The sequence below is a fragment of the Dermacentor silvarum genome, chromosome 7 (genome assembly GCF_013339745.2).
Source record: "Dermacentor silvarum isolate Dsil-2018 chromosome 7, BIME_Dsil_1.4, whole genome shotgun sequence".
Classification (NCBI taxonomy): Eukaryota; Metazoa; Arthropoda; class Arachnida; order Ixodida; family Ixodidae; genus Dermacentor; species Dermacentor silvarum.
The window spans coordinates 56,337,860-56,409,948 of record NC_051160.1 but is presented as its reverse complement, the minus strand read 5'-3'; the positions used below and the strand labels follow the sequence as shown (position 1 = coordinate 56,409,948).

The window sequence follows — 72,089 nt, the reverse complement described above, 5'->3', positions numbered from 1 at the left end:
ACAGACAGACAGGACAGACAGACAGACAGACAGACAGACAGACAGACAGACAGACAGACAGACAGACAGACAGACAGACAGACAGACAGACAGACAGACAGACAGACAGACAGACAGACAGACAGACAGATAGATAGCTAGATAGATAGATAGATGTCGTCGCTAAACCCGTGCATTCACGCGCTCACTAGATAAACATCTCGTACCCCTCAAATCAACTTCGAATCGATAATGATTTGTGTGACTCAGGAGAGACAGCAGAACTATGCGAACTTACGTTTTTCCTGTCATGATGTTCAATGAGTGTATGAGGGTACCTACATTCCATCAGTTTATTCTCTTAGCTTCGATCGGCGCCAATCAACTTTTCTAATGCGACGCATTCAAATGACGCATTCATCAACATATTCATAAACGTTCTCTGCAATAAAACAATATGTCCTCCGCTAAGTAAAGTTCGAGCCTTGAGAGTACTTATGTAAATAAATAAATAACTAATGATAAAATTTATAAGCCACGGCGCATAGTCTGCTTTAGAATAGATACGGCAAAAGTCGTACTGCAAGCCAGCACCGATACCTCCTTCATGAAGTCGTCGTAGTTTGTCACCGGACCCACTATGAGAGCCGGGAAGTATAGCAAGTAGGCCAGAGCATGCAGGACGTGCTTGCGAGCATCGCTCGGCGCGCTGGATGTTCGGTCGATGAGGTCTGCGGCGACGCTTACGCAGCGGAGCACGTTCCAACCGGTAAAGAAGACGGACGCCTCGATTGACCGCTCGCCACCAATCACACACGGAGAAAACTGCGAACATGATACGTAAAAACAAGCAAAAAAAACAACAAAAACAACTGGGACAACAGAACAGAACAGGCCAAAAGAACAACAATAGATACAGTCGAGCGCAAGGGAACATAAAACAAATCGCTTAAAATTTCCCCTCTCTTCTTCTACCTCCTCCCTCCCACACTGCGGCCATAGCGCCACCTGGTTCAATAAATCAATCCAGTCAATCAAATATGCAACAGAATACAAATTGCAATTCTGCCACAAAACCTATTCTCTTGCTTTATTTCAATCTTCCAGAGAATAGCCTGACTAATCAGTGCATGCAGTGTAGAAGATTGTACTAAAATCTATCAGAGTACCAAAGTTACCTAGTGAAATAAGAGAGCAGCATGAAAAAAAAAATCTATGGCGAAAGACAAAAGAAACGAAACAACTGTTGTAAAATTAGACCGTGTGGTATTTCGTTAGTAGTGTTAATGGCACCGAATTTGAGATGTTCATTAATTTCCATTATTTCGTCCATTTTCTTTTCCGTTGCTGAGGTGTTTTAGAAGAATTAACGAAAATACTTTAACCAAGCAAGAACATTACAACACTGCTCGAAAAGCAGGCATACCGACTCCATCAACTGCTTTTCGAAAAGCGCTCAACAGGAACCAAAATGATGTATCACTGGGGGCGTTTGCGTTTTACATGTATTTAAGCAGGAAGTGTGCGACACACAGCTTTTGCATACGTTTAAAAACGCAATATTGATGATCAGGGAATTTGTGGCGCCAACTGCTATTCATACAATCTCTTCTCTAGTTATGATCACTGCTCCACATTTCCAGATTTCTTGCGAGCCTTCGCAGAAGCATGCGATATAACACCGTTCTCGTCGAGCACCCGACAGAATCAATGTTTCTTTCTTCATTTTTCTTTCTGTTCTTGCTTTTTCGAGTCGCTCGCGAACAGCTGCAGATTTATGTCCCGGGAATCCGATTTCCGCGAATCAAACACTGCGCGCGGTTTTCCTGACCGCCCGAAGCCGGACAGCATAGTGGCGCCACCTGTCCGCGATTCCTGTTACCCAGGCACCTGCCCCGATTCAGAAACAGGTAAGGTACTCCCTATTTATTCCCTCCTACCTATACTAAAAGGTAACGCGACACCTTCGCGTGCTTCGCCGCGTTGGCGCGCTATGTAAGAATTCTGCCGATAACACGTTGGAATCTATGTGAAATGACGCTTTCGTGTTGCGGCTATGATTAAGCGTCACTAGTCTAAATGCGATACGTACGATTATTCTCGTCGTATGGAACGTGTAATACGCGAGGTTTATGTTTATGCAGCGACCAGTTCACAACTTCAGTGTCGCGCAATGGTTATATGTATGAACTTACATGGTCTGCAAGCGCTGCCGAAATTCAAACACCAAGAGGATGCAGACATCGACGCAGCGACATCACGAGCACAAAGGTGATGTTTAATAATTGTCGAGTAAAGAATGATGATGACAGGTGCATTCATAGAGGAGTGCGACACAACTGCAAATACATTTAGGCATTCGATGCGCCTTGTGTGAAATGGGCACGTGTCCTTTCTCAAATATTTGTCAAGCATAGCGCATGCTCGTGGCACATACGCAACGTCCCAAGAATAGGGAAGTCCAAGTTTAAGAAATCTAGGAAGATCAATGTAGCCGTCTAACATCACATGGCGATGTAAAGGGGCCTGTGTGATAAGACATGTCAGTTAGCCGAGGTTACCTGTGATACAGGCGTTATGTTGTCATTTATTATTTTATTGCACGGGAATAGAGCTGCGGCCTTTGACACTGTTTGGTGGGTCAATTTCGTGATACGTAAACCGGTTTGCTGTGTCCTTTAAGTCGAGATAACCACAGACAGACCTACGCGAAACCGGAAGGGGGGGGGGGAGGAGGGAGAGAAAGTTCTACTTTACCATGACGACCATAATTACGCGCTTTGTGCTTATAACCCATGTACCACCTTGTGGAGGGCTTGATTGAAGTATACTTGGTTTAAAAACAAAACGCCTCATAGGTGAACAAAAAGAACCCTGCATATTATGAGTTTTGAACTGTTCCAATACCTGAGCTTGCTATACGTACTCACAACTTGCTGGGGCATTTCGATTTAAAGGCCTTGTTTTAGGGGCGAAGCTCCTTAGGGTGTGGGTCTTTCCCTCCTCTGTAGTAGTAGTAGTATGTAGCCACCTCTAGTTTATGATTGCTCAATAGATGGCGTTGTGTGTATATAACGAGACCTGGAACGCCAAAAGACTCTACATCAAAGGATACGTTCCTGTCGTTTGCATCGATGATGCAGATCGTACTGCTGGTGGGGTCGCCGTGTATGTAAAGCAGACAGAAAAGGCGCAAGATCTGAAACTACTACCAACGATACAGAGCCACAACGGCGAATACGCTGCCATTGATTTGGATGGGGTCATCATCATGACCGCCTACCTTGCGCCCAATCTCTCCACTGGGGACGTCAAGGCGTTCATCGACGAGGCAATGCGCAGTACGACTGGAACAGACCGTTTCTACTCGTCGGCGATTTCAACGTCGACGTTGCAGACAGAAGTAAGGACTGGTTGATGCAACACATGGCAATCAGATATGGACTCAGATGCATATCGTTAGACCACCCGAAACCAACCACCATCAGGGGAACTTGCATCGATGTAGTGTTTGCCAACTTTACGTTAACACCCATACAAGAACCACTTTCCCTGCATTTCAACGATCACAAAGCGGTGATAATGAAGGGATCACGTAAACCAACAGTACAATAAAAGTTTGATGTTTATTATATACACGGTGTTTCACACTCTTTATATGATGCACTGGGCGAATTCCACGGAAGAGTTTCACGGTTTACCGATGATTCCCTCCGGAGCTTCGCCCCACTCATCATCATTCACCCCATGGATATGCTGTGATTTTTTGTTGCTGCCCTGTCAACGGTATACTAGCTATGTCTTTTGGATAGTAAAAACGAAATGACAAAGCTCTGCACCACGTCTCGCATTGCTACTGCCTGTAATGGTTCTTGAGGGCTGTACTCACAACAACATGGCGCAACACATAGCGACAACAACAATACAGTGAGGACTGTTGCTGTTATGCGCATATTATTTAAACATGGATGCTTCTAGCGGGTCAGAGTTGCTGCAAAAAAGTACAGGATACTTCGTCTCTAGGACCTGTGCAGTGTGCAGTGTGCAATGTGTGTTTGTGCGATGACATTTTGTGTGGACAACACAACTCCTGCGTGTAGTGTGTGAAAAGTGCACAACCGCGCATCGGACAACGTGTGTAAATAGTAGCTCATTGTACGATTTCATAATCACCTGCCACCTACCTCTCCCTGTATCTCCCACTTCCCCTTACCCCTGTGAGGAGTAGCAGGCTAGAGACACGCTCTCCAGGCCGACCTCTGCTCCCTTAATTCATTAAAATCTACTCCTCCTCCTACAGGATACTTAAGTGAAATACCAATAACGTTATCAATTCGCGGTTTCGCGACTTGTGTGCGCGATTAAGTAGTACACATTGCAAATATAATTGCCGCAAGCGTTTCTGCATCTCGCCCTTGTCGAAATGCGACCGCCGTGGCCGGGAATCGAAAGTGCGACCTCACGCTCAGCCGCATTTCGATGGGGGCGAGATGTATAAACGCTTGCGGCAATTATATTTACAATGTGTACTACTTAATCGCGCACACAAGTTGCAAAACCGCGAATTGATAACGTTATTGGTATTTCACTTAAGTATCCTGTAGGAGGAGGAGTAGATCAGGAGTACCCTTAAGGGTGCTTTCTGACTACATCTCACAGCCATACACACTTTACGGGTATAAGGGTGCGAATTATAGACCGATTTTCAGCCTTAATGCCCCCGAAGGTGTAAGTTAGTTTACGGTGTAAGGCACGTTAAAGGACATCACGTGGTCTTAATTACTTTCGGAGCCGCCCCTCTACGGCGTCGCTCATAACCCACAGTGTAGTTTCGGGACAATAAAACAAGAAATTTAATTTTACTTCAATTTAGTTCACATACCTTTTTTGCAAGAGTTGTGCAGCGTTATGCACAACTCTTGCTCATGTTAGCCAGGATAAAACCACCTGGAGCTGGAACCACTACAACCACACCCACGTCATCGCTGCTTTGCCCATTGAAAGCTTTTTTCACAACCAGTCTAGATCGATGCGCACGCCGGAAAATTAATGTAGCAATGTAATAAATATTGAGCATCCACTCACCTCATACCGAGGCATGAACGACAGTGTCGTGGTGGCCACCACCAGCGCACCGACCACATACACCACGGATCGGCGACGAAGCCACACCGAGACGCACGACGCCGTCGCCATGATTGCGGTTCTGATCCACAGATCCGTCGGGAAGCACAGAATCATGAAGAGGAGTGAGTAGGCCACGTAGAAATGCTGCAGGAACTGCGATGTCATCGCACGCACAAAACGAGTATGTATAAGCTCGTACTACGCGCTAAACAAACACTATAAAGGAACACACTTTAAGCTGGCAAGAGAGAGAGGGACAGAGGAATAATTTCTGAAAGCTGATGGCGGTAGCCCTGTTATATGCAGGGCTTGGTGTGTTTGGAACTCACATGAAGAAGAGAAAAAAGAACATGTTTGAAAAAATAACGCAGAAACCATCGACAACGATCATCATTGTAAGCGAATAGCCTGAACTAACCGGCGAACGAACGAACGAACGTGCTAGTGACAGTCCGCCTCATTATCGCCGATCCCCGCCACTCGGTTGCCTCAGGGTACGCGCCCTTTCTCTCGGCGCCTTTCCTTCGTGACAGCCGTGAAGAGCGAACGTGTCTAAACGCGTCCACTCGGCTTTAACGTCGTCAGCCTTCGACGGAACGTTTGCCTGCGCTGTATTTTTCGTGGGTGAGAATATGCTAGGCATTCTCGTCCACCGCATCCATCCCGAGGCCATACCGTTAACCTACACGCACCTCCTGCAACGTTATCGCCTTTCACGAAGAACATTATCGCCGCCTCATAATGTTATGACGCGAGAGGAAGCCGTAATATGGTGAAAACTCCAGACAAACACATATCCACATTTCATATCCACATTTCATCCACGCCATACACCCCGCGCTGTATGCCTATAAGTGCCCACACTGCGATCAGTGTGCAACGCTTTACCACATGGTATGGGCTTGCGCAAGCGCACCACAGCTCATACCCATAACGCACCGCACCACACGGCAATGGGAGGCAGCGCTGTCCAGCTCCGACTCGACGGACCAGCTCAACCTGGTCAACGGAGCGAGAAGGGCAGCTAAAGCCGCTGGACTCCTGGACTGAGGTGATCACCCATTGCAGAGCGGAGGAGTTACCTACCTACGCTCGTATGCTCTTTTGCATAAAGCTTATTTTCTCTCTCTCTCCACGAAAAAGGCACCGCGGGGCGGACAGCGAGACGTGCGGCGAACGAGCGAGCGACTGTCTGACTGTCTGTTGCTCGGAACGGCAGTGGCAGTTCGCGCTGAACTTTATCGTACGTATTATTATGTTGATTGTAATGATTGGATAAACTTACTCGGGAACGGCCGAATTAGTGTATATGGTAGTCGGCCGAGGTAGCATGACGACACGGATCGAAGTGCACCGGCCTTGTGCTATCTAGGAGGCATTGGCCGAGCGTCTCAACGCGCTCGCTTGCCTGCGAGGAGTTCGTAACTCGAAGGACCGCTCAGGGGCCGTTCAATTGGGCATTGATGCTTTCGCATTCACAATGGTGTCCTCGAATTTTTTTTCATGCCACCAATCATTTATTATTATTATTATTATTATTATTATTATTATTATTATTATTATTATTATTATTATTATTATTATTATTATTATTATTATTATTATTATCATCATCATCATCAGCCTATATTTATGTCCACTGCAGGACAAAGGCCTCTCCCTCCGACCTGTCTTGCGCTAGCTGATTCCAACTTGCGCCTGCAAATTTCCTAACTTCCTCACCCCATCTGGTTTTCTGCCGACCTCGACTGCGCTTACCTTCTCTTGGTATCCATTCAGTAACCCTGAATGGATACCGGTGATCCATCCTACGCCTTACATGGCCTGCGCAGCTCAATTTGTTCTCTTAATGTCAACTAGGATATCGACTATCCCCGTTCGCTCTCTGATCCACACTGGTGTCTTCCTTTCTCTTAACGTTAGTCCTAACATTTTTCATTCCATCACTCTTTGGGCGGTCCTTACCTTGTTCTCGAGCTTCTTTGCTAGCCTCCAAGTTTTTGTTCAATATGTTAGCACCGGTGGAATGCAATGATTGCACACTTTTATTTTCAACGACAGTGGTAAGCTCCCAGTCAGGATGTGGCAGTGCCTGTCGTATGCACTCCAACCCAATTTTATTCTTCTGTATATTTCCTTCTCATTATCAGGGTCCCCTGTGAGTAATTAACCTAGATAAACGAGCTCCCTTACAGACTCTAGAGGCTGACTGGCGATCCTGAATTCTTGTTTCCTTGCAAGGCTATTGAACATTATTTTTGTCTTCTGCATATTCATCTTCAACCCAACTCTTACACTTTCTCGGTTAAGGTCCTCAATCATTTGTTGTAATTCATGTAATTATCACATGTACCCCAATCAGTTATTCCTATTTTTATTCTCTGCCGCCCCACAGCAGGCTTCTCTGCACACACATTCTTAATGCGGGAAAGTAAGCTTTCAAGGCGGCCTGACAAGAACTGTTTTCTCTTTGATCCATTTTTTGGGGGTTTCAATTGTTCCTTATTGCTTATAAAGCTACCAATCATCTACATTTACACTATTATACCGATTAAATGTCTTGACTTCGCAAATTATGTATTATTGTGCAGATACAAGGCATTACACTTTACACACCTTGCTGGAATACTGGCCAAAGAATTCTTACTCGTTATAAGGGAAACAGGAAACGAGGAGGCGGCCGGAAAAAGGAGTTAATCATACAACGTGGGTATCAACATTGATACAAAACACAGGAAATAAACCGCGAAATATGTCAATAGAGGCAGAATACTTATTACATGTTTTTAGAGTCGAGCCATAGGACAATAATAGTGATGATAGTAGTAATAATAATTCAAATAATATAAATAATATTGATAATAACAATAATAATGAAAACGATGGGCAGTGTCGTCGGGAGAAACTGTTGTGCATACGTGTGTACCGTTACATAACAGGCTTACAGTAGTACGTGTGCATACAATCAGTTCCCGAACCACTAAACAAAGAAAACGTAAAGAAGACAGTTGCCGCAACAAAGCATGTTGCGGTTATTGCCTCACCCGTGACGCGAACGCCGCCAGCAGCTGCCCGACGACAAGGTGAGTCAGAATCCAAAATTTCATCGACCACAAAAGTGTGATGATGGCGTCCCATTCGAAGTCGCCGTAATCCTGAAAGCGGTGTGCGACATTCCTTGAGGTTCTCTACAGTTTAACATTAGAAAAGATCAAATGTTGCGTAAGATTACGTGAATTACATCGCTCAGTGCGCCTCGACCCGTGTGCCGTCTACACTCGTCATTACAGACAGCACCAATAAAGTGAACCTCTTTTATTTTTTTTAATTTATTTCACAATGCTGCAGGCCATGACAGGCCCACGCGGCGACATTGGCAGTGGTGATGCTGGTGGACTGTCGATTATTGTGAAAATGATTATGCGCGGTGAAGTATCCGCGGAAGTATATGGAACATTTAGTGGAGTTACGTTGTTTTTCGATTTCTCGCAAAAGCTGCCATATATGCGGCATAATGTAGGCATAAAATTACATTAAGAATGGCGGGCTCACTTCAAGCAGTTACTTTCTGCACATATAGCAAGCTGGATATTTACAGAGGGCTGTCTGTCACAAGGAAAAGAACAAAACGTACAATTCACGCACGGCAATAGAAAACATAGGATGTGAAAAAAAAGAACGCTGATTGCATTATGCTGCCCGGCCTTCCAATCAATCGTGATTCCTGCAACAGCATCCATTTAAAAGCGTACGCAGCAGTTATGTTGCACTAAGGAAGCTGTGAGAGGGCGAACATGGTAGAGTACTTGTAAAAGCCTAGAAGCTGGCTTTGCCAGCGAATTTCTGGTGAAAACTGGCTAATGACAACCTTGCTCTCAGTCGCCCAATTACGGGATGACTATTCTGTTCAAAAGTTTCGGTATTCTATTTAGAGTCTATTCAGAAGCTTGTCATGGAAACACGGTTGCATAAATATCGCTGCTCCATAAGTAGTAAACGACAGATAAAAGCATAATAACCAAAAAAATCCTACGCAATCACACATCAGCATGTAGATATACGCGTACGTGCGCAAACATTTGTAATCATTAAGGAGGCAAGAAAAATTTCTTGATATTCGTATTGTGTACTTCAAATAACATTAAAATGATTAAAAAAAAGTCAGTGGCGATTTAGCGTTAAATGCTAAAGAAATGAATTAGCATTACGTCAGACCTCTTTGAGGTCCCGAATCGGTTATATATATATATATTCATGACCACATAAAGCCAACATGCATGAAGCCAAGGAAAGGCGTAATCGTGTTGCTGCTGAAAGTTTACACCAGCACAAATGTAAAATACACTTGGCTACTGCAATATTAGCAGTGTTTGTCTGGTTGAGTTCTGCGCCACCAGGTGGCTGAACCATGCAGGAAGCTCACGTTTGTGCATCCACTCATCCGACAAAACGCCCAGTCCGTTCGCGTGTACGGGAATACCGAGCAAGCTAAAACTCTCTAATAGAGAGTGTTCTCGTGTCCTGTATTCGGGTAAGCGCAGGCGGACTGGGAGTTTTAGCGGATGAGCGGATAAGCTAAAACTCTCTAATGGTCGGCATTCGGCGATGAACCCGCACAGGTGTGCATGAGAGCACTCGATATTTGCATAGGCACTTTTGTATTGGTGGTGAAAATCCAACTGCCACCAACAGCTAATACCGACCACGGCAATGGTGCGAAAGAGCCAATTCGTTATAAAAACGTGTACACAGTAAACGAGCTAACTTGCGCTCACAAACTGTCAAAGCCATTGCCACAAGGATGATAGGTAATCTATGAGAAATATAATGCACGATAACGTACCAACTAGAATTACCGGAGCTCGCCACAAATGTACAGTACAAGAATAGTGTTAACGCAAACCAGATGCGTCAGTAGCCTTTTAAAACTAAAGAAGCGCTTTTCACGCCTTGGTCGAGTTTTTCTGTACACTAAATGTGTCGAACACGACTAGTGTCATAGTTTAACAATTTACTACGCAGGATTCCCTATATCTATGCTTCAGACTAAAGGTAAATCACTGTTCTTACAGAGACGCTGTCAAGCGTACGCGAAAGCTGGTGATGCTCGTAAACGGTACGACCATGCCTGAGCGTTATTGAAACATCAATGACCTTACCCTTTGCTTGCATTCATAGCGATTGCAGAATCCTCGGACTTCTCTGTGAAGGGCAGAGACGATCTCAGCTGTTGACGAGAGAACAACACCATATACGCATGCGACATGTGCACTTAACTTCCTTTACTACCAGAACTGAACGAAATGTATGCATCGAAAGCAGATGGGCACGGGGCTCCATTAAGAATCGTAGCAGCGCGGATTGTCATGGGCCTTGAGCTATGACACTCATACTTGTCTCATGGAGTAACCACACAAGTCGTCTCATCAAGACTGTGATCTTATTTTGTTTTGCATTAACCACTAAGTTCTAACAAGATTACCTACCTTATACCGCCCGGAACTTATTCGGTGGCAGACAATTTCACAAGATATGCACCTTCTTTTTACAGCGAAGCTGTTAAGCGCTAGTCTCCCTAGAATCGTGTCCGCGTGTAGAAAAAACTATCATCATCAGCATTTGCTTTGGCTCCATGTGGGTCGCGGTTTCCTGCCAGTTGTGCCTTAGCACCGGTGTCAAAACGGATGATGGGTGGCCCATTGTTATACCCTCACCACCGCCGATGCCTATTTCACAAGTGTCGCGGACTCGCGATACTTGACGGCGGCATGTCCCACCAATCGTTGTTTCTGCGACTAATTATAGTAGGCGACTTCAATGCTCACCACTCGGCATGGGGCTATCAGTCTTGTGACAAGAAAGGGACCAGCCTATGAACAACCTCTCTAGAGCTTGGCTTAACTCTCCTCACAGACCCAGAACGCCCCACTCGAGTAGGTAACAGCGTCTGTCGAAACACATCACCCGACCTAACATTCAACAAAAACATAGAATTCGCCAAATGGGAAAACACAGAAACTAATGCAGGCAGCGATCATTACATCATAGCCACCACATTTTCGCTCACTAAAATCAAGAAAAGAAAATTCAAAGTGAAAGATACTAAATTGGACACCTTTAAAGACATTAGAAATGAGTGGGAACACATCGCAATCACAAACTTGGAAGAGTGGACATCCAGCCTTATCGAGGACGCGAACAAGGCCACCACCGAAGCCGAGATCGAGGAGGAGCACCCATCCCCTGACTCACGGCTTATACACTTGTGGGAAACTAGGGAAAGTATCCAGAAGAGATGGATGTCACAAAAACAACAACAACACCTTACGTAGGAAGACAGCTCAAATCGACAAACAAGTCGAGAAATACACGCAAAAATTGAGCCGAGAACACTGGCACCAAATGTGTGACCGGCTCAATGGTCAATTAGCTAACAAGAACTCTTGGTTTCTACTCAGACATCTAATAGACCCCGAACAAACCAAATCAATCACAAGTAAGAACATGCAGAAACTAATTCATTCGTATCCTGGGGAGAAGAATGACCTAATACAGGAACTGCTGAGCAAATACTTCAACACCAACAAGGACATGCCCACTCCAGCGAAATATGAAGGAGAAAGCAATCCAGCTTTAGATAGGGATATAGACGTAGCAGAAGTTGGAGCCGTCCTCAGCCAGATTAAAACCACTTACGTTGCCGGAGAAGACAGCATAACAAACAAAATGCTCCGCAATTTAGATGATCGCTCGATCAGCGAAATCAGTAAACTCTTTAACACCCACTGGACCGAAGGAAACGTTCCACCTAGCTGGAAACATACCAAGGTCATCTTCATACCGAAACCGGGCAAGAGGTTAGAACTGGGAAACCTTAGTCCAATTTCTCTCACCTCCTGCTTAGGCAAGGGCATGGAGCATGTAATATTAAACAGTATAAACCATTACATTGAGACAGAACACCTACTACCTGACACGCTAATTGCTTTCAGAGCATGTCTATCAACACAAGACATTATGCTTCAACTGCAACAAGACATTCTTGATCCACGCCCAATAAGAGCCACTCGTACCATACTGCGCCTGGACGTCTGTAAAGCATTTGACAATGTAGCACATCAGGCCATCTTAAATGGCCTATCTCAGTTAAATGTAGGCGAAAGAACTTTCGCCTACATTCCGAACTTGGAATGCACAACACCCTAGAGCAGCTGATCGAAGCACACAAAACAGCACAAATATCACGGCTATCAGACACGATGACGGGACTACACATCCTGAGTAGACTGAACATTAAACCCATATACACCACGGGAGGCAGAGCACCATTACCTCTCGCATTCAGACATTACCTAATAATCAAGCCAATACCAAAAACACCCTGGCGGGCAGGCACGGCTGCAGGAGAAAAGCCAGGGCAAACAAACTACGCGAAACCAAACCGAGGTGTTTGGTTTCGCCAACCAGGGACACAACACATACACCCTGAGTGCCGTGGACGGAAAATCTAGAATCGTAAATGTGGCCTCAACTAGAGCCGCATCAATCAAAGAAGCCGAAGTAGTGGCCATAGTACTGGCTATCATGAACCCAACAACCCATACTGTCCCTAGTGACTCTAAGAGCGCTATTCTCAGCTCTATGAGGGGCAGTGTGGGACTAAATACAGCCAAGATCTTGAGAAACTTCAATCAGGAAGACAGAACAAAAATCAATCTTGTCTGGGTCCCCGCTCACTCGGAAAATCCCGGCAACGAGGAAGCACATAAAGTGGCCCGAGGGTTAACAAACCGGATCGCGCCCTCCTTGGAACCGGATCCCCCGATGGGAGAGGTAGTGACTTCCTACAACGAACTTACCAACCTATACAAATAGAACAGGAGAATATACCCAATACCACACAGCAACCTTACGAGAGCGCAGGCCACTATCCTCCGCCGAATTCAAACTAACAGCCTTATCACTCCTCATCGCTTTGCGATCTTCACAAATGGGGAGGTTGACTCAATATCCCAAAACTGCGACAAAAATGCCATAGCAAACCAAAGACACATCCTCTGGGAATGCGAGGGCCTTCCCCCACCCAGAGAGCTTCTGCCAGTTCCGTCTGAAACTACATGGGAGACCCTAATACGGTCTCCAGAAGAAAAGCTACAAAAAGGAATCATTGCCTAGGTGGAAGAGGTCACCGCAGACAAGCGGCCTTCTACAACGCCCTGAAATTTCTCTTAATAAAGTTGTTTCCTCCTCCTCCACCAAACGTTGTGCCCCTTTGTCTCGTGACGTAGAGATCGCGCTAGCGCTGTTATCAGCAGTTGCCCTTTGGACTCTCTATGGTACGGACTCTCGTTTAACCACATCTTCCAGGATCCTGACGTCTGGATCCTGGTGATGCTGTGCAGTGTGCTAAAGTGTGCGAAAGGACCTTCTGCCTTATGATTCCGCGCACCCAAAAACAGTGAAAAGAGATATCGCGACGCTGTGACTAAGGTCTGCTTTAAAGAAGTTTTGCGAGCACACAATGGACGACAGTTTTCAGCTACAGATATCGAGGTTGGCTGCAGCCGGGTTTCCTTCGGTGATTATAACCACTGTGGCTGAATCTTTGCTCCAGAAAGCGAAAGGGTACAGCAGACAGCCTGAGGCCATGCAGAAGCAGAGACCACTGGTTTTGCCTTACATGCAAAAAATCGTCCACAATTTGAAAAAAAGTTGCTACAGGCATGACGTTCCGGTGGTTTTCTCGGCCCCTAACAAGTTTTCTAAGCTTTGCGCCCGCATTTCTTCCGATTCCGTGCGGAAAGAAGCACGCTACTAAGCCGGTACTGCGTTGCGGTGGGCGTCGTATACGAAATTCCGTTGAACTGTGGCAAGTCGTATATAGGCCAAGCAGGCCGCTGCGTTATTGACCGCCTAAGGGAGCATGTTTTATCGATTACAAATGGTGTGGATTCACACCTGCCGTTCCATTGTGCCTGGCATTGCTGTGCTCCATGGTTTGATGACACGCGCGTGATAGGAAGAAGCAGAGAAGTGTTAGCACGTGAATTGCTCGAGGCGTATCACATAAGGAAGAAGAGTGATGGTTTTATCAGTGTGCCTTCTGTTTCCTTGTACAAAAGTGAATGTTCGTTTTTAGATAGCGCAGTGAGGTAGCTTTTTACACGTTCTGCGCCATGTCTTCGTGCGCATTCTTTTGGGAAGTAGATATATTTGGGTGATGTGCTGGAAATAAAACTAGTTGTAAGTTTGCTGCCCTATCCTGTCTCCTTCATTCATTTTCTTTCTTCTTTTTCCTTGGGACACAACTCATTCGTTTGGCTATGAACGCTGTGGTTCATACGCTAGTCTATGACGATGGGGAGGACTTGACACAGCAAACGCACTACTTGGCCATCGCGCCAAGCGAAAACAAGACACCGGTGTCCTTGTTCTTTGACGAACATGCCGAAGACGCTCAATATAGTGAAGAATGATAATATATAAATTCACTATAGCAATATTCACAACAGCAGACCCACCATAGTCACAGCTTCGCTGGCTTCCATCTTCACAGTAGTGGAAGGGCTCTGAATTTTTTTTTTTTATATTGCTTTCCTTTTTTTGTTCTGCCCACCTTCACCCAGCGCATTTCTTCTTCTTTGTTTAATTCCCGACAAAGTCAGTGCGTCTCGCGCAACCAAGGCACTTTAAACCTTCCTTAAAGAGACCAGTCCCAACGAAATACTTTAATGAGTTTCTATGTCGCGTGTTCTTGGCATGTTCAGTGTATGTTGTGAATCTGTGACGTGTACTGTGCTCGGCATCTCGTCGTCCATAATACCAATCTGGTGCACACCCAGACACACACATGCGCGCATCACACACACACACTCACACACACGCACACGCACGCACGCACGCACACACACACGCACCCCCCCCCCACACACACACACACATACACACACACACTACGTAAGCTTCGAAAGGGAAAAATTCACTGTTGTCAAGTGAAGCAGTCCTGCCATGGCGAATGGGCCGCAATTCAGCCGTTAGGAGAGTATCTATCGCCCTCACGCAACTCCCCCCCCCCCCCCCCCTACACAGAAGAAGAAAAAAAAACAAAAACAAAAAAACTAGGGGAGAGAAATAGCTTGGCATTCACATGGAAAAGGCGTATGTATACCCGGAAAAGCTAGATCCTTGATTAGCCTTGCTTTGTTCGTTTCATTCAGCTCATTCTACTTAAATCTTACGCAGGCGTTACTATAAATAGTGTTTCGGAGTACTGCATCTCAGAGAAAATAAATTTTACCTCTCTTTTGTACGACACTGTAGGCGGCGTAGAACAACAACAGAGGCCATGCAGTCCAGTGGGCGACGCGGAGGTAGCCATAACGCGCAATGGTGTCCACGACGGCACGTGCCATTCTGGCAAAGCTGTTACACGTCATCCTCCCGATTTTCAAGCCATCACAAGAGAGCTAAAACACCCGACGAATCGAACACATGGCGAAATAAATATGCAATCTCAAAAACACCTGTGGGTGTAACGTAATCTGCTACATTTCGCGAACAACGCTTCCCACTTTTTGTAATAGAAAAAAAAGTACACCTTCTCGTATATACTCTTTTTTTTTCTTTCTTCGGAGAACACTGAACGCAGAAAGTTCCAGCTCCAAGCCCTGGCACTTTTGACGGGCGTTTAATGCGGCAGCTGGTCTGAGAGAACGGCGAAGGAACAAAGAGACCCCACATATCTCGCACTAAAAGAGCCTCTTCACGTGCAGGCTTTCAATTCGCAGCTGTGCTTCATGCGTGACTGCAGGCCTGCCTTCCCTGTCTTCAAGAAAAGATACAGGAGTCGAATGTCGTTCGTTGGCCGAGAAATTGGTTTGTCTGCGCTTTCTTGCAAGATCGAGTATGTTGATGTTATGGTAACGACCCTCACACCGATAGCCTTGTAATCCAGAAATACTTCAAGCCATTCTAACGGGAAGCCAGCTGCTAGTTTTAAAATTTTGAACTATCTTTGCTCGGAAGGCTTCCCAATCTTGATTGCAAAACGTCGTAAGCAAAAAATATGAAAAAAAAAATGCGACAAGAACATTGGAGCGATCCCAAATACAGTGGTCGTGCCAATGTATGTTGGACGCTGGAGAGCTTCAGCACAACGTCGAGAATCTCACGTGTCCAGGATGTGGCGTCCCCCCCCACCCCCCCTTTCCTTTCACGTTACGGTACAATGCACCGTTCCTTGCTCCCCGTCTTTTCTCCGTGTCTTCTTGCATCCCGCACCACAGAGCAGTGGGAGTGCGTCCTTCACGCTGGTGCCTCCGAAGTCCGCCGGGCACTGATCCGACGGGCACGGGACATCGCCGAAGACGTCATAGAAGCCACGGACTAGAGGCCCCTTCCCAATTTCCCCTTACCTGTCAATGAAAATGTTTTCATCGTCATAATCATCATCAGAAGCCATGTGGCACACGTACGTTTCTATGCACATTTGCGCTCTATTCAAATTTAGACTCAGAAATTGGTTTCGTGTGCAGTTCAGTCAACGGCCTCGAATCAAAGGTATATTTGGAGCCCGGCCACATCGTTGGTCGGCGCTAAAGGCTATTAGTGCATTGGTGCAGTTCTCTTAGTGCATCGGCTTGAGTGACCGTTTGTAGTCGTCCCGCGTGCATACAGTACTCGCCCTCTCTCCTTTCTTCTATTCCCGTACCCGCAGTTAGGGTAGCAAACCTGACGCTCGTCTCGTTGACCTTGCCGTTTTTCCTCGTCTTTCCATGTGTTTATCTCTGTCAAATTTATATAGAGAGGGGAGGGATGCCTTTCGTCTGGCAAATCTCCACCACACGTGACGTCTTGGTCAAAAAGAATCACTTATAGATTTCATGGAGCAGAAGTGATTAGTCCCACTAAACATGCTTTCATGAAAGTGACAATTTTGGTCCTTCCTTCCATTTCACATTGACGGCTTTCAGCTAAGTATAGAGGACGAATCCTATAGAGCGTGTAATCGAAGCTGAGTCGGTTCCTGAGCCAGTACTTTCAATGTTGGTGGCTTGGTTGGTCGATCCTGATATCAGCGCACGATACGCGTCTTCCCAATATTTAATATGGTTTGGAACGCGGGTCGCTCCTGGAGACAGTACAACGTAAAAGCGCCTACTCGTTTCACAGCATTAACCAATAGAATTAACCCACAAGTTCCCCCACAGCATTTCTCACGCGTACCTGGAAGCTTTTACTTGGTCTTCGACAATGACCCTCCTCCAACGGTTCGGTGTCAAATTTCGCGGCCCCTTTCTTGTTGTTGTTCAGGAACATGAAATAACATTGAGCTTAATAGTCAAGGCGGTGAACCAGCGTTTTCTTCAACCCACGCGACCGCTGAGCTCTCTGTTGTAACAGGTTATTCGCTGTCTTAGATTACAACACCTCAAGTATATTTACTTGCATGTTGGCGTTTTGAGCGTTGTTTGGCGTCTAGGAATGCATTGGATTGGAACCACAATGTCTTCGAAACAAACGACACTCGCGAACTAAAACAATGCGCACTACTCCATTTTAGAAAATCAGAGTTAAGTGACCAGCCTTTATTTTAAGAAGTGCAAGAGAAAAGGACGGCCACTGGTTTGACAGCATACGCACGCTGCCCCACTATAGGCCTTGGAAGGTGGCCCGTGAATTCCAGGAAGAGAGCCCCCGAACAAGCGTGGATTCTGCATGGCTACATAGAAAATCAGTGTTCAAATCAGTCGTTGACGTGGTCGTGGCTGGCAGTAAGCGCACAGTGTTCGTATCTTTTATATATATATATATATATATATATATATATATATATATATATATATATATATATATATATATATATATATATATGGTGTTGGTCTGCTGAGCACGAGGTCGCGGCATCGAATCCCGGCCACGGCGGCCGCATTTCGATGGGGGCGAAATGCGAAAACACCCGTGTACTTAGATTTAGGTGCACGTTAAAGAACCCCAGGTGGTCCGAATTTCCGGAGTCCCCCACTACGGCGTGCCTCATAATCAGAACTGGTTTTGGCACGTAAAACCCCATAATTTAATATATATATATATATATATATATATATATATATATATCCTTCATTTCTTCTCTGTATTATTGAACACTCGATTAAGATCAACAAATGAGCGCTTATTTGTAGAATATGTTGGTGCCGGCAACATCACCTATATCTACACATAATTAGCCGCCGTCGTCAGCAGCTCTCGACAGGATCGTAGCCATCTGAAACGAAAAAAAAAAGGTCTCAGACTTAGTGATTCTCTGTGGACCCACTCCTGGGTACGCATTGAGATGCCAACGTGATCTTCCCCGTGTCCTACACCACCGTGACCGAGCAACACGGTATTACGACGTGACTTCCACCTCGCGAATGCAACGAAGTTTGGAACTACGAGTATGAAAAGTCGCAGATTTTGTTATATGGTGTGTAAGAACATTATATATGCTGTAATTAGCTTACCATTTCTCACTTGCATTTCATGAACTAGTTTACATGCAGTCAGATGTTTTAGCTCAATTGCAACAAGCCTCTTCTGATTATGGCTCCGTCTCCGTACTGACTAACAAAATATTAAGAACTAGTAAGCCATCTGCCATGATCTAATGTGTCAGGCATAATTGCAATGGCCGGGTAGCGAAAAAAAAAACCGCACCGGTGGGCATGAAGAACGAGCGCTAGATTGTCGACTACATGGTTAAATTTTCCCGGATAATTATTCTTGGCCTTCCTGAGCAGACAGTTCACCATTACCGACAGTCTATCTCCAGTCCTGAAGAGAGGTCCAAGCAATCCGGTGCATGTTCACCTACACGAATACGTATGTAGCGGGCACCACGCTTTGTATCACCAGATATCTACTGAAGCCACCCCGGAAAATTAATGTGTCTTCCTGAAGGAGTGGACGTTCGGCTCAAGCATGCTAACAACCAATTCTGCGCACAAATTTAATCTTGTAGTGGACAGTTGAGCGCTTCTTCTTCGTACCCTGCCCACGCGACCGTGTCTCTTTCGCGCTACCTTCTGCGAAAAATATGAAGCCTTCCTCTATGAAGTCCAAATGCAGCGAAATGCTCAAGTGCATAAAAAGTACTGACAGTGATAATGTATAGCTACAAAAAAGTATCGGTGTAAAATATTGTACGCGGAATGCCACACGGATGCATTAGAAACAACTTGCGATAATTTGTGCGTTCATGTCGAAACTGGAGGCACCATTACCACTATTGCAGGCCACCGTAAGTGACGTAGAACACGAACTCGGTTTTACCCGAACCGAGAAGGTTGCTCGTTGCATCACGCACAGTACGCATGCTGCGCAGGCCTGCACTTCCAGATGTATTTCGCATATTTCAAAGAGAGAAAAGATACCACTTAATTGAAGAACGGTTAGTGCACCACGTGCAATATTGAGGCTGACGTCATACTCGTCTTATTGGGTAGCTGTGGCGACTGGCCACCAGAGGCACCAGTCGTCTGTTGCACCGTGCAATCTCGATGCTGTCATCTAAGAAAATGTTGTTCTGAGTCTTAGTAACTACACGAAAAAAAAAGAACTCCACATGGCGGCAATGACCCTTGATTCAGAACGCACGGCTGGCTCCTCGGCAATAACGCCGAGATGGGACGGCGCCCACAGCTGTATACGCGGCACGCTGAAACATCTCGGATATCCGGTAACCACCAGGAGCACGCACCGTCTCATTGTACGATATATGTAAAAGGCTGGTAATAAATAAAAAATAGACACTTGCCAGCCCTGTAGCTCTGCCAAGATTGAATTCTGTCGTATGTACTGGTTAATTAAAAAGATTTCTCCAAAGTCTAATTTCGTTGCAGTTAGCACTTGAGCCACGTATTCAGGTCGCATCTCACGTTCAATAACCGGAACATATCATCACAGGGGCCACGGAAGGTAACGAGAGGGAGGAAAAGAGCTCACCCAAGCAATGCCGAACGGCGACAGCCGCCACCATTGCGGCCACGCTCGAACTGAATAGTGACAATACCGACAGTGGACCCGGCACCGAACCGACACCTGCACAAACCATGGTCAGGCTATATATACGGTCAATTTAGTTATGCATCAGTATATACGGTCACAGACAGATGAAGCGATCTCACGCGATGTTTATATACCGCACATGTTGCAACTTTATGTCGTGCAATGATTATGTCCTACATCGCCTATTTTGCGAGCTAGGCCGAAGTGCAAATGGCAGTTCATTCGAATGCACGCTGTGACACGTCGACGCAGGGAGATCACGAGGTTGAAGGTGATGTTTAATGTTCTTCCGGGTATAGAATGGTGAAGAGAGCGGCATGTTGAGAGGAGTGCAACGCATGAGTCAGTGGTGATGATGACCATCATCTGCGTGTGCGAGTGTCAGTTTCCATTTGGTCACAGGCGCATTAATGAAACGGGTGCATAAAAGAACTCTGTAATTACACCCTTTTCAATAGATCGTATCAAAAGTTTAAATTGGCACATTTTCCCACAACGTATACTACATATTAATTTTAAAACAGTACGAAACTCATTTTTTCGTTACAAGTGACTGACGCCGAAAAGGCCGTTGTGTACTGATATGTAGTCCATTAATAACTTTGATGCCGCCGCACGGGACTATATCGTTATCGGGCTCTTATAATGCAATGAGCTTAATGTTTCTAATGAAATGATGAGGTAGCTGCATGGAAGCAGACCCTGAGGGTCAGATCATTAAGCAGGTGGATGACATCGGCTGTGTGCTGTAACTGTATGACGTGCTCACACAATGACTGGAGCAAACCGTTCGGAAAAAAAAATTTGCAGAAAACATCGATGATGAATGTACGCGAATGGAAAAACGCTTCTTTAAAGCTATTCGCTTTATTAAAAGAACGATGCACTTGAAAGCGTATATTTGTTGCTGTGAAGAAGTTTGGGTAGCGCTTCTTGTTTCAGTGCATGGCTTATATGGAACACAGTCGTAGCCGAACCCATCTGCAGAAGTAGTGTAGGTGGTCGATTTTAGCTAATTTGTCATGAATGAAGGAAGCATCTTTATTGCGAACGGGATGGCTCCAGTGCCTAAAGAAAAAAATATGAGGTTTTACGTGCCAATACCATGATCTGATTATGAGGCACGCCGCATAGTGGGGGACTGTGGGATAATTTGGACCACCTGGGGCTCTTTAACGTGCACCTAAATTTAAGTACTCGAGTGTTTGCGCACTTCGCTGTTCTGCCTAAGAGAGGCTGGGTTCAGTGAAAGGGATCACATACGACGATGGATATGCTAACCATATGTGCAAACCCCCAGAGGGAGAGCAGCCATTCGTGTCCGCCATTTAGCGATGATGTCATCTGACAGCACGGCTTCGGTCCAGACTTAAATGTGGCGTAACTTGAGTCAGATGCCATTACATACCTAAAGCAGCCTTCAAGGGAATCCTGCGTCACGAATCTTACTTTCTTTTTTTTTCTTTTTTTATACAGGATACTCCCTGTTTCTGTGTCGGCAGTGACTGCTATAATCACAGCATCTGTGATGAAATAGAGAGAGAAATTGGCGTACAGAGAAATGAAAATCCTCCTGATCACACCGTAGCTGTCTAGCTCGCGGACGACACACGGAATAACGCCTGAAAACACGCATGCAAGACGAACATGCCGCAAGCCATTCAGCGCACAGCGCCTTGCGCATACTAGTGAATGAGGGAATAGGCAGGTGAAAGCGATTTTCTTGACCAAGTTGACTCGTAACGAAGAAGAAAGTTGATTGCGCAATAAAGGCAAGTCAAGTACACAGGACAGTGCAGTGCGTCTTTGTCCTTGTCATTTATTTGCTCTGGTTCTTCCTTCTCTAAACATGCCAAAAAATAAAATTAAATTATGGGGTTTTACGTGCCAAAAGCACAATCTGATTATGAGGCACGCCGTAGTGGGGGACTCCGGAAATTTCGACCACCCGGGGTTCTTTAACGTGCACCTAAATCTAAGTACACAGGTGTTTTGGCCAAACAAGGACTGGTGGGATAAGATATAAAGAGAGAGTACAAGGCCCTTACACATACAGTGCAGTGAGGCCGACGTTCATCTTTACAAATGTACGGCACGGATGTTCATTGTATAGATCACCGTCCCACATCGGAACGTTCTCCCTTAGACCTAGATGCTGAATTTACCTGCGCTGTCTGACACTTTCATTAGAGACTTCGGGTTGTGCACGGGCACACCCTCAGCCAGCACTTTGTTGACAGGCGATGTCAGCAAAGCTCTCCTTCTTGCGATCGCAGTACACCGAGAACCATTCGAACTCGTTCCAGTGGTGGCCCTCGGGAAGCTTGACATTCACGTCCACCTTATCGTAGCGCTCCAGCGCGGATCTCCTGCGCATGCGTGCGGAGAGTGGAATCACTATTGGTGTCAATGGCTTTGAAACAATACTGCAGCTCAATTGTACTGTACCGATAAGAGTTATGCCTAGATGGGATTCCTTTAGCGTTCGTCGAAATCTCAGTACATGACCTTTATTATTATTTTGATATTTTAGAGCGCGGCTCCTAAGGCCCAACCACTGGCATGCGTCAGCACGCGTCATGGCGCGCCGACAAGCCAACGCGTCGTGTTGGTTGGAGGAAAAGGACACGCGCCCGCAGGACACAAGCTCAGACGCGCGCCAACGCGCGCCAACGCGGGCTCCTCAGCTGCGGCGCACTGTTGCTTGATCACGTTGTACTACACCTTCCAAGTACAGCCTCAAACAACCTGCTGTAAACTGAGCTTGAAACCATAAGTTAGCGATCTGTAGGCATCTTTAGATATAAAAGAAAAAAAAGCCATGTTTGATTACTGAATGTACGCCTGCCGCAACAGTTTTTTTTTTCTACCTTTGAAGTAATAGTGCACAAGATATCGACATCAGCGCTCGTGTTCCGTGCCCGCGTCGTCGACTGTCTGCAAGATTGCTTGCGATATCGCTTTGCTAACACCTGCACGATCACGCCGCATCATATCAAAAGCTATATCAAAAGCTGTGAAATGATTTTATTTTTGGAGGCTCACTGCACAACCAACTATATGAGAAACAGGTGTGCAAAGTATCATTGATAAATCTTTATTAGAAATATGAAAGGTCGTATGAAAGAAATGCGAAAAAAGTAGGTTCTGAGAAAATAATCAAGAAAATCAGGCATCATTTTCCTGCTGTGAAGGTTGATTACAAGCGAAGCAGTTAAGCCCACGACATAGAGGTGACACAGCATTTAGATGAAAGGTATGAGAAAATTTTCTTTTTGAGCGGTGACAGCGGTCATCCCGAAGAAAGATAAAAGCCCAAACGCTTTTATTTTGATCGGCAGTCTTGATCGGCGGCATACATTCGCGTGGAAGACTATCGCCACCTCAGGGAGCCGGAGGAGCCTAGACACGCGCGACGGGACCGCCACGCCGAGAGAGCGGAAGGAAACTATAGGCACGCAAGCGCTTAGAACGACGACAAAGAGAGGGCGATGTGAGCGTACACATGGCCGACGCGGGTCGCACAGCGGCAAATCTTTGAGAAACCCTTATTATCTACCTGAGGGTCAACTGATATTGAAAATGCTGCCTATTGATAACTAGTCTACTGAAAATGCATATCCAAGTGATGAGACGTATAAGCTTTTGCATAGAATGAAGCGATTTTGCATCAAATTCGGGAGCTGAGTTTTTGCACACGCCGATTTGCTGACGGGCACGAAAAATGCATGGGACCCTAACCAAAGACAGCTTCGCTGTACAAAAGAATTAAAACACATGCCTTACTCACAGAAACATTTAGAACATCAGCAGTGCGTGAGACATGACCATTTTTATCAAGAAGACATACATCTTCGGTGCTCTATTTCGAAGTGTGAGAGCGCACGAAGCTCCAGAAGTGTCATGCTTATGTGTCACGCTGGCCTCAATACGTCAATTGTGGCCGTAGTGATCATTTTAATAATAATAATAATAATAATCTTAGCGGTAACATGGCATTCTAGACAGCTCGCAAGGCTAAAGAAAAGGCTGAGGGGCCGTATGGTAGAGCGCCTGATAGCCAGCCACCTAGAGCAGGAATTATCAGGGTGCAAAAGACATGCGTTCACGCGATATAGCTAAAATTCGGGAGGCTGTACGTATTGAAAACAGATCATATCTTTTTGGAGTGCTCAAGTACAAGGGCACACAGACTCAAACCTGTCAGAGCTGTGTCATGTTTCTTTCAGTGCGTCAGCGTTCTTGAGTGCTGCACCACCGATTTATCCCAACTAGCCCATGCGACGCCTGCACCTGAAACAAGTGAGTGAAGGAGTACTGTGAACTAGTACTGAACTGTAGTTCACATGCCGAATCGAAGAATGCACTTTCACCTGAAACGGACGGCATGGCTGAAGATGTACTTCCTATTTTTCACCTACTAGTGTCTTTCGCTTTCTAAAATTATCTTTGCCGCTGGGAACTCGGCCGTTAAACTTGAGTCAGCTGAGACCACATTAATTCACACACGAAAAGTGCCGCGGTGCACCACCCGAAGTTCCAGACGGTTCATTAACCACATCACACACCACTCGAAGTCAGAAGAGCCATATTTCAAATCGCTGCAGCGCCAAACGAAGCTGCAAATTCCTTTTCTTCGACAGTGTTTCTCAGCTGGGCTCGGATACTCCTTGGTGATGAACTCAACGGACGCGCTAGGCCTACGCGTAATGTAAACAACATCGGCAGTAGGCGAGTGCTGATTACCCAGACGAGGCATCAATTCGCACTTCGGACTTCGAAAGCATGTTCCCATTCGTTTAGAGCACAACAAAGTATACATACAACAAGCACAGGCGTTGCCGCAATCATGCATCGGTGCGATGTTTTAGCAGACGATCGTAATGACAGTCGGCAGGTTGGATTTGTCGGCGTCGTTTAAACTCGGCAAAAATTCTCGTCGCACTGCCACCACACACAACCGTCGGTCGTGTCGTTGTCGGCCCAGCATCAAAACACTGTCTTTCAGGAACACTGTGGCGGGCGTCGTGCGTCCAAAGAACTCAGACGATCGTTGGTTTCGGCGTCTTCGCATCGGCGGCCATCTTAGGCATAGCAGTCAGAGGCGTCGCGGCCTCTGGATGGTGGGCGCCGGCGACGCTTCACCAATATTATAGCATCGGTAGTCGGCAAAATCTCCGCGCGTCGCGGCGTGTCACCCTGTTCGCGACAGACGCTTTTGACGCATTTGACGCATTGGCGCGTGCCGACGCCTGCGAGTGGTTAGGCCTTTAAGCGCCCGTTCCTGCGTTCAGCGTCGACGCCCTTCGGCGCAACCGAGCGAACGAGCAAAGTGAAGGATGAAAGAGCGAACGCGCAGCGCAGCGGCGATGATAGAGATATCGAAGACAGGGCGAGGAGGAAGGCGGAGAAAGGGGGTATGGCGAAAGGGTAGGGAGGAGGAAAGCGGAGTGCCGCAGGAGCTGGTCTCTACGGCGGCGACCGAGCGCGTCCACCGATACCATATATGGAAACAAAGCGTTGGCGTGAACTTCGGACCCACTGCGCATGCGCTACATCGCCTGCGCCGCCGCTACTAGAGAATGCGTTCCGCACGAGCGACGCGTTGCCGTGTTCACGTTTTATTTCTGAACAATGGGCGACACAAACGGTGTAAATGCTTCATCTGCGGCTGCTGCTAAACGAGCTGCCCGAGCAGAACTCAGTCAACTTCAGGAATGCGTCAGGCTCTCAACGCCATGGACTGCGCAGTGCAGTAGTATTAAAGTACTTGAAGCAGCTTCTATTATGTAAAACATAATTCATCCGTAACATTTAGCTACAGCGCTCCTGTATTGAGTTGTAAAGGCGAACTTTCTCAGGTCGGCGCTGGAATACGGCTTGGACGGCGCGGGCGCCATCTTACTTTCGGGCTTCGGATTTCACATTCAATGGCTGAACTTGCTGTGGTCGGTAGCAACTTTGTAAAAGACCAAAACAAACTCAAGCTAATGGCACCAAAGTTTGCTTGCTTTTACATTTCGCTATTCATGAAGGCAGATCAAACTTGTAAAATGTATACTTATTTTTTATTTGATGCCTTCAAACCATTTCATTGTCATTGAAATCAGCGCGTCAAATGTAATTAAATTTCGATGTATCACAGCTCCGCCTAAAAAAAGCATTAGGGAACTTACGGCATTAACGAATGAATACCATTTTTCTGGCCGTGTGCCACAGCTATTAAATAATTGACACACATTTCCGAAATAATTACTAAACAATACTAACAATTATTGCGAAACAAAACGTGTTTGTCGGTTTAGCGTTTAAAAGCACCTATTTCTGCGAGCTTTTCGCGGCGAAACCGCTCGTATTTCAAACGTAAACTTTTTGATGGAGTCAACTCTATATATGCGCTATCGTAAGCGAGGATCTTTACGCGGTCTCAGATTTCCTTGCAGTTGAATTTAAGTTACGTGCGGAGTCACAGATCCACGTACTTTCCGTTGTCGTATGCGAGGTGTATCAGGTCCTCCGGCTTGGCCTGTGATGTTTGGGCCGCCACGAAGAACGCTGCTGCGAGAAAACAAGTGGAAGGAAGATAAGAGAAAGAAAAAAAAAAGCATGTGCTTTGACTCCTGCTGAAAGCGCTAAGCGCCTTCTCCCTCCTACCTTTCGACTGAATCCAGAGTATGCGTTGAGAAAAAATGAGTGATTGCATTCCGCAAGTGTACCTATATAACACCCAACAACATTAAAAAAAAAGTGAATATATAAAACAACGACAACTGCATTAGCTAAACAAGGCTAATTCGCAAAGTGTCAACTGCTATCGCCTGTTGCGCTGGCTTATAGTGGCAAAAGCATTGTGCTGCTAAGCACGCGAAGTCGTGGGATGAAATCTTAGCTGCGGCGGCTGGATTTTGATGGGGCGCTATCAAAGAAAAAAAAAACGTTCATGTACTTTTATTTAGGAGCACATTAGAGCCCCGGGCCATCAAAATTATTCCGGAGTTCCCACGGCCTGCCTCGTAATGATATCTTGGTTTTGACGCGTAAACATCCCTATATATCTTTTTAATCATTTTAATTTGCAATTCCAATCGCGCTGGTGGTGGGCACGAAGTTACTGATTTGAGTCGCAGCCGCGATCGACGATCACTCGCCATGCACGCGGTAGGTAAAAAAAAAAAGAAAGAAAAAAACGTATTAGTGAAAACTAACCTAAATTGGCTCACTGCGAGGTGTTTGGTACTATAGCCAAACTGCGGCTATGAAATGTTCCGCAGGCTCCTCGCGTCGCTCGGGTTGCAACCATGAAACGGGAAGACTTTTTCCCGTAGCCTTCTGAACGTTACATATGTGCAGTATTGTTTGGTCGTACTTGTATGTGGGCCCTCAAGGAAACCTCGTCTGTGGTTCTTCTCTGAAACTTCCAAGACACTTTCTCTGCACGACGCACGACCATCGCAGGAAAAGACAGCCGTACCTGAAAAGATTTTGAGCAGAGTATCCACAGTGCAGTTGACTGTAGCGGTGGCCTAGCGGTAGAGCATCCACCTCGTATTCATCCGCCTATAGGTGCTTAAAATCCCGGTGCCGCCGGGAACCCACTGGTTTTTATAGTGGGTAGGGATGTTCCCTTGCCTGGTACTCGGTTCTCGTGGGAGTTTACATGAGGGCCCAATAGAGATTTCCAGAGTTGTCTCTGGTCGCCTCTCAGTGCAACGCTATCCTCCAACACTATAGCCTCTCCCGCCGCATCTACCCCCCTCGACACAAATCCCTCCACCGCGAAGGGAGAGTCAACTTCAGACTAACACTTTCCCACACTTCTGCTTATTTCACGCTATACACTCTACCCTCTATCCCTACAAATGTTCCAACTGCGAGGTGTACGAATCACTGTAGCATACTAACTGGGCATGTCCCCAGACGTGTACACAGTAGGGGCGAAATGCAAAGACGCCCGTGTCCCGTGCATTGGGGGCAAATTAAAGATCCCCTGGTGGTCAAAATTACCGGAGTCTTTCACTACGGCGTGCCTCATAATCAAATCGTGGTTTTGGCGCGTAAAACCCCAGAATTCCAAGTCTTTCTGAGCGAGTTACCACCACTTTTCCGTAGCGGGTATGTTTCTAGCCTCATTCGTGGGCCGATCCCGGAGATGGTGCAGCCTGAAAATGTGGGCCAATATATATGCCACCGGATATGTGCCCCGGGCACCACTGGTCACCGTGATGATGTTCCGGATCTATATATATATATATAATAATAATTAGGAAAATAAATAAATGAATAAAAATTGAACACTAACAATGGACGATGATTGTCAGTATAAGCGAATAGTCCCAACGAAGGAACGAGCGAGTGACAGACTGGCATTTCTGCATTCTTGCCACCCGTCCCCTCAAGCGGGCTGACCGAGAGCGCGCACCCTTTCAATCACTACCTTCCCAGAGTTCCTTAGTGGCAGCCGTATACATAGAGCGAACGCGTCCACTTCTTCTCGCCTTCGTGTATCGGTGTCAACGCCATCTGCGTTCGACGGAACGCTCGCCTGCGTCGGCGGTGTATTTATTTTTTGGTGGGCGTGGAATCCGCTTAAATGTTCTCGTCCGCCGCATCATCCACGATTGGCTGGCCGCGTGACGTGCGACGAACGAGCCAGCCCCCTTTTCCTCCTACCTTCGGATCCTACCCGCCGATCGCTTGCCCAAGAGGACGCGCAACTCCCTCGCCTTCCCCTGCTTTCCCGCGACGAGCGAACAAGCGAGCTAACGACGCGATAGAGTGTCGTGAGCAATGGCTTCGCCCCTATCTGCCCCCAACTCGCTCAGGAAGACTACGTCTTTCATCACCGACTTCAACTGGAGGTTGAATCGCCTTCCAAACGTTTACTGGCACAACAAGCCTCAATCGACTCTATGTAAGCTTGACTAAATATTTTAATGGGAAAACATTATATCGCTAATGACGCGGGAAATCCGGTAGCGTCATCGGCGATGGTAGAAAAAGTCACGTGGTCACAGAGACAGACCGCGCCGGTGGCCGGTCTATATATAGCGCCGCGCGTCGCGGCGCTGTAAGCGCTGCAAGTAGATCTGTTGATTCCGGCGAGTTCCGTCGTGCGCTAAGATGGACGAACCTTCGACTTCGACTTCTCAGTCAGTATATAGCTGCGCCCGACTCATTTGGATGTCCCCACAAGTACGCAACGAGGACGTCGCAATGCTTTTCCATTCATCCACGTAGGGATACCTAACTGCCCTTGACTTTTACCTTTCTCGTTCATTTGTAGAAAAATGACTGCGATAAATATTTCTGTGGCGTGACGAAAAAGGACTGGAATGGGAAAATTTTCAAAATATCCACGATACAGCGGCTCAGTGGTCAAGGCGAGCACGAGGTCGCAAGTACCCTCACCTGAATGCAGTCACTCTGGCGACTGCATTCAGGTGAGGGCGGAATGCGCGGGTGTTTTTAGAATTAATTCACGTTGAAGAACCCTGGGCAGTGGGAAATATCCCGAATCCACCCGTTCATTGTTCTGGGATGTTAGGGAAACGTCATAATTTCAGTTTTTCTCGACATCATTTCGAGGTGTACAATACCGAACGTCGACTAAGAATCGACTAAGGTCGGCTATGAATCTCGCCTCAGGAGTGGTGACGGTCGATGTATGGCACAAATCATCCGGTTTAAGAAACAATTGCTGCTCTGTAATTAAACTCACAAACATGTGCTTCTGCCTTTGTAACTATACCAAGTGCTTCCGCTGCCTCCTTAAAGACGCACTATACTCACAGCCGGTACAGCTGCCGTCGTACTCAAACTCTTTGAGCAGCACGGTGGCACTGTCCTTGAGGATGACGTCGGCGGCCGTCGTGCTTGGCTGCCTGGAGTTGAGCTTGCCCAGGCTCTGTTCCTTGGGAAGTTCGAAGTCTACTGGGACCTTGGCGTTGCCGAAATCAGCCTGCGGATAAGTTGTCCAAACGTTAAATGATCGAACAAAACTCCTACGTGGGTCGAGTGTCAACTCGCGGTAGCTCATAATACACACGCCAACAAAAGACAGAGTGAGACACGGTCGATAATTATCGACGACGCGATGCTCTAACGACGAGTATAGCCGTGGAATCTACACAACCAGGGCTGCTAGCAACGCTGGCTAAAAGTACCAGTGTTACATCTAGCCCACATACAAGAATATCCATGACAAGTGGACGTATTGATGGCTGCTGCGGTAGCTTAGTGGTACAGCATCGCGCGCGTAGAGCCGAAGATGTGGACCCGGTTCCCACCTGCGGCAAGTTGTCTTTTACAGCGAAGCTGTATAGCTCTACCTCCCAATGGGTCTGTCGTTTTCGCGTGCAAAAACTCAACCAATCAGCGGTAGGCGCCCACCGCGTGCGGCACTGGGCTCTCTGCAGCGCCACCTGATGGCGCTCGCTTCGGCGCATCCGCGTTAACGGCGGCGGCGGCCATGCGGGGAAAAGAAAAAAAAAAGAATCCGAAAGCTCGCCTTCGCGCATACCGGGAAACGCTTGCGGCGAACGCTTGTTTGCTTGTGAAGGAACAGGCAAGCAAGCAAGGAATGACGTAACGAAGCAGGGAGTGACGTAACTACACTTTCGTATGTAAAAGAAGAACCCGCCTAGCAACTGATTTCTGCTGTGACAGTGCTATGGGAAGGCCGCGTATAGTGAGGATACCTGGAAACCAGTGTGCGTACGAGGGGCGGCGAAAGTGTGGTTAAGTGCATTGCTCTTGCCTCTGGTCCACTCTTTGTAGGTGCACGAAGTCGCGGCGTAAGCCAACTCGCAGGCCGTTGAAACGTCTAAGGCTAATTTTGTCCACTCTCATTCCATCAATTATTAGTGCATTTCCATTTGGAAGGAGCAGTCAACTGACATTCACTGCTTCTCCTGGTTAAAATTTCTGTTGGTTTTACGCAGCTATAACTAACATACAAATCCAGCCCCTCGTTTGTAACTATTAAGCTCGATCAACGAAAGCCGAACTTATCTTGTGAGCAGATAAAGTAAGTCGAGAGAGAGCGTAAGTGTGTTCATTTGTAGGCGAACGACGAGTAGAACTAAGGCCCGATTCATTGGTGTAGCCATGCGTAGTCGGCACCAGAGAAAAGCCGATGGTAGGCAAAAAAGAATGCAGACATTGAAATATTTGCAAGCGAGGACTGAGAGAGGCGTTAGAATATGAAATATTTAGTGGATGGCTCCAATCATACTTTCCGTTTGGCCGGTCGCCTTTTCTGATATTGTGTTCGACATAACGATTAGTCAAAATCTGCTTTTGTGAACAGCTTTAGCATAAGCGAGAGTACACCTTCACCATCACTTTTTGGTGAGGTTCTGCCTCTACGTATTCTCTTAAAGAAGTGAGGTCACCCTGCACCACAAATTTAAATAGCGGTTGAGAGGCTAATTTTCCTAAGCGTGAATACTTCTGTGAATAGAAGCCCCAAAATGTGGCTCACATAAAAAAGAAAAAAAAAAGAGAGAAACCGTTGTCACCTGCATAGGATATGTAGCCCCATTTTCGGGCTGATAAATGTAATACTTCGGATTGAGTCACACGTGATGAGCGAACCTGCACCCAGCAGTACACCACCGAGCCCGTCAACGAGGTATCTGTCACTCACTTTAAACTTCTTGCAGAAGATACCGAAGGACTTGTAGTCGGTAATCTTTTTGGAAGCTTCAGGTACACGGTAGCGTTCCTGTAGGGTCCCAGCACCTTGGAGCTGCGAAGATCAAGTGATCACCCTCGCGTGCGCTCACTTCACAGGATCCGAAACTCCATTCCACAATAGAAAGACGCATACTTTTATCAACGATCACTCGTGTAGTCATTCAAATTCCTCGAACAAACGAGACCACTTACTTAGGCATATCGCCAATATTCTGCGAGGTTAGCGCCCATGTAACGCCAATGAACGCGGAGGTTATGGTTTACTCACTTGCATTTTCATTGCACTTAATTTATCCTTTCTTTCTTCTTCTTTTACGGCACTACTCACTCGTAGGCAACTCGCTCAAAGCAAGCACCGCGTTGTGGTTCGAGCACAACTTATGGTCTGGATCACATGCGATTGCGATCATGGCTAAGTAGAACGCCGCGGCATCTTGTGGCACATTTTAGGGACGGTTATCTCAAAATTGGTGCTAGTCTCAGTATTTCTTTTAAATAGATATGGCATTAGTATACTGCCTGGCTTCCATTTATAAATCCCAACATGTGTCTTGGAACCAATAATTCAAGGAGCAGCTTAGCGAAACTTCCAGTATCACTCAATTGCAAGTTCATAGAAATGTTAGGACTCTCTATGAGTATTTACAGTATTAATAAATAAATAAAACTAAATTAATTAAACAGTGGTCGAGCAGGGATGGTCGCTGGAGATAAGATATCGACAAGGACACTTGTCATTGTGAGAGTTTCTGTCCTGACGAAGACAATGTCTCTTTCTTGTCGACATGTTTGCTTCGGCGACATTCTTTGTTCTACCAATGTTCTACCTTCAAGCCTCCACCTTCCTGTAAAGCTGTTTGACATACAAGTAACGGTTAGTCGTAACAAAGTGTTCACCTATATGTTGAAGGAATGCCCCATGAACCACAGAAAGTACGCAGTTCCAAACGACCGTTTTTTTTTAAATACCTGCTCTCATTTAAACAAGGTACAGGAGCTTCATGTTGAACATCACTCGCAGTTATACACACGGGCCACACCAAGCCTAGTGCATACTGCACTTGCTGTGTGCAATAGCGCGTATGGCAATAGTGTGTAGTGCAACACGCACTACGCAGAGTGTAATGCAATAAAATGTATTCCAGCAAGCTTCAAATACAAAGTTGTGGTCTGTAGTCCAAACGTGGTTTTTCGCGGTTACATTATTAAATTTTCACGAGCGCACGAATGATGCTTTATGTATTGATAACAGTGCGTTTACACGACATGTATACAATACTGTGATATCAAGCAGACGGACCGATTAGCAGCTCGAGCAGCACTTCTCCGCAACCTCGTCTTCTTCGACCTCCAGTCAGTGCTGCCCCGATGCCGTATTCATGCGCGTGCGAGGCGTAGCAATATTGAAAACTACTGAAAACGTTTTTTTTTTGCATGAATGTCGAGATAATTAAAGGTATGCCGCGACGGGCCGTGAAAATAGCACGATTGAAGCACTGTCGCGACCGCGTGCACGAATGTTAATTCCTTCCGCATTTCGTTACTCGAAACCTACCAACGGACCAGCTTTCTGAGAACGCTATCTTCACACTTGCTGCCATACGATGTATGTCCTGTGAGATTGTACATGTCGAAAATTAGACTTGTACGCACCTTCCGGCCTCGTCGGGCAACTGATCACCTGACTCTTCGTCCAGTTCGGCTTTGGTTCCGGCCCAGAAATACGCATCTGCGAGGATCAATTTCGCGGATGTACCAGGAGAATCGGAGCAAGGTTGCGTTCTGCTGAGAGATGTTTTAAGTCCCCTATGCAAACGTCCAAATGAAAAGGAGGCCAGATAAACCCTAAAGTTCCGATAACGCATTAATGGGATAGTCACTAGTGCAGTCGGTTCGTGAAGATAGAGTGGAGCTGCCGATGACGTCGAACTCTCTTCTCCCGGGAAAACGGAGCTTCGTACAAGTCGCTTGCAACGATTGAGCATTGTCGTAACATTGTGTGCTCCCTTAGACGAGTTCACTCTTCTTACTAACCATTCTTTTCTAATTATATTCCTCAGTGTCAGGAAGTAGAATTGCCGTATGATAATGAAAAAAAAAAAACACACAAAAAAAAACAGAGTATGTTGTGACCTGGATAGCAATGCTGAAATCATGGACAATTAAAAAGTGCTGCAAGTGTTTTCTCTAGAGTTGAACATGTGCTAGAAAGTCGGCACTGATGTCATGTTTTCTTTTTTTTTTTTTTGCAGCACAACACAAGACCTGTCGCGTTACTGAGAGCAGTGAGCTCGTGGCGTAGGAGCTCGCCTGTGGTTAGCACTTAGCTGTCGAAAATGTCAAACTGTGGCCTCAATTATTTAATTCCAAATTGCCACGCTTTTCAGCGTACCTCTCGCGTTTGCGTATACTATTCATGTGCGTGCGCTCATAGCTTTGTAGCGAAATGATTACACATTGCTTCCCAGGTTCCAGGCTAACCTGGCTGTGCTGATAACACCGCCGAACAGCAGAGCCTACAGCATTATGCAAAAAAAAAAAAAACCACAGCAAGAAAAATACTTGAGACAGGAACCATCAGGTGATCATTATCTATGTCATCCGAATCATTTCTGAAAGGTATAGATGACGCAAACGTGTCGGCAAATTTTTTTATTTCTTAAGCGCTGTTCTTAAGTGTCATTTTTGCGCTACTTCAGCCGCAAGGATGCTGCTCATTATATAGTAGCGCCTATGCGCACTCAAGTACGAGACATACTGGCATGCAGCTAGGTCAACCTCTCTAGTTAACACGGGGTTGATGAGCTCGCCACGTAGCATAGTGGGCACTTGGGTCGTGGTGTTTAAGGTGACGTGATACACTCCTTCCAGGTAACGAGGGAACCACTAGTTGGCCCGGCTCAGAGGTCCAAGATGAACTCCCCCCCCCCATGAGTATTGTCAGGTTGTCGCGACGGCGTAGAATAACGCATTGTCAAAAGCGCGACCTCGAAACATTAATTCTTTATTGGCAGAACCTGCGTCCAGCAAGGCAAGTGGCGGAGAATACCAGTTGGCGATCGTCGAAATCTGATCTGCGCTTCAAGTGCATCGGCTTTCCTACATGACTCGTTGAACGTGTCGGCGTAATCACTGGTGCCCGAGCACCTTCCAGAAAGTACCGCACAATTCGTGTCCCACATACATTCTGCTTACCCAAAGTTCGGCGAAAAACATACACAACAAATAAAATGAACGATAACATTCGAGTAAGTTACAAATCTGCAGGCGCGTCTTGCGCTGAGAGATAACTTTAAGCTAGCGGGTGAAATACAGTCCCCTAGAAAAGGATAAATAAGTAAACGTGTCAGTATCATGGGGAGTTTTCCTTCTCTCGAGGAGCGCAATTATGTTGCGCGCGGGAACGCCTAGGACGCCCAAGTACGCCCGCTTCTATCGGCACCCATAGCTCCCGCCTGAGCTCTCCGAACATCGATATGCACCGTTTATTTCTAGAGCTCGCTCTCCTAGCGGCGAGTGGAGCAAAGAGAGTGAAAATTGCTCTCTCTCTCTAGAGTATGGTCGAATCCCTGAACAACACGAAATTAGAGTCCTCGGACTTTTCATCAACCAACACCGCCGGTCCGACACAACACTAGGGAAGCTGCGGAAGGTGGGGGACCAGGTGGGCCGCATGGTCCGCCGGGTTTCCAACAAGCGCGGGGGTCTCAGATGCAAAGATGCCTTGCGGCTGGCTAATGCATTTGTGACTAGTCGAATCTTGTATTCGACTGCATACCTCCATCTCCGCAAGCATGAGGAGGACGCCCTTGAGGTCATCCTCCGAAAGATGATTAAGCGGGCCCTTGATCTCCCGGTCAGCACCTCTAACCAGCGCCTTCTGGGCCTGGGGATGGTGAATACGTATCGGGAGCTCAAGGAAGCTCATCTTACCAACCAAATCACACGTCTTTCTCAGACACTGTCGGGTCGCCGCCTCCTTGCCCGACTACACCTCCAACCTCTCAGACAGATGGAAGAGCGCGTACGTACGCCACAAGAATGGCGCTATGCCCTGCACGTGCGCCCTCTTCCCCGGAACATGGCATGCACACACCATGATGGCAGACGCCTGGCTCGGGCGGAGGCCCTGGCGCGCCATTATGATTCCAAACCCGGCGTTTTCTACGTGGATGCCACCGGCCCACACCATGGGGGATGGTTTACGGCCGCGGTGGTCCACGAAGGCAAAACAGTTAACGGCCTTAGCTTTCGCGCTAGAGACATAACATATGCGGAGGAAGTCGCCATCGCGTTGGCTGCATCCGATTCTCGCTCTCAAACCATCATTACCGACTCGCGAGGGGCCTGTCGGAACTACGAACAGGGTCAGATACCATTCCTGGCCTATCGCGTCCTTCAATCTAGCTGCCGAACCGGGGACCCCGACCCCCGATACGTCGTTTGGGCTCCTGCTCACATGGGATTAGAGGGAAATGAGGCAGCGGATGCTGCCGCCCGCGCGCTTTCTCACCGGGCTCCTTATTTCTCTGACCCCGCCGATCAGGACTCCACCCCAAACCCAATCTACTCGTATACGGAAATTACAGCTTACTATCAATCCGGCCATGAACTCTACCCCCGCCCGTGAAGAGGCCTCAAAAAGGAGGAGGAGCGTCTCCTGCTCCGTCTCTTCACGAACACTATGCTGTGCCCGGCGGCTCTTAAACATTTCGATCCGGCCTTTACTGGTACTTTCCCGCACTGTGCGGAGAAGTCTTCGGACCTCTACCACATGGTGTGGGCTTGCCCATCCAACCCTGCCTTTTCCCCCTTACGCAACCCTACCCGGGAGGACTGGGAGGCTGCCCTGCTTGGCTGCTCAGACCTACGGGCCCAAAAGGCCCTGGTTAAGCGCGCCCAGGCGGCGGCTACTGCCACTGGGGTCCCGTACTAGGGACTCCACCTAGTGTTTGTAAGGGGCGGCCTCTTCAGGGTCGTCCCGAGCATACCTCCTCGTACGTTTTGTCGTACAAATAAAAGTTTTTCACCACCACCACCGCTGACTGCAGTATCTCCGGGATCGACCCACATTTAGTTTTTTTTTAGACAAAATCGGCGCGTCCTCGAGTGTGACCTTGCTCTGAGCTTGACTCCAACTGGACAAAGAAACGTTTCGCATTTCTTAAAAGAAATTACGTCTCGTTGAGCATTTGCATTGCCGAAACAAGAGAATACATATAGACCAGCTTCGCGTTTGCAAACAAGAAACTAACTAGCGCGCAGGCACATGTGCAGAATGAAAAACTGCTGGCTTTTCCGTAATCGAGAGCAGACTAAAAACAAAAATGGGGTTTTACGTGCCAAAACCACCAGCTGATTATGAGGCACTCCGTAGTGGGGGCCTCCGGATTAATTTGGACCACCTGGGGTTCTCTTAACGTGCACCTAAGTACACGGGTGTTTTCTGCATTTCGCCCCCATCGAAATGCGAAATGCGAAATCCTGCATTTCGCCCCCATCGAAATGGCAAGGCAGATTGGTTGAAGATGATACTAACCACAATCTTAACATGGTTGTAGTATATGTTCGCAAAGCACACCCCACCACACCGCAGCACACCATACTGTGCAAATGCCCATATGGACGCTGCCCAGCTAGAAGACGAAAACCGGCTGAAGGCGGCACGACAGGCAGCAAAATACACCAGGGAGACAGAGAGCACTGCCCAGCTAGAAGAACGAAAGCGCCTCAAGGAGAGGCCACACAGCGTGGCGCCATCTCAAGAGGCGAAGCAAAACCCGCGCCGCGGAACTCACGGACGGCTGGCGTTCAAAAGATAGCAGGCAACCTTGTCTCAGCGCCAAAAGATGACAATCAAGTGTATGGTGCCCTGTATCGGCCTTTTGAACGTCGCTATTGGAAATGACAAATAAAACTTCAGCGTACTAGAAGTTACAGCTTGAGTGATATTGTGAACAAACATTAGCAAGAACTCGGAAGCAATATACATTTTTTACGTGTTTGTAATGCGGTCTTGTAGAAAGGGTCGGGGCACCCGAAACCGCATTTTCTTAACTTTTGACTGGCAGCCCGGTTGATCTGGTTTTGTCTCGCAACGATGCCCAGATGTTCTTGTTTGAGTGCGTGAATAATGGCTCTAGCTTTTGTTGGAGGTCACTTGAAGGTCAGAGACAACGGGAGCTAAAAGCATTTCATACTTAAAATAAACCCTTTATTGGGATTTCTCGTCGAGCCACTTCAATTCGTGCCCCAGTAATCTGTGGCTTAGTTATTTTACGACGATAAAAGGCTAAAGATGAATAGAATCACGAGTGCCTGTCAGAACCGATAGGTTCGCGGTACGCAACAGTATATATAGGCAGCTATCTGCATGCCGTCATGGCTTTGCACAGGTCTCCACCGAAACAAGAAAGGGCTGGATTCAGTTGAATCATAGAAATTAAAAAGAAATAGTTTGTGTAAAGGACGGCGAGTCACGTCGAGCGAACAACGTGGTGGCGGAGTCAACGCATCTTGAGAAGATATTCATATAGTGCTGTGTGACAGACGACATTACACGAGTCATCGCCGATCCTTGACAGACAGCCGACTCCCCCTCATAACATAAATTTCGAGACAATTGCTTTTACTCTGAAGCCACCACGCTGCACGCAACGACCATTCGGTGTTACATTAAGCATGGTTCACACAGTCATCGTAGGCCTCATTCTGTCACGGCGTCCACCAGGAGAAGACACTTTCTCGACGGTTCGTCCTCGAAAACGGGACGCTGGTGCTGTTATGAGCCTCGGCCAACTTCGCGAACATCCGGTTCTTGAGGGGAACCAGCGAGAAAATACTTTCCCCTTATGGACGCCAGTGCCGTGATAGTGACGGTGTTGGGCGGATGACGACTATGCGTATCTAGTCTTACGAATACTATGGCAGGAATTTTCCGTTCTATAACAATGGAGTGCTCTTGAGAATGGTTTAAAAACCACTCTATTTTAGAAAGCTTCAACTTATTTGGAGACACGCTGTCGTAAAAGCCAGAGAGCTGTCCCTGATCCTGATCAGTGGCCACTGATCACCTGTAGGATCGTAGAAATAACTTTCTGAGATTGCACCAGGGTACTTCAAAAACCTTTCCATTTTTAATGAAAATGAAAAACCTTTCGTATGCTTGACAGAAGGCGCGGCAAAATTCGGTTGAACCACTTTCCTGACATGATGAATAAACCGTCTATGTTGCCCTCTAATCACCCACTACCAGTATGCATCGGCCAGCACACAGTATTTACTTCTCCTGAAGCAAACACTCGTTTTATCGTCGAAACACAAACGTGTTCTGCATAGTCAATACATTCTCAAGAGAATTACCGCAAAGAAAACGCTAAACGAACACGAATGGGGCAAAAAAGAAGAAAAAAAAACGTGCGTTTGCCTCCGTCGGTGCGAATGTGGAATAGCTGCACGCGTTAGACACAGACCAGCTACTTGTGCAATCCGCTTAAATAGACAGTCGCGCTATGGTAGAAGACCCGATGCATGTGCATAGGTGAACACACGTGTCTGGAACACACTCCTGAGGGCCAAAGCAGCTACCAAAGCTTAAGCCAACCCTGAGATCAAGAGGAATGATTGGAAACTGCAAATGTAGTCACGCAAACTCACATGCAGCCGAGTTTGTGCCATATGTGATCTCCAAATATTGCCATCGCAGTCCTGAGAACGTGATTCGCTCGTTCTAGAGAAGTATATTGACCTCTGTACTGGAGCTCTCCTAGCTGAGCTTGCAGCCGACATTCGAAGCCGAGAACTGAAGGAAATCGGTGGTACAAAGCTGGGACTCTCGATTTCCTATAATAATATGCCTCTCACGAACCGGAGTCAGCGGGTACATGATTTCAAGGTCATCTGGTGCTCAAGAACATTTTTACAAAAAGTATATATGGGCGCACCTACCGGGACCCCTTCCGTCGTATGTGAGACCCATGACGAAGATACCATCCTCCGCGGCGGCAGACACGTTGCCAGCGACGCCATGGTTGTACGTTGTGATTGTGCCTATCTTCTTGCCGAAATACTCGCTCGTGACGCCTGCAAGAACAGCCAGTGTGGCATTGTCAAATGTGTAATTCGCGAAGAACACCTACATATACATTGCATTTTGTTTTTAATGCGAAGCATTCTGGCGCCTTCATTCCTTCCTTCCTTCCTTCCTTAAGTCCGTCCGTCCGTCCGTTAAATTAAAACTTAATTAGTTATGTTTGTTAATTAGTCGAATATTTATTTCAAATTTTTCTCCGACACTTCGAGTAGACCAGCTCATGAGCTAGAACTGTGACATCTGCCACAGGCAACCTTTAAAAAATTCCCTGAAAGTGTTCCCTGAAACACCCTGTATATTGGTATATGACGACTATCAGGAACTTGCAACTTGCACATGATAACAAAACGAGGAAACTTTGTTTGAAATATACCTCATATCCATTATTCCATGCCTCAGAGCAATATATGAGGTCACCATTGTCCAAAGTATGCATGTTTTATTTTTTAGGTAGGCCGCTTTTTTTTGTACCAAATTATTCGTGGTTACTGCCAGTTTATTTAATTAGTGGCGTTTAGTTCTTTCTTGAGGTGACTTCTGCAGTCGACAAGTAGGCCTTCTCAAAAGATTGCTCTGCTGCCTAGTACCAGAGAGTCAAGTAAAAATGGCACATAGGCAATAAACATCCACGTACCAACTAAGCTAAAGTTGACTGGTGGCTACTCTACTAGACTGTGAACACTATTTCTTCTTTTTTAAACGCGGTACATTATATCTGGGACACCCTGGATATATAAAAAGACTTGAATCATCCGCTCACAGTGCGCGTACAAGTTATTTATTGGCTGCAGATATTACAAGAAAGAAATAGTTATTCCTTCACCATTGCTTAAAGCACGGCGTGCCGAACATCGCGTAAGACCTAGTAGAGCTTTTCAGTATGGCGCTCACGTTTATTAAAATTAAATCAAGTCACGCCGCTTAACAAAAGGATTAGTTGAACCACTGCTCAATGGCGTTGCCATTACTGGACATGATTGGTACAACCAAGCCGCGTACATCGTCAACTAAGGGGTCTTTTGGTATTCCTTGAATACATTGCCCTAACTGATAACATGTAGCCTGTTTACATCAACACCATCACACTTCTCTTACCGATAGCTACCATGATTATATATCTTATTACCTCCCCCCGCCCCCTCTTTTTTTCTAGGGCCTTTCTGTCCTCGATCGCCTTCCCTATGCAGAATAGCATGTAGACGCGTAACATATACTATGCTAGAGATATCTGCATTTAATCATTTGTCTATGCCCGCAGTTTGACACAGAAAGAAAAGCGATGGTTGACAACCTGCAAAAGAGCGGTGTTACGCACAGCACCTTTGAAGATGCCGTTTTCCCCGGAGGGCCCACGGCAATCAGGAAGAGAGCGCAACGGACTGCCTATAGCCTTCCTCCGAGACACGGGGTTCATCGACACCTGGTGTCACCCCTGATCTCATCTCAAAGGAGGATCAGGCGGAACGGTTGTCGGCTATGTATGCCAGGCTAACCCCGCCTGCTTCAACATCATCACAACCACCATAACCACTTCTGTATTTCAATAAAGAGCTTTCTCTACTTTTTTTTTTTTTTGCGATTCTCCTACATTTGGCAAGTATTCTGCGCCGGGAAATGTGGATTGAGGCACAGGGAAGAGAATATGTAGGCGATGCATGTAGCTGGCTACTTGAGAAGGGAGGTATACGAGAACAGGGCTGTACCTTGCACTGCGGCGCCGAGCAGCAGAGTCATGACTTGAGACCAACGAACCATGCTTGAACGCAATACCGACGCCAAGCGATTATCAGAATCGAGAACGAAAGCAGAATACACGCAGGACGTTATCGCCAGTGATATTTTCCTGCCGACGCATAGCACGAACCAGCGACACAGGTTTGCCTTCTTCTTCTTCTTCTACTTCTTGGCCTTACCCACTGCCGCCCGATTCTTAGCCTATCCCCATCAGTGGGTGCGAGCCATGACAAAGGTTCATCATCATCATCATCATCATCTTCATCATCATCATCATCACAATCATTTCCGCGCATGTAAGTGCATCGCAATGCATGCGGCCACGAAGCGGAAGTTTCAAAATTGATCTTTAGCTGCATAATGTGATAAAAAGAAATTTTCTTAATTTTCCGTGGCCCGTGAAACAAGGGCACTGGAGAGTGTGTTTAGTGCTGCGCGTATTTATTGCAGCCTAAAAATGCACGAACACACATAATTGTCATGGGGCACAGATAACAGCCATGAGGCTTCGGCACAAAGTGTCCTAAAAATACACGAACATATACACCGAAGACACCCCCCACCCCCCTCCCGCGCAAAATAAAAGAAAGAAAAAAAAAACTTCGGCGATGCCACGTTCAGCAACCTGCCATCGACGGCGACTGCGCGAACCCACCTCAAGTGTGTATAATTCGTATTGTAAAATTTGTGGGCCGACAGCATTCATATGGCGACAGATTACCAGCAAAGCTGTTTAGGCTGCATACATGGGCTGCATACATTATGAAATCACAATTTTTTCATACGGCACCACACTACGCCGACACAAGCGCCGCTGCGGTCACCGCACCTCCCATGCATCTGCCGCAACTGCTGCTGTATGCGCGTCGGCAAGTCCGACGCACGTGACGTTATATCCACAGAAACGCAGGCCACGTGCACAGGCGCCGTCGCCACACTCTTTCCGCCTCTCCCCGTACCCGTCTCCATTGCTGCAGCGCTCCCGGCACACTCATTCCCCCTCTACCCTACCCGTCTCCATTCCTGCCCACGTACCATGAGCAAGCTCCACCGCTGCTGAGGTGACCTGCTGGCGGAGGACCCCCCGGATTCTCCGGCTGTGATCCTCTGCGACTCGCGAATGGCGCCCCTGGCTCTTCGTCGAGCTGAGACCGCCGGCCTTGGCATTGCCCTGCTGGCGGAAAGCTTCGCACCCTTGCTTCAAGTGGCTTGAAGCTGTCGCTGCAGTGGCTCCCCTCTCACGTCGGCATCCAGGGCAACGAGAGGGCTGACGCCCTGGCAAAGGCCACACACACCGTGCTACTGTACCAGTGAGCACCGCTGTAACTGCCTTTGACTGCGCAAGGCACACGTTGCAGCGGCACCTACCGGCGCTCCACCCGGATCGGCGCGTCGCCAGCCGTCGCCCTCCCCGTCCACTTCCTGATCGCCGCCTCACAAGGCAGGAGCGGTCTCTCCTGCTGCGCCTCCGGATCGGCTGCTCCTGGACGGCTTCCCGGAGGTACAGCAAAGGCCTGGCTCCGTCCCCGGCCTGCTCAGCGTGCGGAGAGGAGGAAACAATCAACCATCTACATTGTTTCTGCCCCGCCTTCTCCAAAGAAAGGGCTTATCTCTACGCGTCATTCTGACGCTTGGGACTCCCTACGGTCTCAGCATCGCAGCTGCTCTATCCCGGCCGGCACCACGGCTCCAGCTTCAGGAACCTTCTCACATTCCTGGAGGACACGGTGCTGTCGTGTAAACTGTGAATGCGCCGCCTGGCTACCACTGACAGTCAAGGGCTGCGTAATCGCCTCGACATTATCTCTCTTTTATTTCTTCTTTACGTACCCCGCCCCTTCCCCGAGGCGCTGAGTCGTGCTCCCTAAAGGACTGCAGAAAATAGCGCCTCTTCCTCGTCACAACCACTATCTCTCTCTATCGTGATACGGGCGTAAGCCGCCCAGGGTACCCACCCCTGGGAAGGCAAGCGGGGGATCCATACGGTGGCTAGAGGTAAACAGCTTCGCTAGCACAGCATCCGCGTACCCTCCCACGTGCATGTAGGGAGGAAAAGAATTGGAATGGAGCGGTACGGGACAATTTCGACGCCTAAAAAACGACAAGGCGGGATCAATAGCAAGATAGGCTTTTGTACCTTCCACCGCCAAGCTAGCCGTGCTCAGCGCACGCTCACCCGAACATACAGCCGGTACGAAAGCAAGGCGAGAGACCGGGCTAGTTGGTATTCTATATTGATACGACCAGCGGTAAGAGAGACGCGAAACACAAAAAAGAGGCGACAAGGACAAGAGCTGACTTCCAACTGGCGTTTATTACAACGAAACAATAGGTGGTCACTAATCGCAGAACGTACACGTGATCACAACCGCACATACTTTGGCAAGTAATCAAGGCTGCCGCACATCCGCAAGAAAAAAACCAACATAGCCTGAGGCGGCCCCCCACGTGCAAATCACTCTAAGTAAGCAAATTATTTCCAAATAACTTGCTTACTTGGAAACTGTGTACTAATATGGTACGAAACCACCGTGCGGATTTCGCAGCCGCGATTTGCAATGAAGAAGGTAAACGAGTGCGGCGCAATAAACGACCGAAGTCGTACAAACGCACTTGGGGAAAATGTGCACAGAGCGGTTGACAAAGCCCCCGAATAAACACGTATCAATTCAAACCTACCGTGAGCGCCAGCGCAGGGTCACATGTTGGGCCGATTTGTCACGGCATGAGAAAAATAAAAGAAAGAAAGCGAAGGGGACAGCGAGCATTGACTTGCGACGACGGGTCAAGCCACCGCGTGCCTTCTATTTCATATGCTCCATCTACGCCCGCGTAGAACACGCGAAACAGCCACTGGAAGTGCACCCCTTAGCGACAAGGACGAGAAGAAAAAAAAATTCGTCGTCGATTACGATACTACCTCAAGCGAAATTTGATCGCCGCTGTACACGTGTTTTCATTTCGGGGTGTACTGGCTGGCGCAGACAATCTATCTCGTGCAGCACCTTGCAAATAGAGCAAAGTGCGGCGCGACTGCCTCGCTGATCGGGAGATCGCGAGAGGCGGCGCGTGGGTGACGCGTGGGCGCGATTCACAGCAGCCGCCGCAGACAGACCACCGCTCATGCTGCGCTTTGTTTGCCAAACAGACGACGCGCGCTACTCTGGCGCCATCTCATAGCCATCGTCGCCGCAAAGCACGTCTTGCGCGGCACTACGCTTTTCTACTCACGCTTTCGCCACACCCGGCTCCTCCGCTTTCCTCCTTGCCCTCTCTTCGCTGTCGCTGTCTTTCATCTCCCGCTGTGCTCCGTGTTCGCTTTCATCCTTCGCTGTTATCGTTCGCTCTGTAACGAGGGACAACGTCGACGCCGACGCTCGCGTTAGGAACGGGCGCCTAAGACATGCGCTCTAAAAAAGACAGGCGGGGCTGGCGACGAGAGCGCGACACGAAACATGCGCTCCTGTATGGGAGAAGGTTGGCAAGGAATGTCACTTGCAGATGAAAGTCAGGGCTAAGACAGAGAGAGATGTAGGCAGTGAAGCTCCCCATCTGGCAGAACGACTTTGTAACATTTCAAATTATCTCCAGCACTAAACGGGCGAATAAAAAAAAAAGTTGACAGTCACTTTAGCATACGCTAAAGAGGATGAAAGCGAGGGCCTGCGCACTCACGATACATTCATTACTTGACATTTTCATTCGAATGCGTTGTTACTTTATATTACTGGTTCGAGCGCCATGATTATTGAGACTGTCTCAATAACCTGTGCCTTAATTAGCACCAAAGGTCGTGGGTTCGTGTGGCTTAATTAGCTACATCTTAATTAACGGTGCCTTAATTGAACTTGCCTTAAATAACACGAAAGGTAGTGGGCTCGACTCCCAACAAAAGGTCGTGGGTTCGAGTACCCTAATGAGCTCTATCTGACTTATGGTAGATTTAATTAAGGCGCTCGAACCCACGACCTTTGTTTGTGGCACCAACACATGGTGGCACCATAAAGTTTGGTGCCACAACGCCGGACACCGAATTTTTTGGCCTATGAGCCATTTAAGGCTTTCGCCTTAAAAAAAGAAAAGACCTTGCGGAAGGATGCTTTGCAAGCGCGTGTATAACCAATATTTCCGACAGTGCTTAGTAAAAAAAAGAAAAAAAAAAACATGCGGGTCCTACGTGCCGTACAAATCGATGTAAGCCAAACTTTGTATGCTATTTGCATTGATCGACGATAATGTTCTGCTTGTCGCCTATGCTCGTGGTGCTCCCGACGCTCGTCGTCTTTTAAGGCCGCCACGCATCGTTGCCTTGCCCCACGTCTTCGAGCCAGCATACATTCGCGGTCTGCATCACGTTCCGCTGCGTAGCGAAGACGCTCGTCTTCCACGCGACGCCTTTTTCGGGCCTGGGTATTCTCGACGCTGAGTCCACACTTGGGAGCTATTTTTCTGGCACGTGTTTACGTGACCCATGCCAGCGGTAATGTTTATCCAGGAAAGTTCGTGCTCTACCTTCGTCTCGAACTCACTGAGCCTGCACTTTGCCTTCAGAGGCAACACACTTAAATCTCGTTATAACGAAGTCGAACGGGCGCCGAATTTTTTTTTGTTAACCATTAGTTCGTTATAGCCACTGACTAATTATTTATACGGTTATTATACGGGTACGGGTATGCGAGGATATACTCACTACAGGTAAGTCGTCTCGGAGGCATTAGCTCCCGTCACCGCCGAGCGGCTGTGTCTAAAGTAGAGTGCTAATCGAAAAATGGCGAAAAACTGGGATCAAACACAAAAACACAAGAACCGATTTTATTGTGCTCGAAACTAGCTGCGTAGCCTTTCATGTAGTTGGCGCGGAAAAGTCTGTGATGCTTTGCTGCTGCATCTTCCTCAAGCGAAGGACGGCCTTCTCAGCAGCAGCTGCTATCTCGAGACCACCTTCTCCGTCTCCGTTCATGCCAAAGTCTCTGGCTTTTCTCTGGAGTAGTGCGCACAGCACGCTAACAGAAGTTACGCTTGGCCAGCGTGGCTTAGCTAGCTTGGTGAGCTTGTCTTGGCTTAGGGCGTTGCCGGTGCAGCGCAGCCGCGGGAGATTTAAACTGGTACATTAAGAAGCCCGCAAAGCGCCGCGTATTTTAACAAATCAGTATTTTGGGTGAAAAAGCGGGCGGTTAATTGTCATTTTGGAAAGAAAGTTTTTCGTTATTTACGTTAAACAGTATAAAACGCTTTCGGTAAAACCAAATTTTAAACACGTGTTTCTGTGGGGACTTTCAAGGGGAAGTAGGATTCTTTCGTTATATAAATTATTTCGTTATAAACCGTTTCGTTATGAGGATATTAAATGTATACGGTCCATAGGCGAAGATGCAGACACAGTTGGAGAGGCCAATACCTCGACCGTATAGTGCATCACTTTAGACTGTTCACCGTCGCGAACCTCCAGAAAATTGTCACAAATATGTGCAATGCAACTTTCACGGTCTTCTGAATGCGCGGAATCAAGAAGCGCAAGCGGCGCCCGTGAGTGTAAGCAAAGAGAACTCACTGTGAGCGAGATTTTCTGTTCTCAACGCGCTGTAGCATCAGACACAAGGCACAATGCGGCAAAATGGCGCAAGACCGTCCGATCCGGCAGATGATGACAGTTCTGTGCGCGTTTACCTCCTCCTTGTGGCCAAATCGGTGGTCCGCACTGTCTGTCACCATGAGCAACACAAGCGAGAGGCAGATGATGCTTATAATGATGGTTTATTTTATGGCACGTACCGACAAAGAAATTTGACCAACTAACGCGTGTCTCATAGCAACTATGGGAGGTCTGCCAAAATATGCTTGGATCATTCCAAGTTACAACACACTGCGGTGACCGTGCCAGCCCCATGGGCTGTCCTTCCTATCAACTAGGCATGGGCGACTGGCGCTTGGAGGGTCAGAAAGCCTCCAGATAAACCCACTGTGTTTGGCTGCAAAAACGACGAAGTCAGGAGGGCGCATAGTCACGCTCCGCGCAATCGGTTCTGCCGGAGCAATAAAGTACTAGAAACTCGGATTTTGGGGCGTGTAACCATGGGATACATTAAAACGCACAGAAAAATTCGAATTTGATGGACACCTTCCAATTCGGACCGAAAAATAAATTCCGAAAAGGCAGAATGCTAGACATACATGACCTCCGCTTAAATGAGTACGGTAATCTTTTGCGCGGTAAGGCGTCATCCGTCCTTTTCGCCCGCTTTATGTTCTTGCTGTCCAAAAAGCAGAATATTAAAAAAATAGGACACTTGCATTCGGTGCAATCGCACTGCAAAAACGTGCAATGTCTTTCCGGCACTTGCGCAATGGCCTGAACATTGTGGCTAGAAATGGCACATAACGCATTAGCCCCTCCTGACATGCTATCGCGCGGAGAAGACGAATTTTAGGGTAATTGGAGCCGCGGACCCTTTCGATCGATACACCAAGTTTCACAAGACGCAAGCTCGGGATATTGTGAAGCTCCGTGTCTGTTCACTGCAATCTTTCCCTTTGCGTCATGCTAAAACAGAACTACCCTTGTTTACGTCGATGCTGTCAGCACACGTGAAACTTTCAGGTTCTGGTATACGGCAGCGAAAACCACACAAACCTGAACATCGTTCTGAACATTCTGACTTAGGGTACTGCATTTACCATTAACAAAGCGCGCCGCGTGCAGAACGAAATGCATGGCTGAATAAAGAAACGTGTCATATTAGAGCCTCTCGAGCCTTCCGCAAGTTTTACAGGCTCAAGTAGCACAATGGCTTCACTAATTTTCTCACGTCTAGGCAGAAGGAGCGACTTCATATCATTACAGAAAGTCCGTCCTTTCATCCGCTTTCTTCGGCTCTTACTGTTCAAAAGCAGAGGAATATTCGGAAAGAGAACGGTTGTATTCGGCGCTCTCGCATCACTAAAAGTGTAAGGTATTTGAGGCACTTGTGCAGTGGCTTGAACATTTGACGAATAAGCAGTTGGAGCATTGCACAGACAAAGACAAAAATAAAGGAACAGAAACAAGTACGATAAACTGCGAAAAACAATTCACTTCAGGAAGACGCCAGCCGTACACCAGTCTGTTCTAATTAGCCACAAGTCACTGCAACAGGACTTCTAAGCACCTAAAGGTTTTACCGGCCACAATCTTAGCGAGCCGAACATTCCGCTAGAAATGGCACATACTGCAGAGCAGCTCCAGAAATGATAGTGGGCGGAGAACATGAATATTAGGGTAATTAGAGCAGCTGATAATTTGCGATAGATACACTATGTCTCACAAGACGCAAGCGCGCGATAGAGGAGCTTCATGTCTACGCACTGCTAAAAAGAAACCATGCTTTCTGGCGTCGATGCTGTCGGCAAATGTGAAAATTTCAGGTTAGGTTACTCGGTAGCGAAAACCACAGTAACGTGCATGTCGATCGGCAAAATCATTGAGGATGCAGTGCAGATTTCGTAAAGTTCAGTAAGTCAATTAGACTTCCCCAACGGCATTGGTCATTATCAACGTAAAACGTTCAGAGCGAATTGCATGGTTGAATAAACGTTAAACAAGTCTGTCAGTTAGAGCCTCTTGGTGTGGTCCGAGCACTTTACAGAAGCTATCAAAAGAATGGCTTAACTAAATACCTGCACGTCTATGCAATAAGCGCGAAGTTCAAATCTCAGAAACGTAGAATCATAAAAAAGTTGACGAAATATGTCAATAATTACAAATGCAGTTGCACTCAGTAACATCCGAAACCAGGCAATTTTGTCCACAAATTAACGTTGCCACTTCGTATCGTTCCAAACTGCGATAATTCACGTCCTTATCCAACAAACAAGTGGCATTTTTCATCGGGGTTCATCTTGGATCGTGTAGGGCATTGGAAAGCTTTAGCAAAAGCTCTGGAATTCCTCGCCACCTTGTTACAATCAAAATTATGGGAGCTCTTTTCACCTGATATGTCGCACAAAATATAACATAGCGTCATGAGGAAGACCTCGTCTTCCGAGAGGTCAGCAGGCAGCACCAGGGGCACGCTACCGTCTCGAACGTGAGACTGCTTCATGGCTGTGTAGGTAATCTCAAAAGCAGACACTTCCGGGAAGAGGCTGTGCTCTACAGCACCATCGAGGCATCGATCCCTACGGTGATATTCAAACAGGCTCGCATTGGACATGATGCTGTCGACCTTGGATCCGTTGGGCGTCCACCGCACGCCTTCTTTGTCGAATGCACGAACCAAGTGGGTCGCCATGAGGAACAGGAGACCACCATACAGCATAGCCTTCGACCCGTGCGGATAGTACAGCGGTGCTGAGATGGTGCCAGTTGCCAGTTCTATGGTGTTTGAGACGTAATCGTAGACAACGTCGCCAGGCAGACTGTTCCAAGGCAGCCTCATCACCTCCTGATATTGACCTTTCATCATTATTACGCTTGCATTCTTTCTCGTGCTCATCCATAGGGCCGCGAAACTTGTAGCATTTTCGGGAAACCCACCGTACAGCTGCTCGAGCAAGTCAGCGTTCACGACAGCGTCGGGGGGCCACAGTGACTTCTTCACAGCAAAGATCTTCTCGGTTAATTGCGCCTTGCTCTCATCGTCTATCCAGTCTGAAGCGTTGACCTTTTGGACAGCTGTTGAAACCACGTCGTCAAAGCCGTCGTTAATGGTCTTGATGTCCCGCGAATTGAACCGGAAGACCAGGTCGAGCGCAGCAAGAAGAACCTTGTAGGATGCTTCGACCTGATGGCCGCAGAAAAGAGGCAAATAAGCCGCTGCTTTCTGCTTGCTGCCGTAGTGGTCGACGAGCATGCGATAATCTGCCACGGGAGCGTAGTACTGCACGAGTAGCCACGTCAGATGCATGTTCAGCTGCCGCACGTTGTACGTTTCGAGAAGCCCGCCGACCAGCAGGAGAAGACGGACATTGCTGACGGCGATTTCATCAGCTAAGCTTAGCTGTCGGCTGAGAGGCATGGATTCCTGGAAGCTTCTAAGCCATCCGAAAGTGAAGGCGTTCGGAACGTAGGCCGAGATATTGCCGAAGGAAAACACCGCCGGCTTTGCTGACGCTGAGTTGGCCAGCGAGTGCAAGGTGCGCAGTATTTGCTCCTCCAGGTCGCGGATCTCGTCGACAGCAGTTCTGCTGATGTTGGGTCTCGTACTGCTGTCCGGATACATGTGGGAAAGATACAGATCCCAGTACGTATCGTAAACGGGTCTGGCTACCTGGTGGTGGTAGAGCAGTACGGGAACGAGCATGCTCGGCCGGATTTGGAACCTCAGCCTTGTAGCTGACGAAGATTGATCCGGGACCTCCAGCACACTTACCGACATCCATAACGGGAATTGCCACACATAGGCAAGCTTGATGGCGAATTGCAGCGGTGGTTCAAATTCTCGCGGCGGTTTTGGCCAATCCCATCCTTGGTCCCTGATAAATTTGAGGAAAAGCGGCAAATCAGGTTTGTCCGACGGGTATTTGTCCTTGCACCTGCTGTACATAGCGAGCGCCTTCCTTCCAACGGGAATCTTGAGCGAGCCACCGACTAGAATGGCCTGGAGTCTCTGGAACCATGATAGCCGCACAACGTCTATGACTGTCTTGGAGATCTCGCTGCGGTGGGAGGATGAGCGCACTGCCGAGCAAACGAACGCTTGAAAGTCCTCGCAGGGGTCCAGCGTCCAGTTGAGATGCTTAGTGAGCAGCGAGGCGTGTGCACGGCAGTCTTCCGTGTTGCAGAGCGCGGAGTGGCTCTCACTGCGCTTGTGGAAGCTCGAAATGATGACGAGGAAGCTGACGAAAGCGAGAAAACCACAGCTAGCCAACAGGAGTGCGCAATGGTAGTTTCTTGCAGCAGTGGGCTCCGAGGTTGACGGCAAGACCGGGGACATCGCATCGTGTTTTGGCTGCAACGAATGTTCCACGATTTTATTGTTAACGAAGGCTGTTTTCACTAGACTGTCTGACACCCACTTTTGCAGTATCTTTAGCGCATATTTTGGTAACAAGCCAAGCAGGATAAATGCCCTCAGTGGAAGCTTACAAGCATGACATTTCGCTGGTGTTTAAATCGGATTGCTTTAATACCCTTTTGTAGAAATGACCGGATATTTTGGGTCTCTTGCTGTTTACAGTTTGCTATAGCTCGCCATGAGCATTACAATGATGTCATCAGCAGCTGACCATGGAATTAGATCAGGCGGTACGCAGAATCATAAAACAACCCGACACTTTCACATGATAACAGCTAGCGATTAAATAGCCAACTAGTTTTTATAGGGTGTATGGGGTCTGATTGCTTGAAGAATCCCGATAGAATCGTTACCACGCGTCGTTTTCCGCTGTCCGTGCAACATGCCCAGCTCTTTTTCTTTTTTTTTAACACCGAAGCTGTTTCTGCGGATCCTGTGCCATCGTTTGTTCGTTAAACCCCATGTGACCTAGCGAGAGAGGCAACGTAAAGAAGAGCTCAACCCTGTGAGAATGCTGCGAGAGAGTGTAGAAAAGAGAACGGGGAGGGAGATTGACGTAAGTTCTGCAATTTTGCTGATGTTGGGTCCAATACACGTGTTGGGGGGGGGGGGGGGGGTGATGCGCGCCAACCAATGGCGGCGCACTAAAAATGTACGTCATCGGAGGGGTGGGTTGTGAGAGTAGTTCGCGTTAGATTTGGTTGTATATACGGAGCTTTGGTCAAGGACTCTTGTCTGGAACGTCGTAAAAAAGCGTGAGGAACGCGCTAGGAACGCCGTCGCCGGTGGACGCCGACGCGTCCCATCCCTCGCTAGTAGCGCCGTTCGCAGCTTCGCTGTTCGACAATTTTCACGGAGTGGAAGGGGCAGTGATATTTTTGCACAGTTTTTCGCACTACACACGTCGACAGTGAAAGCAGAATGGCCACTTTTATTTTACTAAACAGCAGAACTTTAACCACTCATGCCTTCTGTTCAAGGGGAGCTCTTGCAACATGTGAGGAGGAAGAATTTTAATTAACCACTACCCATCCGACTGTAAGAAACTTTTAACTGAAATAGAAAGTAAGTTTGCGAAATTTTTTAGATAATATTTTTAGAAACATTGCCGACAACCCCCATAGTATTCTTTAATTGCTTCACAAATGTTTCAACTATAACTTCAACATATTCCCACTTAAGAAAGGTCTGATCTCAATGACAATGCAACTTTTGACATCTTGAAAGAATGAACCCCGCCATATGATTGACTTCATTTCTTTACCTCCATTTCACTTCAAATGGGGCACTTCACGATCTGTGCTAGGCTCTTTTTGAAACATAGTTCTGGTTTGTACGTAAGCGCATTAGCCTTTTTGGATTATCGGGTTCCGACCGCTCTGAACTCTAGTAACCTTGCTCTGAATGGCAAATGGTGACAATTATGATGATGATGGCGGGGGTGATGATGCTGATGATTATTTTATTGGAATTCCCTTTATTTACTAAATAGCTGAATTGAAACCATTCATGCCTTCTGTTCATGGACAGAGAGACTCTCTCTTGGTCTCGTTGATATAAACAGGTTTTACTGCATAAGTATATTGCCGCCTAGTGTGTTGCTTACTTCTTGATCGCTTCTTTCTTCATTCGAACTTCTCTCCCTATCATCATCATCATCATCATCATCATCATCATTATTATCCTATATTTTATGTCCACTGCAGGACGAAGGCCTCTCCCTGCGATCTCCAATTACCCCTGTCATGCGCTAGCGTATTACAACTTGCGCCTGCAAATTTTCTAATTTCCTCTCCCTATATTGTACAGCTGTATATTGTATATTGTATATTGTACAGCTGTATATAATTGTATATTGTACACATGTAAAGACTCCGGTTCTATCATTCACTTCGCTGCTTTTTTTCACCAACACTACAAACGTCTTCATTATTTCGACAGCTGCATAGTTAACAGCTTTATCCTGTGTGAATGACTACGCTACTGGAAGGCGCACGTTCGCTACGGATTTTGCTGGGTGAATAAACCGATTTAACTTGTTCGTAGATGCATTAGCGTTTGCCGAATACCTGGCAACGGGAATGGTGTACGGCAGTAACAGCACTGGTACAGCGACATCTGGTGACGCAGAGTCTAGCCAGAGAGCACGCAAAGCTAGTACTGCCCTTACTTACACGTTCCACTTAACTGCTGGTGTACAACGTTTTAGTGACGTCATGGTTAGAGATACCGACAAACACCAAGAACGTATGGTGAGATGTTCGTGGAAATAGTAAGCCCATTATATATAGTGATCTAAATCTATAGGGTCTCATTCCCGACATAGAAGGGAATTATATTTTTTTTAACTAGGACGGAGAGTCACCAAAAGGGGTACGTGGTGCGAACTGGCGATGAAACTTTGGTACTTGATATGTATTCACTGAGATTACGGTACGCAAATCGGCTGTTATGAAGTACACCTTTCTTAGTGTTTCAAAACCGCAGTCTTTACATTACATAGACGCATGGCCTTTATTCTATGCGCACATTACGAACTTTTTGAATTATTGAACACATTGTAGTATCATCACGAAATGTATCCAAGATTTTTGGTACTGGCGGCTTCACTAACCTGGTGATTCGCAAACGGTAAGAAGTCTGCGGACAAGTTAAACCTGTCAAAATATATTGGCTTTCCATTACAACGTACTCGAACGTTTTCGGACTTTTGCTGCAGCAAACCCAAGCCACGTCCTGTCGCGAAAATTTGCTCAGGTATGTTTTTCTTCTCAGGCAGCCAGCGGGGGCCTCATTTAGTGAGGCAGTGGCTACGCTGGTCCCGACAAGATTGTGATGGTTTCTCCGGCCACAATGAGTTTGAGTCATTTGTGCGTTACGTGAGCGTTCTCGAGAAATAAAAGTCGAGAAAAAGGCTCAATGTTAACGATCATGTTCACCCTGACTTATGGATTTGAGCAGCATATTATTGTATAGCTCTGCAATTATATCTCCGTGTCCTCTCTGATTAAAGCATGCGCCAAAAGATGGATGGCGCCACCAACGCGCACGCTTACGCAGACGTCACCGGTAAAGCTGAGACGTTTACTTATTAGTTGTCGCGTTAGTGTCGCCATTTTGTGGTGCTATGTTTAATCAGATAGGACACAGAGTTATTATTGAAAAGACGAACCATAGTTTCTAGTTGGCTATGTGTGTGAAATGTATCAAGTGACGTAATCGTTAAATGCTCTATTTTATTTTTAAATTTCCATCGACGTTAACACTGAAGCAACACAAAAACGTTTAGAACGCATTATGGTTGGGGAAAGCGCCAAAAGATGTCGCTACAGGCTTTGCAACTGCCACACACGCATCTGGTAACGCAGTGTTCTGTAAAGGGAAATGCGTTTATGAACGAAATAAAGCTATCAAACTGAGAAAGAAAATGCTTTTCAATTTTCCTCAATCATCTATTTTTGTAGAAAGTCTACAAGTTATATAAATAGGCGGTTACAGAAGAAGCAGGCGCACTCACGGCGTCCTCCAGTTTGGTGGAAGGAAGGACCCTCCGCACAGGCCTCCAGTTGCGGGGAGATGTGGCAGGCTCAACGTTTGGCTTGCTTTCCGTATAGGGTCTGACGGGGAGCTGCGCACCACACAACATCGCCAGTTGTCAGTGTTGTTAACATGCTTTACGGATACTTTATCCTTTTCGGGGCCAGGTATAAATTGTACTACCAGATGAACCTAGTGGGTTAACTGGGCTGTAGTCGAATTCAACAAATGGGTTTTTCTTTATTAACATGCTTTGCCCAACGTGCCTTATTCAATAAAAAAAGTACACGTGCCTGAATCAATTCAGAAATTCATCAGAGGTTAACGTATATTTCGGTGACAACCGTGACAATATTTGAAATTTTCCTGCAGAGTATAGGGTGGAGTCGTGTGTCATCTGATGGTACAGTCGCTACGCCCTCTTATAGGCCGTACAACGCCAGTGATAATTTTAGAGCATCACCAGTAAAGAGTTCTCAGTATTTTTGCTTGGGAAACTAGTCTGGTGTGACGTTGGACTTTGGCAGAATGCAACGGTGAACGGCTTGTAGGGTTTGTATGGCTTATTGTAGCCGTCAAGTATTAAATAAAGATAACGAAAAGCAAGGGAATTTCTGTACCATCGTAAGGTATCCCAGTCTTAAAGCCAGTAATGATGCCAATGAATGATGCCAAGTAATGATGCCCAGAAAGAGGACTCAGAAACAACAAATTTTCGGGGCTGGAATGGCCACAATAGCGAATACAGGTTCCCTATTCTAACTACGATTGAATACTGCGTGAGAAAGCATCTTTCTCGGAGCTGGTATGTTTTTCAATTCTTCCTCAAATAAGACTCATTTACAAAAGTGCTCCGCATCCAACAGAACATGCAAAATAGATTGTTGAGACTCTGTGGGCTTATCGGCTGACAATACAAAAACAAAAAATTGAAGCGAATTAACCTCAGCAAACTACAAATCTTAAGTGACAATGTTAACTTATCTGGATTATAGCGCAGTTGATAATAGTAACGGTCGTCTTATAAAGGCCATTCAATTTATTGCGATGACACCTGGTTACATGGAGAGTGGAGAGAGAGAGAGAAAAGGATTTAATGAAAGGCAGGGAGGTTAACCAGGACTGAGCCCGGTTGGCTACCCTACACTGGGGGAAAGGAAAAGGGGAGAGAGAGATTAAGAAAACAATAGAAAGTCCGCTATGGATATCGGCGACGTAGAAACAGATATCTGAGATGAAAGTTATAACACTGGGGGCAGCTATTCTTGTCGTGAGATGAACCTTTTGTCAGATGGCATCTCTGAACTGACTTGTCAATTATACGCCTGTATTTTTTCTAATACCGACACTGAAAGGCGACGTTGCCATTTACGGCATGAAAAGAGGTCAGGAACGCACCAAAAAATCCACTAGAAAAAATATTGCCAAAGTGCCCGCAATTTGTTACAATACGTGAAATAGTTTGGTGTCTTCGTTCAACATCAGTAAAAATAGCAGCTATCCAGTAAGCGCGTTATTCTGCCGCTAAACAAGCTATAAATCCAGTATATCTACATTATATATTGGCTAAATCGTAACCCTCCACCTGTTTCTTTAATTCTCAAAAAAAAACTATAATATGTTCGAACTATTGGTAAAGGTTGCACACGTCCACGAATAAATCCTGCCCTTTTGTCATTCATAGATTTCATAAGTTGCCATTTATATTACGAATAGCGGATGATGTTCCAACGAGAGGTGCGGATGTCTGCCTAGCGAAATGACTGATATATGCTACTCTGAATAATTAGAAATTACAGCCTTTATTCGGCGCTAAGAAATACACCGACAGAAAAGTGTCACTCCCGTCAAAGCGAAGCTTCACCTACGCGGTTCAGTCTCTCCTGCATTAACCAACCACCATGCTTAAACGAGAGATGTCCGAGAAGAAAAGGAACCGAGGGGCCCGATTTTTATTATCATAAGAAGCCAACAAATAATGACACCAAGGACAACATAGGGGAAATTACTTGTGCTAATTGAATTAAAGAAATAAATTAATGGAAATGAAAATGAATGAAAAATGGATCATATATATATATATATATATATATATATATCTGAACGAGAAGAAAGGGAAATATATATATATATATATATATATATATATCTGAACGAGAAGAAAGGGAACCGAGGGGCCCGATTTTTCTTATCATAAGAAGCCAACAAATAATGACACCAAGGACAACATAGGGGAAATTACTTGTGCTAATTGAATTAAAGAAATAAATTAATGGAAATGAAAATGGATCATATATATATATATATATATATATATATATATATATATATATCTGAACGAGAAGAAAGGGAACCGAGGGGCCCGATTTTTCTTATCATAAGAAGCCAACAAATAATGACACCAAGGATAACATAGGGGAAATTACTTGTGCTAATTGAATTAAAGAAATAAATAATGGAAATAAAATGGATGAAAAATGGATCATATATATATATATATATATATATATATATATATATATATATCTGAACGAGAAGAAAGGGAAATATATTATCTGAACGAGAAGAAAGGGAACCGAGGGGCCCGATTTTTCTTATCATAAGAAGCCAACAAATAATGACACCAAGGACAACATAGGGGAAATTACTTGTGCTAATTGAATTAAAGAAATAAATTAATGGAAATGAAATGGATGAAAAATGGATCATATATATATATATATATATATATATATCTGAACGAGAAGAAAGGGAACCGAGGGGCCCGATTTTTCTTCTCATAAGAAGCCAACAAATAATGACACCAAGGACAACATAGGGGAAATTACTTGTGCTAATTGAATTAAAGAAATAAATTAATGGAAATGAAAATGGATGCAAAATGGTCCTATATATATATATATATATATATATATATATATATATATATGAACGAGAAGAAAGGGAAATATATATATATATATATATATATCTGAACGAGAAGAAAGGGAACCGAGGGGCCCGATTTTTCTTATCATAAGAAGCCAACAAATAATGACACCAAGGACACATAGGGGAAATTACTTGTGCTAATTGAATTAAAGAAATAAATTCATGGAAATGAAGATGGATGAAAAATGGATCATATATATATATATATATATATCTGAACAAGAAGAAAGGGAAATATATATATATCTGAACGAGAAGAAAGGGAACCGAGGGGCCCGATTTTTCTTATCATAAGAAGCCAACAAATAATGACACCAAGGACAACATAGGGGAAATTACTTGTGCTAATTGAATTAAAGAAATAAATTAATGGAAATGAAAATGGATGAAAAATGGATCATATATATATATATATATATATATATATCTGAACGAGAAGAAAGGGGAATATATATATATATATATATATATATATATATATATATATATAATATAAACGTGACTGTACTTAGTAATTGAAATAAAGAAATGAAATTAATGGTAAATAATTACTCATGATTAATACTAATAATTTTTCATCCATTTTCATTTCCATTAATTTATTTCTTTAATTCAATTATCACAAGTAATTTCCCCTATGTTGTCCTTGGTGTCATTATTTGTTGGCTTCTTATGATAATAAAAATCGGGCCCCTCGGTTCCTTTTCTTCTCGTTCATTACATAACGAGGGCTCGAATCCGGCAACATTGATGCCTTCAGGTAGCATATGTGGGTTTATTGACCAGTTGCCATCACCCAAAAAGATGCCGTGCTCGTGACGCCTGCGGCAGAAAGGATGTTCCACATCCGCCCCTAGGTTTGTGAGTGGTGGCGCTGGCTAACACTCCCAGGGTTAGGTCTAGTTGTAAAAACATAAATACTCCAGAAAGTAGATGGGGAAATGGCTCCGCTGTAGCTTAATGGTGAGAGCATCGCACGCGTAATGCGAAGACGTGGGTTCGTTCCCCACCTGCGGGCAGTTGTTTTTTCATCCATTTTCATTTCCTGTAAGTTATCATTTCTTTAATTCAATTAGTAAGTACAAGCAATTTCCCCTATGTTGTCCTCAGTAAGTACAATCAATTTCCCCTATGTTGTCCTTGGTGTCATTGTTTCTTGGCTTCTTATGGTATATCATTATATATATATATATATATATATATTGTGAGCGCATTGGAAGTTAGTGTGGGCGCTATTTGTGCATATCGTCGTCGTCATCTGTACATACGACTCATCATCATCTTTTGTCTCGCGCGGTGCTTCGTCTCGGCTTCGGGCGGCTGCTCGGAAATAAAAGCATCGCATCGGTCGACGTCTCACTATATATATATATATATATATATATATATATATATATATAATGGTTATAGCATTACTTTTTCACAAGGTGCGTTGTTATTGTGATTTACGTAAGGAGCTAACCAACCAGACATATATGCTGTCGTTCTGCCTTGCCAGAATTGATTCATCCTTCACCCTACCACGAACTTCCAACGACTGGAATAGCCTCCGCGCATCAGTAAATAATGCTGTAGACCCCAAGACATTCAGTAACGCCCAAGCTAGCACCGTTTATACTAGGTAAATAATCATTTTACAATATTTTGTTTTGCCCCTGCCGACAGCTGTGTAGTAAAAGTAAATATATTTGAATTGTGCTTGGTAGCCAATGCTGCGTAAGCAGGAACTACTAACAGTTCTCAGGCTTTCTCGCGTAGTACGCGCTTCTATAAGTGATGTCATTTCAGGTATAGTTGAAATAAATATGGAATGATCCTGAACCTCTTGCAAGCGACCAGCAACTCCGCCTACCAGCTTCTTCGGTGACATCGTTGTGCCCGTAGTCTCTCTGGTCGTCGCCATCAGGGTGGGCCCTTGGGTCGGATATAATTGATCTGTGTGGGCCCTGGACACGTGTCGCGAGAGGGCACGCCCTGCGCCTTGGTCCTGACCCGTGGCCGAAGTCGGCTCGGCGTTTCCGTCGGCGCTGGTCGACGGGGAGACGAAGGCCGCGGAGGACACCGAAGTCACGCCGCTTGACAGAGACATCGGAAAGGGTTCCACCTGCGTAGATGCCGCCTCCGTGATGAGTTCGCTGTCCTCCGATGGCGCTTGGTTTTGGTACTGCCCCCTAAGGACGGGAAATCGATCGTTTTAACAAGGCGACCACTGCCAGCACGCCGTAAGCAAGGACTAGGTTACGGGATGACATCGCGCGCGCCTAGCAGAAAATGCTAGTGGCCTACATGGACTATAGTTGCAATATTCAGCACACAAACTAGCCAGTGTGGTGCGCATGTAACGCTTCTTTAGACTTACAACGTGCACGATTTAACTGTTACCACAACTTGCAAGAAAGGCTATCTCTGACGGCTGCGCAACACCTGCAGGATGCGGAGAATCCTCGGCCCGTGGGCAGAAGCGCTGCTGTTCTAGAGGCCTTAAGCGCTTAACTTAACGTTGAGAACAACTTTAATCCGTCCGCGTGCGCCTCTTGAGTGTATGCGCTCTTTGAGCGCCTGTATCGTCGCTATGTATATAGCATAGTTATCAATCACCATCTAGTAGCATGCCATGCGATCAGCGTCTAACGTCTCCAGTTCATTGGTAATGCCCGAAAATCTCTCACGTACGCCACCTGTCATTTTCGTACTGTCTCGAGCAATATTTTTTAAAAATGCAGTGACACATGGCACTGTCGAACCCTCAATCACCATCTAGTAGCATGCCATGCGATCAGCGTCTAACGTCTCCAGTTCATTGGTAATGCCCGAAAATCTCTCACGTACGCCACCTGTCATTTTCGTACTGTCTCGAGCAATATTTTTTAAAAATGCAGTGACAGATGGCACTGTCGAACCCTTACAGGTGCACTTCTGAAAGGGGCCGAAATTACCAGAACAGGAAATTTCATTTACTGGAACAAGAAAGCAGAATGCCTCTGCAGCTACACTCTAAAAACTAGGGAGTGTATCGCAGTAGTAAAAGGGCCGATCCTCTCTTCAAGGCGTTGTTTTACTCTCGCTAAAAGCGTGTGTGTGTGTGTTTGGGGGAGGGGGGGGGGGGGGGGGGGTGAAATGCATTGCTCACTCTGTCATCAGCGAAAGAGTGCAATGTTTTCATACTCTGCCCTTTTGAGAGAGAGTGGAATGCCCGTTCTACTCTTGCGGCAGCAGAGGGCAAACGTAGTGTATACTGCTGCTTAAACTGCAGGAGGCTGGTCAGCTAGATGGCAATCTATCGCTCCCGCACGCAGAGCAGCAAAGTGCACCACGTGTGTGTTTTTCGTTGTTGTTGTTGTCGTCGTCGTCGTCGTTGTTGTTGTTGTTGTTGTTGTTGTTGTTGTTGTTGTTGTTGTTGTTGTTGTTGTTGTTGTGTTGTTGTTGTTGTTGTTGTTGTTGTTGTTGTTGTTGTTGTTGTTGTTGTTGTAAGAGAACAGGCATCCGGAGCGCAAACGGTTGCGGAGATCAGCTCACTACTTTTATTCGGAGTTGCCCAACCGCGCGCCCGCTCAACATCGCGGAACAGCACAGCACCGCAGAAAGACGCTCCGTCGAACGGGCAGGTGGCAGGTTTGGCGCCTGGCGGCGCCGGCCACCCAGGAAAGATCTTGTGTCAGCCATCTTTCGCCGCCGCGAAAAGAGTACAGTCATTCATCGTTCGTTTGATTGAACAAAGCATCCACAGTGAGTGATTACTAACTTACGTGGCACACTCTGCGTATATGACATGCTATCGCCAGGCGGTCATCGCGAAGTTTAGCCGCCGCGATTGACAACGGACTAGGTATGCGTGCTGCGTCATTCGATGTCAATCGGAAATGCCAGTCGTCGCGATGACTGCACGTGATTTTATCACTTGCCTCTATCCGTAAGAGCTTTGAAAATCGCGAACGCTGAGTGAGCCATGGTGTGTTCAATTAGAACTGAGGCACGGGGTCGTATAAAAGTTTGTTCGCCAGCCCATGATCCCGCGTCACGGTGTAACCGTGTCCCGCGTCTATGCGTAGCGTGCTTAGCGTGCGTTTTATGTTTTTGCATTTATTCAGTTTGACAGTTTACTGCGTGCGGAGCGCTGTTGAACTATGGAATCACATAACAAAAGGCGTGAACTTGCTGGCGGCATGCTTTCGTTATATTAGGGCACGCGCTTGACAGTGGGTTACGCCCATGGGCAATCCGCAGCGATTGAAGTTACGTGCAGCGCTAGTTCCTGTTAGAAACTTGCCGCAGGCATACAGCTGCACGCTGCGTGACGTCATTTTAGCCCGTAATCTTGAAGTGCCTGAAAACGCATTGGGGAATTCATGTTTTGGACTGAATAAGACCGACACCTTTTTGCTGATGCATTAAAATGGTGTGAATTTATGTCCGATGTTGTCTTTCGTGTCACGGTTTTCGAGCACGGTGCGAACGTGAACGGGCGCTTATGTGTATGAACTCGGTGACTGGTCAAGCGGCGAGTTATGCACCGGAATAGAATATAACGGCTACTGCTGTGGTATATAAGTGGCCGGGGCGTTCTGCATTGTTGCTACTCGCTTGGTCTACACGTTTATTGTTTTGGATATGCCTGTGCATTTGCTTGTATGAGTTGGCAATTAAGAATTATGTCGTATGAACAGCTAAATCAACCTTCCTCTGGTACCTCCAAGCCTAATCTGTGCATTTTGCTATTGCGGGGCAGATTGAAATGTTTACCGCCTTAATATGTTTAGTGGAGAAATAAAGTATCAAAGTAAAATGTTACCTTGCACGTTACCAGCCGTCTGTCATGCACAAACTAACAGTTGGTCTAATAAACGGGATCGGATAGCTGGCAGGTTCCCGTCTACGTCGTTGACGAAGGCCGGTTCCTTTCTGTATCGAGACTTGCAATGTACTGCACAATGTTCTCGCAAAGCAACGCTGGATATGATAAGGCACGTACAGCCCGGGCTACGTCTTCCAATCTGATGAGTACGTCAGCGCATCCACTTGTTACCATGCAAAACGAAACCGTTGTTGGTAAATTAGGCTATCAGCAAAGTTTTACGGCACTTAGTGCGATAAGTCATGTCGACTGCATACGTGGCCACAAAGTGACTAAACAGTCGAGGAGCAGAAAGTTTTCGCAGCTGTCATGCTCCCCAGTTAAGCGATGCCATGGCTCAAATTAGGCAAGCCTTGCAAACCTTGCCCACTTTCTTCCTAACCTGCGATACCGTGCCTGCTTACCGCTGTGATGGCTCCGGAGACAGTTGACGTCACCGCCGCAGTGTGAGGACTACCATGGTAGGGGTGACCGCCGCTGCCACGGCCGGATGACGCCGGTTCCGTAGTTGTGACACTTCCGGGAGACGACGGTTGCCTGGTGATGATCCTTCCTGGCAATGCAGGCTGCCCTGCGTTGAGGGTGCTAGGCGACGGATCGGAGACACGGCTTGTTGCACCACTCATGGACATGGCACTCACACCAGGGGAAAAAATTCCGGCAGGCGATGCGACTGACGGTGACTTCGCGCCCCCCTCCACCGTCTTCTTCTGCCTGCGACGGCGACGTCCCGCGTGTTTCTTGCCCATGTCCTTCGACATCGCGGCCTAGGTAAGATACAAAGCCATGTTCGACATTGTAGGAGGCCTGCACTCTCTTGTCCAACATCTACAAAAATAACGATTCCGCCAGGAACATAGCAAAGGTTTACACGTGGCGTTCATTATATAAAAAATAAGAACCGAACTGTCCTCAGCCTCCGTGTGCCAGAATTGCCGTAAACTTAAACTGTGGCTGTTGTTTTCTTTTTCAGCTTCAGATATTTGTGGCGTTCGTGTAGCAAACTGAGCGCCCCCTTTACACAAAACAAGGTTGGGCTCTCTGTTAGACTAAGTTGGGCTGGATACGTTTTCTAAAGTGATAGCGTTCTAGGTTGACTTCGCCCACTTTAGCGGTATGTCGTTCCTCGAAGAATAGTGCGGGACGTTCCCGAAGGCAGTGCCGCCTAACACCGAGCCCGTCGTACTCAGCGTCGTACTCATTGAGGCACTCGACGCAACATCGCTAAATTTTCGCGTTCAAACGCGTTGGCCTTCCGCATAGGTGTTAATGAGGGTGTTATACGGCATGGTGCCAGCCATATGGCACGCGGTCACATCTAGAATGGGTAGAACCCGTAACAATTATTCCTGTAAAAGGTGCCCTAGGCGTACCTCTTTTTCTTGCTGATTCAAGGGTGTGCAGAGCCTGGCTGACCGGAACGAGACTCGTGCTTCTTCTACGCTCGTGGCGTGTGCTTGCGCGTGCTTTCGCGTGCTTGAACGTACTGCTGCTGCTGCCGCTGCTGCTGCCGCTGCTCTGGTGCTGATGCTGCTGGTTTAGCTCTTAGAAAGAAAGACTGCCACAAAATACTACACTTCGTAAAAAAAATGTACGTAATCCCCTCAAATGAAAATACCTCCACCACTTTATAAGAAAGAGACGGAGGGAGCTGTGAAGCGCTTTTTTATTCCAAAAAGAAAACACCTCAGCTCATGCGCGAAGAACTAGAATAACAGGGCTGATGATGATGATGGCTATGTACAAATGAAAATGACGAAGTACGATAAAAGCGCTTACGATATATTTACCATGGCGATGTGTTTAAATGTTGTGCGTCTTTAATACCTTCGTAAGCATTTTGCCATTTATTGTCACAACCACAATTCATTACTGTCACAACCAATCTTCATTTCGAGTTCGCATCGGTGCGTGGAGGGCCGATCGCGACAGTGCAGCATCGAGCATTGCCGTCGGCACACCGAGATGCTAACCGACAACCGTGACTTGACGCTGGACCCTTGCGAGGAGTTTCAAGAATTCGTGCCCCTGCCATCCAATTACTGCGACCGACTCGAGATCGCGCGACTCAACCGCAGGATTTATCATCCCCCCTCACAAAAAGCTCAGCACTGAAGAGGCAGTAGCTCTCAGACTTATTCAGACTAACACGTTCCCAAACCTACACAGATACAGCAAAATGTACCCACAAAAATATCGCGGCATCTGCCCCTGGTGCGGCGATACACGCCCTGCACTCTTTCACATCTCCTGGGGGGTGCGGGGGCAAACCTCAACACTTAAAGACGCCTAGCACGTCATTTGAGCGGTGGGAGGTACAGCTGACCGGCGATACCCTGGCGGGACAAGAAGCTCTCGTCCAGCAATTACGACGAGGAGCCATGGCCAGTGGAGTCCTGTATTGAGAACTCGTCCTCAATATCAACGACCTCGATGGTCCAAATAAATGTTTTCTCTCTGTCTCAAGAATTCGCTTGCTCGGCGCAGCCTTCCACCACCGATCGCAGCCAGCCCGTCAAACAGTCACGGACGAAGTGCGGCTCTCCTGGTACAACCAAGTCAAGGACATGCTAAGCGGCGGTTCTGCAAGCCACCCGTCGAGATTAAGGCACTCGCCATGTACAGCAGGTGCCCAGCCGAGTACCCATCCGACGAGTCCAAGTTGCCGGTTTTCCTCGCCTTTCTTCAGAGCCAACCAACGGATTGGCCTGAACTGCCGCGCTCTATTGAACCACCGCTCCAATTAATTACTCGTCAAGCTTTCCTATATGCGGAATGCCCCGTTTTTAATGACAGTGAGTGTATGGGGAGTGCCAGATCGTTATCCTTCAAGCACGGACACAAGGCACCGCGTCTATATCCGGCGGAGTTATATCATTTCCATACTGCTCAACCTACACTGGATCGCTAGTCCCGTCTACACTAACTGCTTGGGCGCACTTTCTATCCCCCATGTATCCAGACAGCAGTGCCAGACCCGCCATGAACGTGACTGCTATCGAAAAGGTCTGCGAAATGGAGGAGTACACATTTGGAACATTCAGCTCGGGTTAATTCCGCCTCGCCGAATCTGAAGCTGTTCTTCTTCAGCTTCCGCGTACCGTTGACCCGCGTTTCGAACACCTCTGCTCTTGAATGGCTTCGAAGCTTCCAAAAATCCATCTCTCTCAGGCGGCGGCTCCGCTTCGACGACAAAATCGTTTTCAGGGACGTCCCCTTCCTGCCGACGGTCAGCGAGCTTCTTGTCTATTTTCTGTTTCACTGCCGGATCCTGTGATTCAACGCTTTACTGTAGGGTGTTTCACGTAACATGGACCAAACTTTTAAAATACGCAAATACTACGTAACTGGACACAACCAAGGGAATGTTGTCAGCCGTTGCTTGGAGATATTCAGATTATTTTTTTTTGCATTCCGTCTAGTTGGATATTTAGTCTAAATTAATTGTTCAACTCTCAATGATTATAATTAGGTGAAAAGTGTCAATGAGAAAATTGTAGAGCAACATGAAAAACTCACGATACAGCTTTCTGTTGCTCAATGCGTGCTACATACAAGTGTTTATCCGAGCGTGAAAAAAAACCCGCGAATACACGCAGTTTTTTGAGCGGCCACTCGCACGGCAATTTTCTATCTATCTATCTATCTATCTATCTATCTATCTATCTATCTATCTATCTATCTATCTATCTATCTATCTATCTATCTATCTATCTATCTATCTATCGCAGACCTGGGTCTCCGGATAGTCCATGGTCGAATGGACAGCTCGTCGGGCCGCTGTGCTGGGAAAAAGCGTTCGAAACCAACCATCGGACCATCGGATCACTGAGTATGTGGCACTGTGTGGCTATATACATGCCACTCTTCAACAAACCTCTTTGACGCCGACATGGGTCCCTGGTGATGGGGTACTGCGTATGGGTATGAATCTCCTTCACGCTGACTTGGAGCTCTGTGTATGTGCTACTCGGTCTGTGCTGCTCTTCAACTAACCTCTTTAATGCGAACTTGGGCCACTGTGTATGTGCCGTAGGTGTGTTCCGCTCTTCAGTGAACGTCTTTGAGGCCAACTTCGGTAATTGAGTAGTAATCAACTGCGAATGCGCTGCTTTATAATGACCAAAAAGTCGGCAGAGAATCCATCTCATGATGAATGTCGACGGTAAGGCGCTTAGCATTGAACCAATATAGCGAGACAGCGTATTCGCAATGCCAAAACGCCTGATGTACGAGGCGCGCGCTGCAGTGGAACTCCTCTCACGGCCATCCCTATGAACAATCTGCGCCATATAGCAGTGCCGCCGTGAAGCCTGCGCATGGTCGCCGAAATGCACGGCGTACCGGTGCATGCCATGCTGAGATGCGCATCATGCGGCAGCCGGGCTGCTCCAGGAGAAAATAAACTTTATTGAAGACAAGGGGAGGGGGAGGGGGGAGCCGAGGTCAGGCAGAGGGGGCTAGAGTGGCGTCCAGCTGGCCGCGACCTTCGCCGCCCAGTTCGCCAGCCCGACTTGGGTTTGAGGTTAGTAGATTTTAGTACGGAGTCCCACGCCTCCGGTGAGGGAGCTTGCCACAGCAGATTTCTTGGGGGAGGATTATTCCTGCAACCCCATAGAATATGATTCTCATCAGCTGGATCTGTGTCTGCTCCATCGTGCTTATTTCTGTACATGCAGCGCCACCTAGTGGCGCTGCCGGGAAGTCCGCACGTGGCCTCAGAGACAAGATGCATGGGGCGCCGGTATACGTGCGAACGCTGAGAATTGTTCCCTCTCAGGCCGCACAGCCTGTACCACATACTCACTTACCAAAGTTTGCGAAAGGCTCATTGAAGAGCGGCACATATATCTAGCACATTTGTAGCGCTCCTTGCTAAAGCGTCCGACTGCTGTCCTTGTGGAGTCCGTGTGAGGTCCGTTCGATCCTGCCTAACACGTCAGAAATTTCTGATGTTTCAAACGCAGCTGTTGCCCGCGTCAGCTGCACGAGTTGCAGGAGCTGTAATAGCTGATCGCGTTGATGACGATGATTACTTCTTGAACAATGGCACAAACCTAATGAAAGGGAATGCGGCAAGAACCCAATGGTCAACATCATCATGATCATATAATTCCACTTGAAATTTTTAGTATGCTTCAAGCACTTTCCGGTGTGTATCTGCCCATCTCTCTGCCTGCCCGTGATTAAAAAGCCTACTATTCAGTTTTGATTAAAGATGTATTCCTCACGATTAGCGTTATATTTTGCGCTCTTGTATTGGCCGATTCATGGCCGGCTGCCCAGAATGGTTTGCGCCAGGTCAATAAGGAACAACGACAACAACTGATATTCAGTGCTCAAAGCATTGAGAGAGAGAGAGAATAAAACATTTATTAGTGAAAATTAATAGCCGAGCCCGGATGGCGGCAAAAGCCAATGGTCTTCCGGACTAGGAGGTCCGACCACAAAGCATTGAGAAGCAGTCTACCGTGGACGGCAACAAGCGAGCATAGTCCCGTGGCCGTGTTGACGATGATGAAGAACCTCTGTCGTGGCTCGCACCCACTAAAAAGAATTTCCAGCAGCTTTCTCTCTCGCGCTGCTTGTCTTTCGTGACTTGCCCGTGCAGGTAGAGGGTAGGACGGTCGGTGCTCTTTTCCCCAGGAAATACCCGGTTCTTGGCCAATCCCCCTGAGTGAGTATGTGCCACTAACATCTATAGGTTCTAAATCTACATCGACATCTAGGAACATCATGCCACTGTGGTCCTTACTCGGGACCGTGCTTTTGATACTCTATCCGATTTGCTCTTTTTAGACCTCCAGGACGCCCCTGCAAAGGTCCGAGACCTTGCTCGATTACCAGTCTCGTCTGTGACTTGCGCACCAGGTAAGGAGTTCTTCAAATTGTGCATATATACTGCCGGCTCCGAGGCACGCACAGCGCCACACTGAATGAAACACCATGATTTCGCACGGTCGAACTTCGATGTACTCTGAGGTCCCCGTTAAAGGAGTGCTTATGTGAAGACTTATTCAGGGGGTTCTATTTAACGCTTTCTTTATAGAAATGCACTAAACCCGCGACCCGACACCCGACTCGAGCTGCATAGTGTTCTTGGTCAGTGGGTCTGAACTGTGCCCCACTTAGATGCTTACACCATTCTTGCGGGATGCACACCTCAATGAGAGTTTTTTTTTTTTAATGTGCTAGTTCATTTCGCACAGATGAGCGCGTATAGTGTCCGTGCATTTCCCACTCCATTTCTTTCATCCCTGTGTGGAGTAGGATATTAAACCTTTCGCTAGGCTAACCTTCCTACAAATGCCCTTAAACTGTATATCTCTGTCTACCGAGTCGTTATTGATAGTTGGCTTCTTCTCCGCCTATCCCAGGAGGGGCATGTTCACGCGCCGTCACCGAAGATACATCTGTGTAAAATTACTGGTAGGACGGTGGGTGTTGATATGTCTGGTTTTCATTTCACAACCATGTCATCTGTCTTCCGGGGAATGTACAGCTAATATCATTAACGCACGTACGCTATGACACAACGTAGCTTAGCCAGGGTGGCACACGCCCTCTTGACTTGTCTTGCCTCGCTCTCATCTATTTACGAGTATATTGCGTCGCTTGGCGCTACAGCATCGCGGCGTTCTTATACTCCCGTGTTCCGGAATGCTTCTCAACTTGGAGTCCATGCTTGACTTGATCTAATATGATGCCGGCCGTGAACGCGTCCAGGTCGCTCATTGCATTCACTTCGGCGCGTTAACGAAAAGCGTCATTTAGGTCAAGTCAACATTTCTGACAACAGGGAGTTTTCTCTGCCTTTCGCGTTTGGCCGCTTTGTCCGGTGTCACCTGGTCAATGGAGGTACTTTTCAGTGCTTCACCAATGAACGCCGCAGGCTCTCCAGCCGTTTCCACTGTAACCACTTCCATCAATTTTCCACGAGAAATAAGCAGGCTTATGCGGCACAATTATGGTACATTCGGTTAGTTCTACTGCGCTCTGACTTGGATTGCAACGATGCGGAGCTTGCCCTAGATCGCAGCCATGAGAATGTGTTGAGAATGTGTGCCCAAGCCACACGTTCAGCCGCTCGCCTGAGTAGTCAGCGGCTGGTAGAGGGAACACGTCAGCGTGTTTTCTCTTGTAAAAAAAAAAAAAAAAAAAAAAAACAAGTCGCGCATAAACCGAGGCACCCGTCCGCAGCCACGCGGCGGAAGCAATGCCAGCAACGGAAGCTGCAGGAACCACAGTGACCGGAACTACGCCAGATCTCAGTCACGCACTGAGGTCCATAGATTCCTGCTAAAGTATTACTGGAGGCAACTCTGACGCGGCGATCTTTAGCTACCATGGGCATCATGGTGAGTACATGGATTTGTCTGATCTCTTACTTGTGGCTTCATGTTCTCATGCCACTTTGGTTATCGTGCTCTATTTTCTTGAATTTACCTAGATTTTTAAAGAAATCCTATCATTCCAAACGCAAACGGCAAAAGACTCTGCGAGCGCGAATAATCACTGGAAATTGATGAATTTATAACGGAACATCTTGTTGAAAAAGAGCAGCTTGCAAAGTCACAAACCCGGTTGAAGCTAGAAGGATGAAATTTAGACGAATGCATGTACTAACCATCATTGTCATGCTGAATGAGCCACGTTGCCTATAGCTCTGGTTGTCACTAGCACCAGAGTTTTAAGTGTTAAGCACTTTAGGGGCCCGGCTGTCGGAGTGTAATGTGATCTCATGTAGTCGTGGTCACGGGCAAGAACAGGGTCAAACCAAGTGCAGAGCTGATCAAAACCGGTACAAAATAAACTAACATGCTTCAGAATATTGTAAAATATAGGAATAATTAAGCATTAGGCGCATTAATTAGCAGAGACTCGTCAAAATCGCACGTTAGGGGCCCGGGTTGTCGGCGTGTAATGTGATATGGCGTCGTGGTCACGCGCCAAAACAGGGTCCAAACAAGTGCAGAATTATCAAAACCGGTTCAACATAAAGTAACATGATTCAGAATATTTTAAAAGATAGGAATAATCAAGCATTAAGTGCAATGATTAGCAGAAACACGTGAAAATCTTTTCCCAAATGCCAGTCTGGTACCAGCGCAGCGCAAGAGAGGGCACCACCACCCCACAAGCGCTCGATTTCTCCTCACTCCGGCGCTACTCTAGCACCCGATCAGCGCGCGCCGTTTGGCAAGAGAGAAGGAACAGGGTTTTATAAGCAGGTGGCGGGCTTCGGAACTTCCTTTGTGCCATGGACGCCGAGCTGGAGGCGCGCATTGAGCGACAACGCTGGTGCATCACTGCTTCGCACTTCCCCAGGTTTCACGTCAGTGGAGTTGTATTAGCGCTGGATTTGAACTACACAAGTGCGGGATTTTTTTCTAGTAATTTTTGTGACAAACTCTATGCCTAGGTCGAGCGTGAGAGCGCCACCGAGCGCTCTGAGCTGCTGCGCGGCGCTGTCAATAACTAGTTGAATGTGTTTCGAAGGCTGGATTTCGTCCAGCCGAATGTAACGCGCGCCACTTGTGGTGCACTCTGTAGTGCTCGAAAACAACGGGCCGAACGTACCATTAGTATCAATGAGACCATAGGTGTTACCTCGCCATTAAGCGAAGTGTTCGCAACGTATGCATGGGGCCACCCACTGCTATAGGTAAGACACGTGAATAGTATTAAAGCGCTAATGACAGCCTAAATTTGGCCTGAAAGCCTGCCGATAATTATTCCTTCATTACCACTCATACGCATTAGGCGTCAGATATGACAAATTTCTCCCATAAAGTGGAAGAAGTGCTTAAGTTAAACTGGCTTCAGTATCAATGAGAGGTTCTCCCCAAAAGTACATGACACTGCACATTCCATTTTAGCCATATAAACACCTATTACCCATAACTACCAATCGTCCGGCCCGATGTTACCTCTACTTTCAGCATATTGAACTCATATCGGCTGCTTTTATGTATTTATTTATTTCGAGCATCTCAAAGGCTTCTGCTACATGAGTATTGAACGAGGGTGGGATTCGTGTCAGTGGGTGACTTCACATGATGGTGTTGAAATTAGGTGGGTTGGAAATTTCCACTGTTGCAGG

General features: G+C 46.9%; 2 protein-coding genes and 1 long non-coding RNA gene across 3 annotated transcripts in view; all 3 read right to left on the bottom strand.

Annotated features, from left to right (window-relative positions):
• The window catches only part of LOC119458876 (protein-cysteine N-palmitoyltransferase HHAT), a 26,041-nt gene extending 10,499 nt beyond the window's left edge, over positions 1–15,542 (bottom strand). The window contains exons 1-5 of the mRNA XM_049671485.1: positions 15,404–15,542; positions 10,266–10,333; positions 8,151–8,261; positions 5,065–5,259; positions 580–804 (exon numbers count right to left, since the gene is read on the bottom strand). Coding sequence (XP_049527442.1) covers positions 580–804; positions 5,065–5,259; positions 8,151–8,261; positions 10,266–10,333; positions 15,404–15,542 — 738 coding nt within the window. The remainder of the gene's footprint in view (positions 1–579; positions 805–5,064; positions 5,260–8,150; positions 8,262–10,265; positions 10,334–15,403) is intronic.
• Positions 15,543–22,408: 6,866 nt separating this feature from the next.
• On the bottom strand, positions 22,409–30,084 carry LOC125946759 (uncharacterized). The gene is made up of 3 exons (XR_007467855.1): positions 29,941–30,084; positions 26,634–26,706; positions 22,409–22,520 (listed from the first exon to the last, which is right to left on the bottom strand). It is a non-coding gene; the product is annotated as an uncharacterized LOC125946759 (long non-coding RNA).
• A 2,657-nt stretch (positions 30,085–32,741) lies between these two features.
• Positions 32,742–63,747, bottom strand: LOC125947121 (endothelin-converting enzyme 2-like). Its single transcript, XM_049671484.1, has 6 exons — positions 63,391–63,747; positions 49,641–51,600; positions 42,710–42,949; positions 39,796–39,930; positions 33,502–33,577; positions 32,742–32,745 (listed from the first exon to the last, which is right to left on the bottom strand). The coding sequence occupies exons 1-6, from the start codon at positions 63,745–63,747 to the stop codon at positions 32,742–32,744; spliced, it is 2,772 nt and encodes a 923-aa protein (XP_049527441.1).
• Positions 63,748–72,089: the final 8,342 nt, after the last annotated feature.

Bases quoted from the DNA above. Each gene is read 5' to 3' on its own strand.
- LOC125947121 (XM_049671484.1), bottom strand. From the start codon at position 63,747: ATGTCGAAGGACATGGGCAAGAAACACGCGGGACGTCGCCGTCGCAGG. The intron at 42,950-49,640 runs GTGAAAAGAGCT...GGCCTTTGCCAG, and splicing joins TATTTTGTGCGACATATCAG to GGCGTCAGCCCTCTCGTTGC. The intron at 33,578-39,795 runs GTAGGTGCGCCC...TGATCCTCGCAG, and splicing joins ATACGACGGAAGGGGTCCCG to ATGCGTATTTCTGGGCCGGA.